Genomic DNA, 60,948 nt, shown 5'->3' on the forward strand with positions numbered 1-60,948 from the left:
TGCGTGTGTTGTATCAGTGAAACGACAAAACCTGGATGACAGCACACCTGTCTACATCATGGATTACTGAATATTTTAAGCCCATTGCTGAGACCTACCGCTTAGGAAAAAAGATTCCTTTGAAAATATTACTGCTCACTGGCAATGCCCTTGGCCACCCAGAAGCTCTGATGGAGATGTACAATAAGATTAATGTTGTTTTCATGCTTCCTGACACAGGATTCACTCTGCAACCATGGACCAACGAGTCATTTCAACTTTCAAGTCTTACACTTTAAGAAACACGTTTTGTAAGGCTATGTGTATCTGCTCAGTCACTCAGTTGTGTCTGACTCTTGGTGACCCCAGGGACTATAGCCTGCCAGGCTCCTCTGTTCAGGAAGTTTTCCAGGCAAGCATACTGGAGTGGGTAGCCATTTTCTTCTCCACGGATCTTCCTGACCCAGGGGTCAAACCCTTGTCTCGTGTATCTCCGGTATTGGCAGGTGGATTCTTTACCGCTGCACCACCTGGGAAGCCCCTTTTGTAAGGCTGTCACCACCATCAATAGTGTTTCCTCTGATAGATCTGGACAGAGTAAATTGAAAACCTTCTAGAACGGATTCACCATTCTAGATATCATTAAGAACTTTTGTGATTTGTGTAAAGAGGTCAAAATATTAACATTGACAGGAGTTTGGACAAAAGTTGTTTCCAACCCTCATGGATAACTTTGAGGAATTCAGGACTTCAGTGGAGGAAGTAACACAGATGTGGTGGAAACAGCAAGGGAACTAGAATTAGAATTGAAGCCTGAAGATTTGACAGAATTGCTACAATCTCACGATAAAATCTTAATGAAGGAGAAGTTGCTTCTTATGGATGAGCAAGGAAAGCGATTTTTTGAGATGTAATCTACTTCTGGTGAAGACGTGACAATTGTTGAAATGACAATGAATAACTTATAATGTTACATAAATTTATTTGATAAATCAGCAGCAGGGCTTGAGAAGATTGACTCCAATTTTGAAAGAAATTCTACTGTGGGTAAAATGCCATTGAACAGAATTGCATGCTACAGAGAAATTATTCATGAGAGGAAGAGTCAATCAATGTGGCAAACTTCATTGTTGTCTTATTTTAAGAAATTGCTGCAGCCACCTCAACCTGCAACAATCATCACCCTAATTATTTAGCAGCCATCAGCAATGAGATAAAACCTTCAATCAGCAAAAAAAATTACGACTTACTGAAGGCTTAGATGATGGTTAGCATATTTTAATAATGACATCTTTTTAAAATTAAGGTATGTACATTTTTTGACATAATGCTGTTGGACACTTAAGAGACTACAGTGTAAACATAGCTTCTATATGTACTAGGGAACCAAAAAATTTCATGTGACTCATTTTATTGCAATATTTTCTTTATTTTGGTGGTCTGTAACCAAACCCACAATATCTCCAAGATATGCTTGTGTATTGTAGTCCTTAGTTCAACCTTTGAAAAACAATACAAAGATACAGTAAAAAGCCAAACAGATAAATTAAAATAGAATATTAAAAAATGTTCAAATAATTCCAAAAAGGCAGAAAAGGAGAAATAGAGTTAAAATGGAGGCAACATAGAGAAAAAAATGGTTTCTATAAACCTAAAACTACTCTGAAAATAAAGCATGTTTTAAAAAATATAAAATGTTAGCCCTTATCCAAACACACCAATTAAAACATTAATTATAAACAGTCTAAGCATACCAATTAACAGACAGAAATTGTCAGAATGGGTTTTTTTAATGATCCAATTTTATGCTCCCTAAGTTCAGTTCAGTTCAATTCATTTCAGTCACTCAGTTGTGTCCGATTCTTTCTGACCCCGTGGACCGCAGCACGCCAGGCCTCCCTGTCTATCTTGAACTCCCAGAGTTTACTCAAACTCATGTCCATTGAGTTGGTGATGCCATCCAACCATCTCATCCTCTGTTGTCCCCTTCTCCTCCCGCCTTCAATCTTTCCAGCATCAGGGTCTTTTCAGATGAGTCAGTTCTTTGCCTCGGGTGGCCAGAGTATTGGAGTTTCAGCTTCAGTATCAGTCCTTCTGATGAATATTCAGGACTGATTTCCTTTAGAATGGATTGGTTGGATCTCCTAGCTGTCCCAGGGACTCTCAAGAGTCTTCTCTAACACGACAGTTCAAAAGCATCAATTCTTCAGTGCTCAGCTTTCTTTATAGTCCAACTCTCACTTCCATACATGACTACTGGAAAAAACATAGCTTTGACTAGCTTTGACATTACTTTGTTGGCAAAGTAATGTCTCTTCTTTTTAACATGCTGTCTAGGTTGGTCATAACTTTTCTTCCAAGAAGAAAGTGTCTTAATTTCATGGCTGCAGTCACCATCTGCAGTGATTTTGGAGCCCCCCAAAATAAAGTCTGTCACCATTTCCATTATTTCCCCATCTATTTGCCATGAAGTGACTGGACCAGATCTTAGTTTTCTTATTGTTCTTTTGTTCTTATTGATCTGACTTTTCTGATTGTTGACTTTTAAGCCAACTTTTTCACTCTCCTCTTTCACTTTCATCAAGAGGTTCTTTAGTTCCTCTTTACTTTCTGCCATAAGGGTGGTGTCATCTGCGTATCTGAGGTTATTGATATTTCTCCCAGCAATCTTGATCCAGCTGTGCTTCATCCACCCCAGCGTTTCTCATGGTGTACTCTGCGTATAAGTTAAATAAGCAGGGTGACAATATACAGCCTTGATGTACTCCTTTCCCGATTTGGAACCAGTCTGTTATTCATGTCCAGTTCTAACTGTTGCTTCTTGACCTGAATACAGATTTCTCAGGAGGCAGGTCAGGTGGTCTGGTATTCCCATCTCTTTCAGAATTTTCCAGTTTATTGTGATCCACACAGTCAAAGACTTTGGCATAGTCAATAAAGCAGAAATAGATGTTTTTCTGGAACTCTCTTGCTTTTTCAATGATCCAACAAATATTGGCAATTTGATCTCTGGTTCTTCTACGTTTTCTGAATCCAGCTTGAACATCTGGAAGTTCACGGTTCACATAATGTTGAAGCCTGGCTTGGAGAACTTTGAGAATTAGTTTGCTAGTGTGTGAGATGAGTGCAACTGTGCAGTAGTTTGAGCATTCTTTGGCATTGCCTTTCTTTGGGATTGGAATGAAAACTTACCTTTTCCAGTCCTGTGGCCACTGCCAAGTTTTCCAAATTTGCTCCCTAAGTAAAAACTTATTTCAAATATAGTTGATCCTTGAACAACACAGATTTGAATTATAAAGGGCCACTTCTGTGTGGATGATTTTTCAGTACATACATACTACAGTGCTATACAATCAATGGTGCTTTGAATCCATAAGTGCAGAACTGCATATTCAGAACTACAGATATGCAGTGCTGACTGTAAAGTTAAACATGGATTTTTGACTACATGGAGGGTCAGCACCACCGAAACCCTGCATTGTTAAAGGGTCAACTGTATAATGACTTAGTTAGATTTAAAGAAAAAGAATGGAAAAGGGTACACCATGAAAATATTAATCAAAAGAAATCTAGAGTAGCAATATTAATAACAGTAAACTTCAGAAACTTACCAAAGATAAAGAAGGATAATATATGGTGATAAGAGGGTCAGTTTACGAAGAGTACATAACAGTCCTAAATGTGTATGCTTCTAACAGCAGAACATTAAAATACATGAAGCAAAACTGAAAGAACTGAAAGGCAAAATAGACAAATCCGCAAATATATTTTACTTATGGACCTCAAAGATTCTCTCTCACTAAACATTAGAACTAGTCAACAGAAATGAGCAAGGATGCAGAACTGAACAGTGCCATCAAGCAGCTGGGTCTCATTGATGTTTACACAACACTTCACCCAGCAACAGAATACACTTTCTTTTCAGATGCACATGGAATATTCACCAAGATATATTATGTTGGATCATTAAACACGTCTTAACAAGCATAAAAGCATTGCACTACAAATTATGTCTTCTGACCATAAATGAATTATATTGGGAATCAAATATAGAACAGTAACAGAAATTAAAAGATGCTTACTACTTGGAAGGAAAGTTATAACCAACCTAGACAGCATATTAAAAAGCAGAGACATTACTTTGCCAACAAAGGTCCGTCTAGTCAAGGCTATGGTTTTTCCAGTGGTCATATATGGATGTGAGAGTTGAACTATAAAGAAAGTTGCTGCTGCTGCTGCTGCTAAGTCGCTTCTGCTAAGTCTCTTCAGTCATGTTCGACCCTGTGTGACCCCATAGGTGGCAGCCCACCAGGCTCCCCAGTCCCTGGGATTCTCCAGCCAAGAACACTGGAATGGGTTGCCATTTCCTTCCCCAATGCATGACAGTGAAAGTGAAGTCGCTCAGTCGTGTCCCACTCTTAGCGACCCCATGGACTGCAGCCTACCAGGCTCCTCCATCCATGGGAGTTTCCAGGCAAGAGTACTGGAGTGGGTTGCCATTGCCTTCTCTGAAAGCTGAGCACTGAAGAATTGATGCTTTTGAACTGTGGTGTTGGTGAAGACTCTTGAGAGTCCCTTGGACTGCAAGGAGATCCAACCAGTCCATCCCAAAGGAGATCAGTCCTGGGTGTTCATTGGAAGGACTGATGTTGAAGCTGAAATGCCAATACTTTGGCCACATGATGAGAAGAGCTGACTCATTTGAAAAGACCCTGATGCTGAGAAAGATCGAGGGCAGAAGGAGAAGGGGACAACAGAGGATGAGATGGTTGGATGGCATCACCGACTCGATGGACATGGGTATGGGTGGACTCCGGGAGTTGGTGATGGACAGGGAGGCCTGGCGTGCTGCAGTTCATGGGGTCACAAAGAGTCGGACACGACTGAGCAACCAAACTGAACTGAACAGAAAAGTCTCCAAAACACTTAGAAATTAAACAACATGTTTCTAAGTAATTTGTAGGTAAGTTAAGAGGGGAAATCTGAAGAGAAATTAGGAAATATTTTTTGCTGAATGAGAATAAAAATATCAAATTTATGGGATATGCCTAAAAAAAAAGAATTGATAGCATTAAATTCTCACATTAGAAGGGAAGAAAGCCTTACGTCGATAATTAAAACGTTCACCTTAAGAAACTAGACAAAGAAGAACAAACCAAAGCAAACAGAGGGAAGGGAATATTAGAAATGTAGAAATCAATGACATTAAAAATAGACTGTGCCCGTGGGGAACACTCAACATAGTAAAGCTATCAGTTCTCCCCGAATGAATCTACAGATTTGCTACAGTTCCAATCAAAATCCCAGCAGGATTTGTTGTAGGTATAGACAAGGTCATTCTGATATGTATATGAAAAGGCAAAAGAACTAGAATAGTTTAAAGCACCAAAATTTGAGTAGTAAAAAACCAAGAATCTATTTATGACAATGCATGCCTGTAAAGAAGCTCTGCTGATTACCAAACATTACTAATGAAATGCTGTTTGGCTTTGAGTTGTTCAGGGTGACACAGAGGAGATCTAAGTCAGGAAGATAGTTCTGTTTTTGGCTCTAGGAAGAATCTGAGACTCACCTCAGTCTGCCAGGCATGGTGGCTTGTGGTCTATAGTCCCTCCTTCCACTACCGAGGACTGGGAATCCTCCAAGTTGGGAGCCAGAGCTTGGACCTGTAATGCAAGTGTTCCCTCTCCGGGCCTCAACTTCTCCACCTCCTGGTCCACCTGTATTCTCACCTGGCACTTTGAGACTCAGAGGTAAATTCCCAGCCTCTACATGGGACCTCTGTGGCCCAGAAAGATGGAGGAGGTGCATAAACATCCTGGTTTTCAGAAAGAAGGCAGGAGCTGTGGGCAGGAAGCCAGGTTGCTGTTGACACTGGGCAGTCCTCACGCCCCTGTGCAGACCAGAGCTAGACAAGGTCAGGTACCTTCCCACTCCAGTCCCACCAATTCAGTGAGAGAATGAGGCCCAGAGGAGGGAAGCATTCCATCCCAGGCTACACCATATATCAGTGGCCAAAATAGGACCGGGATCTACTAGTCATCCATCCACTTACTCATTTTTTCATTTTAGATGTGTCTGGGGGTATAGTCACAGCTATGGTTTTTCCATTAGTCATGTATGGATGTCAGAGTTGGACCATAAAGAAGGTTGAGTGCCAAAGAAGTCATGCTTTCAAACTGTGGTGCTGGAGAAGACTCTTGAGAGTCCCTTGGACTGCAAGGAGATCCAGCCAATCAATCCTAAAGGAAATCACCCCTGAACATTCATTGGAAGGACTGATGCTGAAGCTGAAGCTCCAATAATTTGACCACCTGATGTGAAGAGTTGAGTCATTGAAAAGGACCCTGATGCTGGGAAAGATTGAAGGCAGGAGGAAAAAGAGGAGACAGAGGAAGAGATGGTTGGATGGCATCACTGACTCAATGGACAGGAGTTTGAGAAAACTCCTGGAGATTGTGAAGGATTGGGAAGCCTGGCATGCTGCAGTCCACGGGGTCACAAAGAGTCAGGCATGACTTCATGACTGAACAGCAACAACCATGTGCCTAAGCACAGTTCAGGCACTAGGGATGCTGCAGTGGACATGAAAGACTGTTCCAGGGTTCTTGATCTTATAGGGAAGCAGAGAAGAAGTAAGTAAACAAACAGACATGAGAATTTTGGTAGGTATCAAAGACTGTGAGAAAACAACCCTGGTGATGAAATGTCTAAGGCCTCCAAAGCACAGACCTATGCTGTGATCTGAGATGATCCAGTGTGCATTTCTCCTTTACTTTCGCTCTCACAACTTTTCTGACACCAGTTGGGAGTCCTACAATTCAGATTTGTTTCCTAAGCACTCTTTCTCAAGAAGCTACTGGAGGATGAGCTCCATCAAAATGAGGAAATAAATTAGAAAAGGAGACATGAGCCACAGAAAGCAGGAGACCCAACACAAGAGAAATGATGAGGGAATCCTTTGGAGGATGGTGAAAACTATTCCAGGATAGTGGAATTTGGACCATGACCCAAGTCAGACCATGACCCAAGACGCCTCCACTCACCTCCTCCAGCAGCCTCTGCCCAATGAGGGCAGTGCTGCTGTTTCCTTGCATGGCCAGAGTGTGCTTTCCCTCCGATTTTAAGACTAAGAAGTATGCTGCTTGGGGTAGACGCACAAGATGCTATAAAGCAAAGCAAGGGAATAATTCACATGAAAACTAGGATGGTTTTTGCCTAAAGGTTAGGGAGTAACCTGATTTATCAGGGAAAGTGCATAGGGATTTAATGGTACTGGAAATTGTCTTTTTCTTAGCCTGGGTAGAAGTCCACAGATGTTCACTCTTATTGTTATAGTAATAATAAAAGTAATTCTTATTTAAATTGTAGATGTGTTTGAAGAACCTTTTGTGTTTAAGAGGAAAGAGTATCAAGAGAACATCTCTGTGGTGGTCTCCAAGCATGGCCCCATGTTTACTCTGGTTGGACAACCTGGGTGGGTCCCTTGCTCATGGATGGGATGAGGGGGCTACCGGAGGAGGTGAGTGGAGGAGTCTTGGGTCACGGTCTGACTTCCTGAGGTGACAAGACCCTTTCTGGGGAGCTTGCAAGTAAGGCCGTGACCAAGCCTTGGGAGACACAGGGCTCTCCGCAGTGTCTCAGCCTGGCAAGACTGAGGTGTCAGGCACTGGACATGCAGCAGAAGTTTGAGCAGTGAGAGGGGGCTGCTCTGTTGTTTCTATTCACTTTCATTCCCCAGTACCCTTTTTACCCCCTACTAGCCCCACCCCTCCCTAACCAGGTTCTAGCCAGTGGGGATAAGTGGTTCCTGGAAGTAAGGAAGCATGGCGGTTAGAAGGGTAAAACAAAACCACTTCACTGTAGTTTGGGAGAGCAACTGGCCAGTGTAGTTTGATTCCCTAATAAGGACTGGTGTCTTTCAGCCCAATGATGTCCCTTCTAGAAGTATGTCCTCAGGAAACAGTCAAAGTTAAAGACTAAGAGTAAGGTACTGACCAGATGGATTATGGAGCAAGAGAGAGACCAACTTTCCCTTTCTGAAAGGCTCCATTTTTACTTACTGACCTGTGGTAAGTATTGGTGCTGTCAACCTGCACTCCACAGATTGCCTGCAAGCTGAGCCCTGGGATTTCAGAAACCCTAGCTCCCCAAGATACAGAAGCAGCAGGCTCTGCCAGCAAGTTGAGGGCCGTATGGAACACAAAAGCAACCCACGCCAGTCCTCTCCTCACAGTCAAGTATGTTGGCTGGCCTCCCAAAGGTAAGGCCAGGTGCATTCCCATGCTGGGTAAGTGCAACCTCTGGGCTCAGGTCTGGGGGAGACTCTAGCACCCTCACAGTATCCCTTCAAACAGTAGGGAACAGGGAGGAGCCCTTCATGAGACCCAAACTGAAAAGAGATGAGTATCGCAGCTCCAGGCTTTGTTTAGGGAGGGAGGGAAGGAGGACCACAGAGTTTGTTGGGCCTTGGACAAGATGCTACCATAGCTCAGAGCAGCCAAGTGTGAGATGGCATAGTCCAGGTCCCTACCTCAGTTGGACCCTTACCTCCTCTGAGGTTCCAGTGAGGGAGGGGGAAGGGCTTGGCCACATGCTGCAACCTCTTCTTGAGCTGAGTCCTTTAGGGGCTGCTCAGGGGGTTTCCTGCCAGCTGGAGGCTGGGCCATGCTGAAATTCCCAGTAATCCAGTTGCCATCCTCAAGCTCTCAGCCTCTGAGCACAGCTCCCCTGCTAAATCTCTGAGCTGTGTCTGTCTTCCACTCAGCATTTGCCAATCTCCTTCCCAGGGCCAGGGGTAGGAGCTGGGTCCAGAGTCTGGAATCTGGGTAATAGTTACTAGCTGGTAACCCTGTCCAGTCTACTTTACCTTGTAGGGCCCAAATCTGCTCATCTATTAAAGTGGATGGTCATTCCCATAAGGTCATTTTAAGGATTAAGTGACATGTGAGAACAAAAGACACGTAAAGCCTGATGTAGAATCTGTTTCTTCTTGAAGTGAAACCCCTGAGGGTCAGAACCTGTCTGGATCAGATGGGGCAAGTACTTGATCCAGGACCCTTGAAACAGCCCCAAGTTTAGCTCCCCTTCCCCTAGGGCACAGACTTTCCCTGCTCCTTCCCAATCAGTCCCAATCCCAGAGATGCCCACTTGACTCTCTCAGTCATACCGTGGGCCAGCAGAGGCTCCAGATGCCCTACCTGGGGAGCAGGTCCTGCCTGGACCCTGTGAGAAAGGCTTGGAATTTAGGTCTCTTCTTAGAGCTTCAGATAGCCATGCACAGAGGGAAGTAAAACTGAAATATGGGCCCGAAGAGGCCATCTAGATGGGTTTCTCTTTCTTTCTTTCTTTTACAATTATTTTTAATTGGAGAATTGTGTTACAATATTGTGTTGCTTTCTGCTGTACATCAGTGTGAATCAGCTGTAAGTATACATATATCTCCTCCCTCTTGAGCCTCCCTCCCACCCACCCCCATGGGCGGCAAGAGCTCATAGCAGGGGAAGAGGAGGCCTGGGGCTTTCTCGATGCACACAGATTCAGGGACTGTGTGGCCCCAAACCCTCCCGAAAAGCTGCGAGGGGATCAGGAGCATCATCCTACAAGGGGCCTCATCTCTGTCCCAGAGCACACGTGGCCTTGACGGAGTCATGGAACAATAAAAGATGTTTGTTCCCACTAGTATTGTTTTTGTTGGAGTTTTTTCCATGGTTGGTTTCTGGAAAATCCAAGACTATTAGAATTAATGAGGTATAAAAATCCATATACAAAACCTACTAGCAATACTCAATTAAAAATATAATGGGGGGACATCAGGGAAGATAGTGGCATAGAAAGTACCAGGATTCCATCTCCAGCTATATGACTGTAAAGCTAACATAATCCGTCTAATGTAATTATTTTCACACTCTGGAGTCTATTTAAAGGCTTGTGTCTCCAAGAGGAAGACTTAAACAGTGAGTCTTAATTAATTTTGGTCCCTTTCAGGTCTGAATATGCTAACGATATCTTCCGCCCTTCAGCCTCATGGCAGGCAGCCATGCCCATGGCGAGCAGTTTGTCCATGGTTTATGGGAGCCAGGGTGGGCAATAAAGCCCTTGTTCTCCAAATATTGGGGGCCTGAACTTTTATACTTACTGCTTCTGATCGTGGAGGCATAGATCCAGAAGCAAGCCAACTTAAACAATCCCAACTAGCTGAATAGGCTTCAGGGAATATAAAGAGCCAGAGTCTGGTTACCCCCCTCTCTTCTTTTTTGTTGTATTCCTCTTTTGGGAACCAGACATTCAAAGATTAGGACTTTTTATTTGTTACTTAATAAGCAGCCACATGTAGGGGAGAATTTTTAAAGTTACTGCACATGCCTGTAGAAAGGTGCAGGTTCAAAAAGATCCCGAATTTTAGATCTTAATCTTACACATTAGGCTAATCCCAACACAAAGGCACCTTGAAGAAATTGAAAAAAAAAACAAAAAAAAAAAAAACAGGAAACCCCGGGGAAATCTGATTTCCAGATTTCAGTTACTACATTGCAAGACTCAAACATCCAGTTTTCAACAACAAATTAAAAAATCTTAAGGCGTACAAAGAAATGGACCATTGGAAGGAGAAAAAAAAACTAACACAAACCATTCCTGAGAAAGACCAGATGATAGACTTATTCGACAAAGATGAGGTGACCAGTTAAGAAAACGATTCAGAAACAAAATAGAAATATCAATAAAGAGATGGAAAACATAAAAAAGAACCAAAAGAAATTTTGGAGCAGAAAAGTATAGTAGCTGAAATAAAAAATTCACTAGATACATTCCAAAGCCGATTTGAGCAGATAGAAAAATCAGTGTACTTGAAGATAGGATGATCGAGATTACGGAGTCTTAAGAACTTAAGGAACTAAAGGGAAAATACTGAAGAAAAGTGAACAGAGTTGAAGGAGCCTGGGGAACACAAATAAGCAAACATACACAGTGTGAGGCTCCCAGAAAGAGAGAGAGAGGAGCATAGAGATTATTTGAGGAAATGATGGTTGAAAACTCCCCAAATTTGATGAAAAACATGATTATAAATGTTCAAGAAGTTCAATAAACTCCACGTGAAATACACTCAAAGAGACACACGATGAGACACATTGTAACCAAATAGTGAAAGATAAGACAAACAGAACATTGAAAGCAATGAGAGAAGCCAACTGCCACATACAGGAGACCCTCAACAAGATTATTTTCAGATTTCTCATCAGAAACCTTGAATTCCAGAAAGCAGTGGGTTGATATAGTCCAAGTTCTGACAGTAAAAACATTGCCAACCAAGAATTCAATACATAGCACAAGTATCCATCAGAAACTAGAAAAAGAAGACCAGTCTAAACCCAAATCTAGCAGAATGAAAGCGCTTATGAAGATCAGAGACTAAGTAAATGAAATATGGGATAGAAAACAATTATAGAAAATCAATGAAACCTAAGGTTGTCTCTTCAAAAAGATTAACAGAAATGGCAAGCATTTAACTAGATTGACAATAAAAAAGGAAACTACTCAATTACTGAAGTTAGAAGTGAAAGTGGGGACATTACTTCCAATTCTACAGAAATAAAAAAGGCGTATTAGAAAGTACAGTAAACAATTGTATGAGAACAAATTGGATAACCTCAATGAAATGTACAAATTCCTAGAAACACAAAACCTATCAAGAATGAATCACAAAGAAAATCTAAATAACCCAGAGAGATGATATGAGGAGGGAGGTGGGAGGGGGGTTCCGGACTGGGAACTCATGTACACCCGTGGTGGATTCATGTCAATGTATGGCAAAACCAATACAGTATTGTAAAGTAAAAAATAATAATAATAAAAATAAATAAAAAATGAATCACAAAGAAAATCTAAATAAACCTATAATTAGTAAGGAGATTGAATCAGTAATCAAAATCCTCCTGACAAAGAAAAGCCCTGGAACTGATGGTTTCCCTGATGATTTCTACCAAACATTTAAAGAAGCATTAACACCAATCCTTCTCAAACTTTTCTTAAAAAGAGGAGAGAACACTTTCTTATTCTGTGAGAGCAGCGTTTTTCTGATGTGAACGCGAGACAAAGACACTGCAGAAAAAGAAAACTTTAGACCAGTACTTCTCATGAACATTGATGCAAAAATCCTCTACAACATACTATCAAATTGAATTCAGCAGCATATTAGAAGGACCCGATGGGATTTATTCTTAGAATTAAAAGGTGACTCTCCCTGGTGGAGCAGAGGTTAAAGCGTCTGTCTGCAATGTGGGAGACCTGGGTTCTATCCCTGGGTCAGGAAGATCCCCTGGAGAAGGAAATGGCAACCCACTCCAGTATTCTTGCCTGGAGAATCCCGTGGACGGAGGAGCTTGGTGGGCTAGAGTCCACAGGTCGCAAAGAGTCAGACACGACTGAGCGACTTCACTTCACTTTCACAACATATTAAAGTCAGTTAATGTAATACATTGCATTAAGAGAAAGAAGGAAAACAATCATTTTGATTGATGCAGAAAAATAATTTGACCACATCCAGTATCCTTTAATGATAAAAACACTCAACAGACTAGGAATAGAAGGAAAGTACCTCTACAATAATAAAAGCCACTCATGAAAAACCCAGTTAACATTATACTCACTGATCAGGAACAAGACAAGGATACCAATTTTTGCCAATTCTTTTCAACATGTTGTTGGTGGTGTTCACTGGCAAAATCATGTCCAAATCTGGGATCCCATGGACTGAAGAACACCAGGCTTCTCTGTCCTTCACTTTCTCCAGGAGTTTGTTCAACCGCATGGCCATTGAGTTGAAGTCATCCAACCATCTCATCCCGTTTTTCCCTTCTCCTCCTGTCCTCAGTCTTTCCCAGGATCAGGGTTTTTTCCAGTGAGTCAGTTCTTTGCATCAGGTAGCCAAAGTATTGGAGCTTCAGCTTCAGCATCAGTCCTTCCAATGAACATTCAGGGTTGATTTCCTTTAGGATTGACTGGTTTGATCTCCTTGCAGTCCTAGGGGCTCTCCAGAGTCCTCCAGCACCACAGTTCGAAAGCAAGACTTCTTTGGTGCTCAACCTTCTTTATGGTCCAACTCTCACATCCATACAAGACTACTGGAAAAACCATAGCTTTAATTGTATTCAATATAGCTTTAACTCTGTTCAACATTGTGCAAGAATTTCTAGCCATCAACATAGCTTTAAATCTATTCAACATATTGTAAGAATTTCTAGCCAGAGCAAGTAAAAGAAATAAAGTTCAGTTCAGTTCAGTTCAGTCGCTCAGTCGTGTCCAACTGTTTGTGACCCCATGAATCGCAGCACGCCAGGCCTCCCTGTCCATCACCAACTCCCAGAGTTCACTCAGTCTCATGTCCATCGAGTCTGTGATGCCATCCAGCCATCTCATCCTCTGTCATCCCCTTCTCCTCCTGCCCCCAATCCTCCCAGCATCAGAGTCTTTTTCAATGAGTCAACTCTTCGCATGAGGTGGCCAAAGTCCTGGAGTTTCAGCTTTAGCATCATTCCTTCCTAGGAAATCCCAGGGATGATCTCCTTCAGAATGGACTGGTTGGATTTCCTTGCAGTCCAAGGGACTCTAAGAGTCTTCTCCAACATCACAGTTCAAAAGCGTCAATTCTTTGGCACTCAGCCTTCTTCACAGTCCAACTCTCACATCCATACATGACCACTGGAAAAACCATAGCCTTGACTAGATGGACCTTTGTTGGCAAAGTAATGTCTCTGCTTTTGAATATACTACCTAGGTTGGTCATAACTTTTCTTCCAAGGAGTAAGCGTCTTTTAATTTCATGGCTGCAGTCACCATCTGCAGTGATTTTGGAGCCCAAAAAATATAAAGCTGTTTGCAAATGAATGACCTTATATGTAGAAAACCCTAAAGATTGCACACCAAAACAAAAAAATATCTGTTAGAACTAATTAACAAATTCAGCCAAGTAACAGGATACAAAATCAACCCCAGAGAATTAGTTGTGTATCTGTACACTAACAATGAATAATCCAAAAAGGAAATTAAGAGAAAAGCTCCATTTACAATATCATCAAAAAGAATAAGCTCAGAAACTTATATTGAGAAATCAAATCCGTTTAGCCCAGAAAGCAAAACACTTAAACCCTGAAACCACAAAACTTTACTAAAAGAAATGGCACCAACAAATGGAGGCGACCTGTGTCATGGATTGGAAGACTTCATGTTGTTAAGATGTTAACACTATCCGAAGCAATCTGCAGATTTAATGCAACCTGTATCAAAATTACAGTTGTGCTTTTTGCAGAAATAGAATACTATCTAAGATTTATTTGGCATCTTAAAGAACCCTGAATAGCCAAAACAATCTTAAAATAGAAAAACAAAATTGTAGGAGTTGTAGCTCCTGATTTCAGAATTTACTACAGAGTAATCAAAACAGTATGGTATTGTTGTAAAGACAAACACATGAACCAATGGCATAGAATAGGTACCCCAGAAATAAATGACAGTGTATAGTCAAACTATTTTTGACAAGAATGCCAAGACCATTCAATGGGCAAAGAACAATCCTTTCCCAAATGATGCTGCGAAAACTGGATATCCACATGTCAAATAATAAAGTTGGACCGTTTTCTAACACCATGTGCAAAAATTAGTGCAAAATGAATAAAAGACCTAAACATAAGAGCAGAAACTATAGAACTCTTAGAAGAAAACACTCGGGAAAAACTTCATGACCTTGCATCTGGCAATGATTTCCTATATATGACATCAAAGGCACAGGGAACAAAAGAGAAAAATAGATGAATTGGACTTCACCCAAATGAAAAACTGTGGTGCATCAGAGAACACTGCCGTCAGAGTAAAAAGGCAACCCGCATAAAAGAGGAAAATATTTGTAAAACACAAAACTAGTGAGGTATTAATATCTGGAATATATAAAGAACTCTTCAAACTCAACAACAACAAAAAAAGCTTAATACAAAAATTAGCCAAGAACTTGGACATTTCTCCAAGGAAGATGTATATGAATGGCCAATAGGCACATGAAAATGTGTTCGACATCACTGATCATTAGGGAAATAAAAATCAAAACCATGATAAGATGGCATTTCATACCCTAATGGTGGCTACTATCAAAACTAAAGAAAATTGATATTAGCATGGACATGGAGAAATTGGAACCCTTTTATTTTACATTGCTGGTAGGAATGTAAAATGGACAGCTGCTGTGGAAAGCAGAGTGACAAAGGAGGGAGCCACCCAAATATCCATTGATGGATGAGGTGACGATGAGAGTGAGGGTGATAAAGAAAATATAGTACAAACATACAGTGGAATAATTATAAATATCCAGCCATAAAGAAAGGGAATTCTGACACATGCTACAACATGAATGAACCTTGATGACCTCACGCTAAGTGAAATAAGTCAGTCCCAATAGGACAAATACTGCTGGGCAGCATGGGTGGTATAGTGGGGAGCGTAGCTGCCTTCCAGAAAGACAAACACTATGTGATTCCATTTATACAGGTAGCTAGAATAGTCAAATTCTTAGAGAAGAAAGTGGAATGGTGCTGACCAAGACCTGGAGGGAATGGAGAATGGGGAGTTATTGCTTAGTGGACATAGAGGTTTATTTGGAGAAGATGGAAATTTTCTAGAAATGGATAGTGGTGATGATTGAGCAACTAAATGGTTAATGCCACTGAATTGTACACTTCAGAATAGTTAATTGGGAAAAACAAAAAAGGACCCACCTGTCAGTGCAGGACACAGAAGAGACATGGGTTTGACCCCTGGGTTGGGAAGACCCCTTGGAGGAGGGCATGGCAACCCACTCCAGGATTCTTGCCTGGAGAATCCCATGGACAGAGGAGGCTGGCGGGCTGCAGTTGGGGTTGCAGAGAGTCAGACATGAAGGGACTTAGCACCCAGGCACACCAGTGACACCACTGGACCTGGACTTCTCTTCTGGGACGCTTTTAGATTACTACATTGCAGAGAAAAAGGAAGTAGATTAGGGGTTGTTTGATGACCACCAGCTTGTGGCTGATTGCCTAGTAACTGCTAAGGGGATGAAGGTTTCTTTTCTGAGAGTGACAGAAGTATTCTAAAATTAGCTTGTGGTGAGGGTTGGGCAACTGTGTGAATATACTAAAAACACTGAATTGTTCACTGAGTGAGTGGACTCTATGGTATGCGAATTACATTTTAGGAAAATTGTTTTAAAAAGCAAAAAAAAAGTAGTTAAAATGGCACATTTTACATTAAGCAAATAACTGTATGCTTAACAATTTTTGAAAAAGATATAATGGAAGGGAGGGAAGAAAGATTGGCATTCAAATATGTAAATGTGTAAATGTCTCCTACACAGGAAAGCAAAGGCAGAAGTGACTCTGATTTGAAGTTGTGACCCACCACAAGGATAATCGCCAGCTGCTATTGATAGCTGGTTTCAGGAGCACCAGCCACAAAGCCAGACGAGCAGGGTAGCGGGCCATTAGGCCACAGCCAGCTCGGACAACCTGGAGAAGCACAGGAGTACTGTCGACAAGGCCTTCTGGCACAGATCTCCACTGGCATTTGGAACTGCTACTCACATTGTGTCCTAGGCCCTTGCAGGTGGTGAGTGCCCGCGGGGAGGGCTGACCCTGGTGGTCGTTTCTTCTCCGTGCCCGGTACTGTGCTGAGCACTTTGTGTACTTACTCTCACCGGCTCCTCTGCATAAACGGAAGAGGAGAGATTCTCTTCCTGTTCTCAGTGCGCAAAGGCGCTCTTCAGGGCCACTTTCTAGGAGTGTCCTCTCCCTCTGTCCCCTTGGTCAGGCCAGACCCAGTGCCCACTCAGGAAAGGATGCTTGAGAGAGCATCTCTTCTCCTGTCCCCTGGACGCACTGCACCGGCCAGCTGCACATGTTTCTTCCATGGGTTCTTCAGAGTTCCATTTACGGCAGCCTTTTTATGCCAACGAGCGGTGCTGGGGGTGGGAGCAGCAGAATGGGCCTTGTAGACTGGCCACCCAGAAGCCAGAGATGTCGTTTCTAATTAGGATTTGGAACAGGTTCCAGGGAGAAGATCCCAGGTGTGTGGCAGGAGAAAGCAAACCTTGCTGGCCTCAGAAGGGCTCTGTTAATATTTAGTGAGACTGGCCTCCAGTTTGGGCTTTACGTGAGGGGCAGAGGCAGCACCCACCCCAGAGCTGACCAGCATACCCCACTGAGCACTGGCAGCCCCCATGTCCACACGTGCAGCCGCTTGCCCACTGAGGGGCAATTTTGTGAAATGTTTAGTTTCATCAGCTGAAAACTGGACATTTGCAACTCTGCTGGAAAGGTGCAATAAAGCTGGGGCTGCCCCGGCTGCTGTCTCCACTGGTTCCCACACCCCCAGTCCCTGTCCCCCTACACCGTGTGCTCTTAGGACAGCCCTCTGTGGGGCTCCTTCTGGTACCCAACCTCAGCTTGGACTCTCCAAGTCCTTCCGTATCTACTTTCAGGGCCAGGTCACCCAGAGGACAGAAGAAGTCAGAAACAAGCTGAGGCCAGGGTCTGCCAGGGGGGTATCCGGGGTAAGGTGAGCAGGGTGATGGGGAGGTGAATCCCTGGAAGGCCCCTGGAGTGAGCCTGCAGGACTCCACAGATAAGACTGTGGGGGCAACTTGAATGTCACATGGGGGATGGTTAATTAGTCACAGGCTTGGCCAGGACTTGTTTCCACATCTGCCCCAAAGGCTTCATTCAGGAAGACTGGTCAACAGGGATATATGTAGAGCCTGAGAGAGGAAGTGCTGTCCACTGCACTCTCATGGATGGGCCCCTGCTGCAGGCTGGGCCCTTGACCTAGTACTGGATCAGAAGACATGCCTGTTCTGGCCCCACCTGAAGGAGGTCTGGCTGGAAACTTCTCTTCGCACCGGGTGCTGGCTGCACCCCAAGCACTCCGCAGTGCTGACAAGGAGAGACTTCTGATGTCCACCAGAAGGCAGGCCCAGCCTTGATGGGGTCGCTGCAGGGAAGCTTTCAGCCATGGCCAGAGAGAATGGAGGATTGAAGATGATGGGAAAGCCTTCCTGCAGGGGGAGACAGCTGGACAGGTCAGTGGGTTCTCATCACAAAGACCTGGAAGGCCAAGCTGTGGAGGCCGCACCTAGAGCAGCTCAAACACACCCATATTATGGAGCAGTCCACAGAGCGGCTTCAGGCACAGCAGGATCCAGGCCTCAGCCTCTGAACTCAGGAACGTGCTTTCCTGGCTGCTTGAGGGACAAGACGGTCCCAACAGTGCCAGCATCAGCTCAGGGACCTAGGGGAAAGAGCTTTCAAGTAGCACACAAGTTCTAGGACTGCATCCGCACCCTCTAGTTAGCATCAGGTCCACCTCTGATTCATTCTTGTGGCCAGCAGCACGGCAAATATGCTGAGTGTCTAAGCCTGGTCAAAAACAACCTTCACTGTAAGACTCAACACTGGAAGCAGTCAATCCCTAAATGGCCAGGACTGATAATGAAACAGAGATGGCTCCTGGGGGATGCAGTGGCTTGGGGAGCTGCCATCCCTGGCAGACCTCCCAGGAAGTGATCACTGGGCTTGAGTGGGCACAGAAGTGCCTATGGGAGGCAGGGCCTGCCCAGCCAGGGATCCAACTGCCACCTTGCCATTGCAGGTGGGCATGCCCCAGACACTCAGCGTATCCAACATGATCACCCCGGGCAGCCTCAGCCCACCCCCCACCGAGCCCACGGACGGCGAGCAGGCTGGGCAGCCCCTCCTGGGTGGAGCTCCATCTTCAGCCTCCTTGGACACCCTGATCCAGCACCTAGTGCCTACTGCCGACTACTACCCTGAGGTGGGTGATCCACCCAGTGGGGAGGAGGGGTAGCAAAATGGGCTCTGTCCCACCATGCCTGGGGGAGACAGCAGAGCTGGGGCTGGCTGGGACTGGGGGTGCAGGGGCTGGGAGGCACATCCTCCCGGGCCTTGTGAGCACGTGCTGCCTTTCTCCTGTGCCCCCCCAGAAAGCCTACATCTTCACCTTCCTGCTGAGCTCGCGCCTCTTCATCGAGCCCCAGGAGCTCCTGGCCCGGGTCTGCCACATGTGCATTGAGCAGCAGCAGCTGGACAAGCCGGTGCTCGACAAGGTGAGAGGCAGGGCAGGGCAGCGGGCCTCCGAGTGTGCTGCCCCCCGCCCCCCCGCCATGCCCTGCGAATCAATATCCTATTCACCTGCCAGGGGGTTCTGACGTGTCTGAAGCCCAGAGCCAGAAGGGCAGAGTCAGAATCTTTAACCCCAGTGCTGTTTTCCAGGGTCTTAGGGGGGCACAGCCCAGAACTGGGCCCCCAGAGGACCACGAGGAGAGCCCCATGTGTGGCCGGGGGTGGTCTTGCAGTGCCTGCTGCGCTGCCTGCCCGCCGCATCTTCTGTTCAATCATTTCTTCTCCCGCTGGTCCGCTGATGGCTCAGCCTTCCCTCAGCACCCCACGTCCTTTCCTCTGTCCCTCCCTGTATTCCATAAGCCGCAACTGAGTCAGCAGGGTTCCACTGTCCAGTGACAGAAACCTGGTTTCAACTGACCTAAGGCCAAGGGACTTCACTGGCTCACATGACCGTAGTCTCGAGCTACTGCTGGCTCACGGGCCTCAAACATCAGTGGTCTTTCTCCCTAAGACCCCTTGCTTTGTTTTCCTCTGGGCCAGTCTCTCTCTTGCTAAGGCGAGTTCTCTGCCTGGTGACAGGTGGCCTCCACAGGTCCAGGGTCCTGGCCTACCCTTCCCAATCCTATGGAAGGAGGATTCCAATAAAGATCCTGATCTCACTGGCTTAGCTTAGGCGGCATGCCCCTCTGTGGGCCAATGCCATGCCCTGACTGGCCAGCACTGATCTGGCATGTTCCTGAAGCCCTGGGGGAGGGCCAGCTGAAAATGAGGGAGAGAGGGGCCCCACAGGCAGACTGAGATCCCGTCACCACAGAAAGGGAGATAGAAGGACTGGCGGTTATGAGTAAGAGATGACCCCCATTCCAAACATGTGTCTGCCCCCTCTGCTCTCCGTGGTCAGCCCCCATGCCCGTCTGTCTCCTGGGACAGAGGAAGGAGAGGCCCACCTGCCCCCAGCCATCGCTGCTGCCCTCGGGCAGCCCACATGCACAGTGAGTGGCTGAGGCAGGGGCCGCTGTGACCCCCCACCTCCCAAGCAGCCCTCACCAAATGCAGACGACCCTTGGCTTGCCTTGCAGGCCCGGGTCCGGAAGTTTGGCCCCAAACTGCTCCAGTTGTTGGCCGAGTGGACAGAGACGTTTCCACGGGACTTCCAGGAGGAGTCAACCATCAGTCACCTGAAGGATGTGGTGGGCCGCATAGCCCCCTGTGACGAGGTGGGCGAGTCAGGCCAGAGTCCTTTCAACCTGTCTCCACCGTCACACTTGGGACCTGAGCCTGTTCCCAGGCTGGCCTCTGGGCCCTCATCTCCCCACCCGTACCCTGGGGCCCCTCTGAAATCAGCCCTTCCTGCCCCATCAGAGAATCGGGCACCGGCAGAGCTGGCAGGGAAATCAGGCCTCTAGGTCTAGACCTGGGCTCTTGAGCTCTCTCCTATCCTGGTCTCATCAGATGGCAAGAGATGGGCTCCTACAGCTGCCTGGTCAGGCCAGTGACCCAGCACGCTGGCTTGGCAGAAGCCTCTTCCCCAGTAGCTTGGGAGGCAGCCCGTGTAATGGGCGTCAGGTGCCTCTGCACCCTACACCATGCCCTGTTCTCCCAGCTCCATTACTCTGGGGAAGGCACTTAAGTGAGAAAGAGGAACAAAACTCCTACCTCCCAGGACTGGGGTGAGAGAGAACTCAGAGGGGAGAGCATGTCGCTTGTCTTGGGAGGACACCGAATGTGGCAAACTGATAACCCCACAGTGGGTCTGAACCCAGAGCCTCAGGAGCCAAAGGAAACTGCTAAGGCAGGCTGAGCAACAGGAAGCTGCGAAGTCCAAGGCCTAATGAGGCTCACAAAGGGAGGCCCTGCCCTGGGGCCGATTCAGAGACAGAGCTGTTCTGAGAGCTTGATGAGATGAAGGTCATCTCCGCCTCTGCATCCCTTGACCCATCTGGGGATTGAGTATGACACTTGGTTTAGGTGCAGCAGGAAACATTCAGGGAAGGCTCGATGACTGGATGGATTAGGAGAAGGAAGCAGGAAGGGGAAACGCCGACTGGTTTGCTACATAGTCGGCTACTTTGATGGGTGAGTGGAGGTGGGAAGAGAGATGTTTGGGCAGTTGGGTAGGCAGGGAGATTAATAGGATAAGTGGCTGTGGAAGACTGATGGAAAGACATGAAGGAAAAAGGCGGAAATGATAACTAGTGAGTGGATAGATGGATGAACAGATGGATGGGAGGGTGGGTGGATGGACAGGTGGATGGGTGTGTGTGTGGGTGTGGATGGGGGAGTGAGAACATGGATGGGAAGGTGGGTGGATGGGTGGGTGGATGGATGAGGACAGATGTTGGAATGGAGGGAGGAAGGGTAGATGAATGAATTGATGGATCTGTGGGTGGCTTTATAAAAGGGGAGGTGGGCATCACAGATGGATGGAAAATAGATGGGTACAGAGACGGTGGATGGATGGATGGATGGATGGATGGAGTAGAGGGTTTGTAAGGGGATGAGAGCCCAGTCCTCTGCTTTATCTCTGCCCCCCTGCCCCCCTCTCCCCCGACAGTAGGCCTTCAAGCAGTGTGAAGTCTAAGCCATTGACAAAAGGGATTATCTGCCCTTGTCAGGCCTGCCTCTCCATTGGCAGAGCCATTTCAGAGGCAGACCCTGCCATTCTGGCCACAAGGCTTTGGGACAGGTGTAAGTCCTGGGCTTGTTTCTTTGCGAAGCAGCACCTCCTCACTACGCCCTCAAGAATCTGCTGGGAAATCTTTTCTAACCACCGAGTGGATGAAAATAAGACACAGCCAAGACCTGTGAATGGGCTGTCAAAAGCAGTCATCCACCAGGTGTGGATTTTCAGAGCTAACTCATTTAGAGTTAGCTGCTGCTGCTGCTAAGTTGCTTCAGTCGTGTGCAACCCCATAGACGGCAACCCACCAGGCTCCCTCGTCTCTGGGATTCTCCAGGCAAGAACACTGGGGTGGGTTGCCATTTCCTTCTCCAATGCACGAAATTGAAAAGTGGAAGTGAAGTCGCTTCAGCTGTGTCCGACTGTGTGTGACCCCATAGATGGCAGCCTACCAGGCTCCTCCGTCAATGGGATTTGCCAGGCAAGAGTACTGGAGTGGGTTGCCATTGCCTTCTCCTTAGAGTTAGCTAAATAAGTAATAAGTAACTCATTTAGAGAATTTCTCATCCCTACCTGTGGAATCCAGTTAGGTATGCTAAGTGATGTAAACCAGAGCTGAGATTCCCTAGTCCCCATGCCACCCAGCCAGGCGTAGGCCAGGGGTGCCACATCTGTCTTTGTGAGTCCCACATTGCCCCTCTCCAGAAAGCACTTACTCCCAGGGGATGTGTGGTAGATGGCGCTTCCCTTTCCTGATGCTTCAGGCAGCCTGCGGGCAGCTCCCTTCCCAGCACAGACACAGTCTTAGCTGAGAAAGGAATTGGTGAGCTCTGAACCAAACTGGTAAGTCAGGACCCACGGGACTCAGAACCTGAGGTCAGGGTCAGACCTTCTGAGCCCACAGCTGTGTGACCTTGGGCGAGGTGCTTCCCCTCTCCAAATTTCAGTTTCTTCATCAGTCAAATGGAGATTATAACTGTTCCCACCACACAAGTCTGAGGCAGAGTCCCTGCAGTCACCTGCGCTTGTATTTCAGCACTTGGTAAACGTAAGCTATGATGAGGAACAAATTCTCTCCAAAACCCAGGCACATGGGGATTATTTTTAACTTTCATGAAACTTTGTTATGGAACTTTTCACACATATACAAATACAGATAGTAGTAACCATGAAGTCCTGTGTGCTCATCGCCTAGATTCATCAGTTACCAACATTTGGCCAAACTCGTTTCTTCTCTCCTTTCACTCACTTCCCCCTCCCTCCAAATGTTGGTTTGTTTGTTTGTTTGTTTTTAATCATAGACATTATATATTTTGCTCCAAAACCATTTCGGAACCCTCTTGTAAAAGATTTCTTACCCAGAGGTGATAGGATCAAACGATACGAAGTGTTGTGCACAAAACCAGTGTTTCCAGAACGTGTGTGTCTTGGGGTTACCTAACCTCTCTGGGCCTGAAATTATTTTCTCTAAGAGGGAAGATGATAACCCCTCCCTCGCAGGACAGTGAGGAAAACAGCGCTGTTCAGGAATGTGAAGGAGGCAGGACAGGTCAGCGGGGAGCCGGGCTTCCGCGTCAGAGTGGCTGTGCAAGGTGACGCCTTTCTCTTCCTGCCCGACGCCCTGCCGTCTCCTGGAAGCCTCACGTCCTCCCTGTGCTCCCCACCGCCTCTCAGTAGCCGGGGACAAGGGGCTGGAGCGGCTCTGCAGAGGCCCTGTCCGTGCCTGTGGAGTCTGAGCTGTTCCATCTTCGGGTCCCCCTCTGCTGGGCAGGAGACCCTGCCTTAGACGGTGGCTCCCGTGCCCCCCACCCCCCGGAGGTTGGCCCAGCCATTTCACTTCAAGAAACCCGGCAGTTTCACCTTTTGGTGATGCCGAAGCTGAAAGAGACGGGGGGCCCCAGGGAGGCCTAGAGGGTCAGATACCTGCTGAGAGAGACAGGGCAGGGGACAGCAGTCCCCTGGCCACACGCACTGGGCCCCTCAGGAGACTGGACGGGCAGCCCTCTCGGCCACCAGCCTTGCTCTCCAACTCACACGGCTGTCTGCCGGCTCCCCGGGGCCACGGGCGGCGGCCGCCGGCTTAGAGAGCAAGCTGGCGATGGGTGCAGAGCTCCTGCCTGCGCTGCTGGACATCGGCCACGGGCTCGCTCAGGAGGGAGCTTTCAGGAACTTTAGAAAACAAGGGTCTTTACTTGTCTGGATGGAAACCAACCCTAATCACAAAACACTGGGTCCAGGAGAACTTGGAAGTACCTGGAGAGCTGGCTGCCCCTCACCCAGGCCGCCCTGTGACGGCGACCTCCACGCTGATAGCTGGCTCTGCACGCAGCGGGCAGCACTGTGAGAACTGAGAAGGACAGAGAAAACAGTCCGGCCCCTGTCCTCAGCCAGTGGGGGAGCTGAGCTGGCAGGGCGGCCCGGTGCTCCAGAGGCAGGCCGCGACAGCGACAGGAACACCTGGGCTTTCTCGGGGGTAGGTCCCCGGGCCTGCCTGCATTCACCAAGAGCACACAGCCTGCATCCACAAGGTGGAGAGATCACTGAGCACATGAGACAAGGTCAAAGAGAAGGTCAAATACTCTCCCCACATTCAGATTCACCAAAAATAAAAAAAAAAGAACCCAACAGATAAGCTTGAGGTTAACAGCACTAGAAAATTTTTAAATGAATTAGCACACGGTCAGTGGCGATTTGGAGTGGATACGGGTTCTATAGAAACAAGTCCTGCTACATCGTTTGCAGTTTGAAAAATAGGGGCAGTGCGCGGCTCTATCAAACTGTAGCCACAGACGCATCCTTGACTCCGGTAGGCTCTGCAGTCTGCCTGGGAGAGGCTGACTGACGACAAGCAGGTGGAGGCCAGGTTTATCCAATCCACTAATGTGTGTGGGCCCCTCCTGTTCATTCTGGGTACCAGCAAAGAAAGACCCAGCGTGGCCTTCATGGAGCTGGTACTCCAGTGAGAGGCTTGGGCAAGGACTGTGAAGGAAGGGAACGGAGCTTGGAGGAAGAAGGCTACAGGTCCTGCCTTGGCTGCGGGGCAGGAGAGAGTGGGTCAGAGGGGTGGGCAGGTGGTCTGTGTCTGGAGCCCGGAGAAGAGGAGCGAGGGCTACATGGAGGCCACTAAGCGCGGCCAGAGCTGACCTCAGGACCCCTGAGCCACGCCGGGCTTTTGTCTTTGCTAGTTTAGGGAAGGAGGGTGCGGTGGTTATATGTGTGTTTGGAACAGAATGCTCTTGCAGCAGGGTGGAGTAGACAGAGGCTGGCGGGAATGCACGGCACCCACTGAGGTGGCTGTGCTTGCAGGGAAACAACCACGGCCTACGCCACACACACTGTGGTGGAAGACACGGAAACGGAAGCAAGCAAAATCAAGAGGGCTGCTGATGGTCTAGAGCGGCCTGAGGGAGAAGGTGGCTTGAGGACGGCCCTGAGCCGGGAGCCTGAGACAGGCAGCAGGTGGGGCAGCCCTGCGGGGGCAGCGTGGCTTCTGATGACATGCGTCTGGTCCGGGTGGCCTTGCCCACGTGGCGCTGGAGACCAGAGGAGAGCACCGTCCACACACTGCCCACACTAAACGACGCTGGAGGTGAGCCAGAAAACCCAGGAGTGAAGCACCGAGCATGATCAAGAGAGGAGGAGATGAGGCAGGAGGAACCCGGCGTGCAGCCACAGGGCAGACCAGCAAGCCCGCAGACAGCCCAAGGCAGCAGAGCTGGGGAGCTGAGGCCGCCGCCGCCTGAGAAACGAGCCCCTGGCTGTCATGCCAGGAGGTCCTCGGTGACAGCGAGAGTCAGCCTGGTGATGACGGTGGAGTCGGGTGGGGTGGTGGAGGGCTGAGTGGGAGACGCGGGAGCTCGACAGCCAGCGTAGGCCCCTCCAGACTGAGCAGCAGAGAGACACGAGGGGCGGGTGGAGGTGCAGGGGCTCACTGCTGACTGATGTGTGTCGCTGGGGCTGACTCTGGCAGGACCTCACTCGCTGCCTTCCTGGCACTCAGACGAAAACCTGGGAGGCAGCGTGTGTGATAAGCATACTCTGCGATACAGCCCTGATAGCTCAGCTGGTAAAGAATCCGCCTGCAAAGCAGGAGACCCCAGCTCAGTTCCTGTGCTGGGGAGATCCGCTGAAGAAGGGATAGGCCACCCTTTCCAGTATTCTTGGGCTTCCCTTGTGGCTCAGCTGGTAAAGAATCCGGCTGCAGTGTGGGAGACCTGGCTTCGATCCCTCAGTTGGGAAGATCCCCTGGAGGAGGGAACGAGTACCCACTCCAGTATTCTGGCCTGGAGAATCCCACGGTCTGTATAGTCCATGGGGTCACAAAGAGTTGGACACAACTGAGCAACTTTCACTTTCAAGCTGAGAGGGGGCTGTTCTTCCCACCGGCAACAAAGAGAAGTCAGACCTCAGCTCACCCACACACTGGCTGCCTTCTCGGTCTGTCCCTCACGACTCTGGGAGTCAGGGTCAGTGTTAGGGTTTGGGTTCAGGAGCAGGCTCCCTGTGTCCTGAGGGCTCTACCAAAGCTGTCCTGGCCACTCCACAGAGAAGCACGTTCATAAAGTGTGGGGACACCATCTCCATCGCCAGAGCATTCGGCACCAACAGGGGTGGCCCTCAGTGCCCCTCCGAGCCCCGTCAGAGGCTTAAGGAACTACTGAGGTCCCCAGGCAAGCCCTGCACCCTGTTGCCCACCTGCAAAATGCTTCTGGGATCGTGTGTATGAAGAACATGCATTTTTCCTATCGGAAATTACCTGGCGGTGCTGACTAGTCACCACCTTCTCCTGAGGCCTCTGGGACCAGGCCCCACTGGAAACCCCACCTGCCTGCCTGACACCTTTTTGCTGCCAGGAGTCCAGACCCCAGATGCCCACTGCTGCTCCCAGGCCAGCTTCCGGCTCGAGGGGGTTGAATCCACCTCTGGGGGAGCCATTTGCTGACAGGCTGGGGGGCCTGTTCTGTGGGTTATCAACAGCCCTTTGGGAAGGTGAAGACATCTTGTTTCATAAACCCAGCTGGTCTGATGTGCCTTCCTTGGAAATAGGGGTCTCTGAGGGGCAATAATTGGTTTCGCTGAGGGGTGGAAGGGTGGTCCCTGCACCAAGCCCAGGGCATCTGAGCTGCATGGCGAGGGGCCCTGTTGCTACAGTAAATGGTTATCAAGTGTCCACTGCATGCCCAGAGCTGTAACACAGGTCACCTCAGATTCTCTGCTCTCCAAGCTATCACTGCAGGGCAGTAAACAACCGCAGTCATCTCCTGCAGTGGTCCCACAAGGAAGTCACGTAGGGTGAGCTGGAGAAGAGTGCCCGGGGCAGGGGATGGACAGCAAGGCTGGGCGAGGAAGGCCTCTCTAAGCTAGGCCTGGGAGACAGGCAGGGACACCTAGTAAAGCCAAGCAAAAGGCTAGCATCCAGGGAAGGGCCCGTCCCACGCCTCCCTTCCTCCACTCCCTGGCAGTGCCCGCCCCACCTAGACAACTCGGGCAGCTTTGCACCCCAGTCATCCTCCCCGAGGTGTGCTGTACTAGGCTTCCACTGGCGGTCCTGCAGCCTTTGCCCCAGCCAGCCTTGCCTGTGAGCCCCAACCAGCCTGTCCTGAGTTGGGTCCTGAGACAGGTGGGTACACCTAGGAGTAGCCCATCCATGTCACCTGGGAAGCCTTTCTGTCTTAGACGTGGCTATGTGAAGGCAGGTTTCCCGCCCTGAGCACCATCTCTGCCCCACTCCAGGCGTACAGAAAGAGGATGCACCAGCTCCTGCAGGCTCTGCACCAGAAGCTGGCCGCTCTGGGCCAGGGACCGGAAAGCCTGCTGGGCACCGACAAGCCCGTCTCCTACAGGACCAAGCCTCCAGCCTCCATCCACAGGGAGCTCCTTGGCATCTGCAGTGACCCCTACATGCTGGCTCAGCAGCTGACGCACGTGGAGCTGGTGAGCAGGCCTGTGCCACCCTCCATCCAGACCCAGAGCCTGGAGTGCTGAGCGTAGCCAGCCACCCCTCCCCCATCTTGTCCCGCACCTCATCTCAGCCTAACCTGGGGTCTGAGCCCATCCCTTCAGGGCCACCCCGGCATCTGCAGAGGGCCCTGACTCTGGAGCAGCCTCTCCCCATGCCTGGGGAGAGGAACGGAAGGGCTGCAGGTACCAACCTTGCCTAACTTTGACCTCTGGCCTGAGTCCAGGCCTCAGACAGAGGAACGAGGTTCAGATCCTGGCTCTGACACCACCGGATGTGTAATCAGCCCCACAGCTAGCACCTTCCCCACCCAGGTCTCAGTTTCCCCCATCCAGGACTCACACAGCCACTGCACCCACCCCAGCTTTCCAGAGAAGCGCAAACAGCCTTTATGGTCAAGACTTAGACTCACTGTCTCATTACACCTTCCCACCACCTGGCCAGGTACTGTTGTTATTATTCTCTTTTCACAAATGAGGAAGCTAAAGCCCAGAGGTTTAGTTTAAGCGATTTGCCACAAGTCAAGCAGCAGGAGGAACAGGGCCAGGATCCTTTTCTGACCCAGACCCCATGCTCTTGGCCCCCAGGCCTACCCAGGTCATGGATGACCCAGTTTTGAGCCTGGTTTCCTAGGTATCTCACTCCACAAGCACTCCCTGTGGAGACGCTGACCCTGCCCCCGTGAAAAGCAGCAGCCCCTGGGCAGAGGAAGGGAGGGGCTGACATCTTCAGGATGGTGCTGAGCTCTGTGACAACCCGGAACAGGGCTGTGGAGCCCCCGTGAGAAGGGCGGTGGGCCCACGCCGGGCGCCCAGTGGACATCCCTTTCTCCTTTTGCTGACTCCTCCTCTCTCTCTGGTGCAGGAACAGCTGCGGCACATCGGACCTGAGGAGTTTGTCCAGGCTTTTGTGAACAAGGACCCTCTGGCCAGCACAAAGGTAGGAGGCCCGTGGACGGACTGTCCAGGCAGGGACCCCTACCCACGAGTCCCTCCGTGGGATTCCCAGAGCACCAGCTCAGCCAGCTCCAGAGGGGCCCGGAACAGAGCAGATGGGCTTGGCAGGGACGTGCCCATTCCACCCACGCCCTAGCCTAAGGTGGGCACATCCCAGCAGCCCTGAGTCCCAGGGAAGCCTGGGAGGGCCAGACAAGACTGCCGGGGTCAGCCACCCAGCAAGGGTCGAGGGCACTCCATGATCCTAAGCCCTGGGTGGGTCAGAGCGGGGAGGTTCACACCCAGGCCACTACAAGACCCCGTGTGCCCTCCCGGTGTGTGGTGGTGGGCGCCGATGCCCTCTAGTGGCCACTTGGGGAACGCAGGCCGATGCATGCTGTCCAAGAAGTTCAGGGCACACGCCCTTCCCTCTGAAGGCGGATTACACACCGAATTTCAGAGCCTGCCGCTCTTTCTGAGAGCCCATCCATCAGTCTATTGGTGTTTATCAAGGAGTTAAATCTGAAGCAGAACTGGAAATATTATGTCTTCTTCCCTGGCACCTAATAAAAGAAGTGCAAACTAAATGTACAATTGCATTTCACCTCCAGGATAAGCAGAGATTAAACATTATGTGTGTGTGTGTGTGTGTGTGTGTGTAGGGAAAGGGACGGTCTCACAAACAGCTGGCAGGGGGTGAAATTGGCACAGCCACTTTGGAGAGCAGCGTGGCAATAGAATCAACACTTTAAATGTACACTCTGGACCCCAACTTTTCACACCTAACGATTTATCCTACAGGTATACACAAACACGTGTACACACAAAGATATCTGGGATATTTTTCTGTGTTTTATGACCAAAGACTGGAAGCAAACTACCATACCATCCACAGGGACTCGATTAATATCGCAGTGCACCCATACACAGAAGGCTATGCAGCTGTTAGAATAAGAGCACCTGTAAGAATGGAAGGAAGGACATTTGCATGGCATCGCTGGTGGCTCAGCTGGTAAAGAATCTGCTGGCAATGCAGGAGACCTGGGTTCAGTCCCTGTGTTGGGAAGATCCCCTGGAGATGGGAATAGCAACCCACTCCAGTATTCTTGCCTAAACAATTACATGGACAGAGGAGCCTGGCAGGCTATAGTCCATGGGGTTGCAAAGAGTTGAACATGGCTAACACTTTCTTGGGCCTCCCTGGTGGCTGAGATGGTAAAGAATCTGCCTGTGATGAAGGAGACCTGGGCTCGATCCCTGGGTTGGGAAGATCCCCTGGAGGAGGGCATGGCAACCCACTCCAGGATTCTTGCCTGGGAAATCCCGAGAGAGGGGCCTGATGTGTAACAGCCCATGGCATTGCAAAGAGTTGGACACGACTTAGCAGCTAAACAACATTTATTATATTAGCCAGTAAGAACAATAACTTTAAAAAATATTTATTCAAAATCAGAATAATCTATTATATGTTAATAAGTTACATATTTTATGAAAATAACTCTATTTTCAAAAAAATTAATGAGAAGAGTGATATTGTTTTATGGTATTTTTAAAAATTTCTCTCAGTTCAGTTCAGTCATTCAGTCATGTCCAACTCTTTGTGACCCCATGGACTGCAGCACACCAGGCCTCCCTGTCCATCACCAACTCCCTGAGTTTACTCAGACTCATGTCCATTGAGTTGGTGATGCCATCCAACCATCTCACCCTCTGTCATCCCCTTTTCCTCCTGCCCTCAATCTTTCCCAGCATCAGGGTGTTTTCAAATAAGTCAGTTCTCTGCATCAGGTGGCCAAAGTATTGGAGTTTCAGCTTTAGCATTAGTCCTTCCAATGAATATTCAGGACTGATTTCCTTTAGGATGGACTGGTTGGATCTCCTTATACTCCAAAGGACTCTCAAGAGTCTTCTCCAGCACTATGGTTCAAAAGCATCAATTCTTCTGAGCTCAGCTTTCTTTATAGTCCAACTCTCACATCCATATATGACCACTGGAAAAACCATAGCTTTGACTAGATGGACCTTTGTTGGCAAAGTAATGTCTCTGCTTTTTAATATGTTGTCTAGGTTGATCATAACTTTTCTTCCAAAGAGCAAGCATCTTTTAATTTCATGGCTGTAGTCACCATCTGCAGTGATTTTGGAGCCCCCCAAAATAAAGTCTGTCACTGTTTCCATTATTTCCCCATCTATTTGCCATGAAGTGATGGGACCAGATGCCATGATCATAGTTTTACGAATTTTGAGTTGTAAGCCAAATTTTTCACTCTTCTCTTTCATTTTCATCAAGAGGCGGCTCTTCAGTTCTTCACTTTCTGCCATAAGGGTGGTGTCATCTGCATATCTGAGCTTACTGACATTTCTCCCAGCAACTTGATTCCAGCTTGTGCTTCATCCCGTCCAGCATTTCTCATGATGTACTCTGCATGTAAGTTAAATAAGCAGGGTGACAATATACAGCCTTGACATACTCCTTTCCCTATTTGAAACCAGTCTGTTGTTCCATGTCCAGTTCTAACTGTTGCTTCCTGACCTGGATACAGATTTCTCAGGAGGCAGGTCAGGTGGTCTGGTATTCCCATCTCTTTCAGAATTTTCCAGTTTGTTGTGATCCACACAGTCAAAGGCTTTTGCATAGTCAATAAAGCAGAAGTAGATGTTTTTCTAGAACTCTCTTGCTTTTTTGGTGATCCAGTGGATGTTGGCAATTTGATCTCTGATTCCTCTGCCTTTTCTAAAGCCAACTAGAACATCTGGAAGTTCACAGTTCACGTACTGTTGAAGCCTGGCTTGGAGAATTTTGAGCATTACATTGCTAGCATGTGAGATAAGTGCAAATGTGCGGTAGTTTGAATATTCTTTGGCATTTCTTTTCTTTGGGATTAGAATGAAAACTGACCTTTTCCAGTCCTGTGGCCACTGCTGAGTTTCCCAAATTTGCTGGCATATTGAATGCAGCACTTTCACAGCATCATCTTTCAGGATTTTGAAAGAGCTCAACTGGAATTCCATCACCTGCAGTAGCTTTGTTCATAGTGATGCTTCATAAGCCCCACTTGACTTTGCATTCCAGGATATCTGACTCTAGGTGAGTGATCACAGCATCATGATTATCTGTGTCATGAAGGTCTTTTTTGTACAGTTCTTCTATGTATTCTTGCCACCTCTTCTTTATATCTTCTGCTTCTGTTAGGTCCATATCGTTTCTGTCCTTCATTGTGCCCATCTTTGCATGAAATGTTCCCTTGGTATCTCTAATTTTCTTGAAGAGATCTCTAGTCTTTCCCATTCTATTGTTTTCCTCTATTTCTTTTCATTGATATGAGGAAGGCTTTCTTATCTCTCCTTGCTGTTCTTTGGAACTCTGCATTCAAATGGGTATATCTTTCCTTATCTGCTTTGCCTTTCACTTCTTTTCATAGCTATTTGAAAAACATCTTTCTAATGACTGACGATAGAAGACAGCTGAATTCTCTTAATTTGCATTCAATCTCTTGACGTAACATTATCTTGATTGAAAATCCAACTTCCTCACACAAATATGTAGTTGGAAAAAGAGGGAGTATATTACGGCCTTTTCAAATAATTGTGAATATTCTTCTTTGATACTACAGTAAAACTCAACAAGGGATAATTTTTTATGATTAATTGTAGTTTGGAATCTAAACTCCATCACATTAAATTCATTGGTCCACCTTGAAATGGCAACCCACTTCAGTATTCTTGCCTGGAAAATCCCATGGACAAGAGGAACCTGGCAGGCTACAGTCCATAGAGTCGCAAAGATTTGGACGTGGCTGAGCATCTAAACTGCGCATCTTGAATGGATCTTTTTACCTATGTACAATTTTGACATATATTGGCCATTTGGAAAATATGGGTTCACCTAATCAAGCAGATCTTCTGAATGTTGACATATTTCATTAGATGATATTTTTTAAAAATATTCATTGTGTATATTCACTACTAACATCATCCAAAAAAGTTCTTAAGTACTGGGAAGCTGTCAGGCTCCAGAGGCAGATATGTGTTTTTTAGGTTTCCAATTCTCTCTTGAAAACTTGAATTTTATCCTTGGCAACAAATACTATCAATTGTTTTCCTTGAAGTTACAGGGTCATTTTAATTGATGTAAAGGAAGCATCAGCCAAATACTGAAATGTGCATAACCACATGGGTCAGTCTTTTTTCAGGTAAAGTGGTGTTTGTGGGTAAAGTTCAGCTCACGTCAGGTGCACTAGTGAGCTTCTACAAGAGCACCATGAGACCTGTGTGCACAGCAGAAGTACCCGTGTTTACAGTCCTCCCTGCACACCTGCAGGTTCTGCAACCGCAGACCCCACCACTCTCAGTTTAGCAATATTAGAAAACTTTGAAATTCAAGAAAGTTCTAAAAAAAACAAAACTTGAATTTGCCGTGTACCAGGCCACTATTTACATAGTTTTTAGATTGTATTGGGTATTATAAGTAAACTAGAGGTGATTTAAAGTATACAGGAGAACGTGCATGAGTTTATGCAAATACTATGCATTTTACATAAGGAACTTGAGCATCGTCACATTTTGGTATCCAAGAGGGGTGATGGAACCATTCACCTAAGGATGCCAAAAGATGACGGCACTCCCCTTCTGTCACACAGAATATGAAAGAGACAGATACTCAGGGTTGAGATTTAATAAAACTGAAGTTTATGTTTTCAAGAACATCCTTAAGTCACACTCACTTTTTTCCTTTTACTGTATGTAGTAGTGAAGAACGCAATGGTATCATCTGGGGCTTCTGTCTCAGTTCAGACTAAGGCAGCAGTAATTTTACTCATCGTTCTATTATGTATGAGTGCAAATGTTAAGACAGTGAAAAGGCAGGAATATTTTATGGATATGAAGACAGGTTTGCCCTTGTGGACCCCCTGAAAGGGTCCTGGAGGCCCCCAGGAGCCCAGGGACAACACTTTGAGATGTCGCTCTAGGATATACCTGTGAATGGAATCACTGTCTGCCCTGTGTCAGTCACAGGCGATGCCAAGTGAGGCTGTATCCGTTTACACTGCCACCAGGGAGTTATTCTTGCTCCACGGCCTCACTGACACTTGAAGTTATCAAACTTAAATTTTTGTCAAACTGTTAGATGGAGCATCTTTTCATGTGTTTCGGACCTTCTTGTTTTCTCTTCTATGAAATGCCCATCCCTAATTTTTCTTCAGTTTTCTAGTACTGATTTGTCTTTTTCCTTAAGCATTTTTAAGAGTTTTGTGTGAGTATTTAAAATGTGTACTAGTTAATTTTCGGAGAAGGCAATGGCACCCCACTCCAGTCCTCTTGCCTGAAAAATCCCATGGATGGAGGAGCCTGGTGGGCTGCAGTCCATGGGGTCGCTAAGAGTCGGACATGACTGAGCAACTTCACTTTCACTTTTCACTTTCATGCATTGGAGGAGGAAATGGCAACCCACTCCAGTGTTCTTGCCTGGAGAATCCCAGGGACGGGGGAGCCTGATGGGCTGCCGTGTATGGGGTGTATGGGGTTGCACAGAGTCGGACACAACTGAAGCGACTTAGTAGTAGTTAATTATCCTTTGTCAGTTAGATGTACTGCAAATTTTCTTCCCCTGGTTGATTGCTTTGCCTTTCATTCTCATTATTTGTGTCTTTTAATGAATAGGTGTTCTTAATTTCCTCCTTATAAGGAATTTACATTTTTGGATTATTTCTGCCTTCATATTTTGAAGCTATGCTATTAGGTACAGACAAATTTAAACTCCTGCTATATTCTCAATAACTCAAAAATTTTATCTTTATGCAGTTACCCTTTAAACTCTTCTAATGCTTCTTGCCTTAGTCTTTTTTTTTGCCTTAAAGTCTATTTTGTCTAATATTAACATAGATATGTGTATTTATCATGCATATTTTTCTATTTTTATTTATATCCCTGTGTTTGGGATGTAGCTCTTGAAAATAGCAGGCAGTTGGATTTTTTTTTAATTAGTGACTAAACAAATCCATATAGAGTAATTTCTGATCTCTGTGGATTTGTTTTTACTGTCTTCTTCCTTGCCTTCTTTACCTATTCTTCTTTTCTCTTTTTTTGCTTCTTTTGGATTCTCTGAAATTGTGATACACTTATACAGTGGATTTATAAAATTATGTTTCCATTTTTAAAATTATGTTTCTAAAGGATATTTGCTAGCACATGAGAAGGTTCATGTGGGAAAATACAAAAATATAGTTATAGATAGAAACATACGTACATACATATGATTGATCCTCATTATTTGCCATCCTTATATCCTATAGTCATCATGAACACTGAATTGGCAAATACCGAGTCCTCACTCCTAAGGAAAATATAAGATTAGGTTCCTTGTGAGCGTCTCATCCCAGCCTTTTCATCAAACAGTCAATATATAACCTTGATTTGTGTGTGTTTCTGTTTAATGAGACCTTCTATTGTTGATTCAGTAACACTGAATTCATGGCCAACAGTACTACGGCACACGTCTGAATGAAGCTTATCAAACATATTTCTTCCCTTAGGGCACATGCCAGCCTCCATGTGCTTGGGAACATGAGGCAGCATGGCTGCGCTGCGCTGGACGGTTCCATCTCTGTGCCTGGGGCCACTTTGACCAGTGAAATCACCAACAAACAACACGAAAATGCAAAAAATGACACTAAGTAGATTAGAGAAAGGACACTTGTTTACAGTGCAGAAGCTGAAGCCAGAAGTCAGGGCATCAGCTCAACCTCAGCTGGGAACTCAGAGGTGCGCTGGGTGACAAACGTCCTGCTGCCCGGTGCATGTCCACAAATGGCCAAGAAGCGATGTGGGCGTGGATTTGCAGGTTACAAATGAAATGAAACATTAGGGACCAAACACAAAATTTATGAGTAATGAGCGTTACCTGTGTGTAGGGGTATATGATAGATCCATACATTAAGTTTCATCTTTCAGTTCAGTTCAGTCGCTCAGTCATGTCCAACTCTTTGCAACCCCATGAATCGCAGCACGCCAGGCCTCCCTGTCCATCATCAACTCCCGGAGTTCACTCAGACTCACGTCCATCGAGTCAGTGACCCCATCCAGCCATCTCATCCTCTGTCGTCCCCTTCTCCTCCTGCCCCCAATCCCTCCCAGCATCAGAGTCTTTTCCAATGAGTCAACTCTTCGCATGAGGTGGCCAAAGTACTGGAGCTTCAGCTTTAGTATCATTCCTTCCAAAGTAATCCCAGGGTTGATCTCCTTTAGAATGGACTGGTTGGATCTCCTTGCAGTTCAAGGGACTCTCAAGAGTCTTCTCCAACACCACAGTCCAAAAGCATCAATTCTTCGGCGCTCAGCCTTCTTCACAGTCCAACTCTCACATCCATACATGACCACTGGAAAAACCATAGCCTTGACTAGATGGACCTTTGTTGGCAAAGTAATGTCTCTGCTTTTCAATATGCTATCTAGGTTGGTCATAACTTTTCTTCCAAGGAGTAAGCGTCTTTTAATTGCATGACTGCAGTCACCATCTGCAGTGATTTTGGAGCCCCCCAAAATAAAGTCTGACACTGCTTCCACTGTTTCCCCATCTATTTCCCATGAAATGATGGGACCAGATGCCATGATCTTCGTTTTCTGGATGTTGAGCTTTAAGCCAACTTTTTCACTCTCCTCTTTCACTTTCCTCAAGAGGCTTTTTAGTTCCTCTTCACTTTCTGCCATAAGGGTGGTGTCATCTGCATATCTGAGGTTATTGACATTTCTCCCGGCAATCTTGATTCCAGCTTGTGCTTCTTCCAGCCCAGCATTTCTCAGCAATACATGAACCGTGAACTTCCAGATGTTTTAGAAAAGGCAGAGGAACCAGAGATCAAATTGCCAACATCCGCTGGATCATGGAAAAAGCAAGAGAGTTCCAGAAAAACATCTACTTCTGCTTTATTGATTATGCCAAAGCCTTTGACTGTGTGGATCACAATAAACTCTGGAAAATTATGAGAGATGGGAATACCAGACCACCTGACCTGCCTCTTGAGAAACCTATATGCAGGTCAGGAAGCAACAGTTAGAACTGGACATGGAACAACAGACTGGTTCCAAATAGGAAAAGGAGTACGTCAAGGCTGTATATTGTTGCCCTGCTTATTTAACATATGCAGAGTACATCTTTAGGTGTATAGAAAATATAACTAGAAGGATATGTCAAATCTGTGGATGGTTTTGAGGTTTTGACGTTTCTGAGATCGTCTATAATGATGATGGCTGACTTTTAAAAAGTTATTTGTGTTCAAAAAGTTATTGACAAAAAGTCTGAGTGTGGTTCTTATGTCTTTCCTAGCCTTGTTTCAGAGAGAAGACTAACAACCTGGAAGCTTACGTGAAATGGTTCAACAGACTGTGCTACCTCGTGGCTACTGAGATCTGCATGGTGCGTAGGAAGCCAGACCTTGAGCTGGCCTGGCCAAAGCTGGCATGGCCAAAGCTGGCCGGGGCTGGAGAGGAGCCCCCCTGGGGGGGACCATGATGAGCCCATCTGTCTCCTAGCCCAGCGCCAGGCTGAGCACCCTCTGGGACACCAGGTGTTACCTGGCTTGCCTGTAGAGACATTTCCCCCTGAGTAGAGCCTGACGTGAATCCACCTACCAGTCCCAGAGGGAGTCAGAGAGATGCTTGCTGAGGGAGAGGGGAGTAGGCTATCCGCTTCTCCCACCTGGGCCTGGGGCAGCCTGGCCTGCAGCTGAATTCTGTGTGGCTCACTCGGGACTAAGAGGTAGAAATAATCCAACTTTAAGAAGTGGGAGATCGCCCTTTGAAGTCCAGGTCCCTGGCATCTCCCAGAAAGCAGGGAGACTCGGCAACACCGAGCTGGACGTGCTGGCCACTGGATCTCAGCCCTGCCGGGCCTCCTCCCCTCCTTACAGCAGTGGGGCCCTCTCCCCAGGCCATTCCTCCACTGTGAGGTGAAGCCCAGGGCCCCCTGTCTCAGGGACAGTTTGGAGGAAGCGTATGTGCTGGGGTGGGCTCTCTGGAAGCAGACAGAGCTTGGGGGGTAAGGGGTTTGTTTATGGGGTCAACGCTTGCAATTGAGAAAGTGGGAGAGGCTCAAGCGGCTCCCGTCAGGACACCCACACCCAGCCGTGGTCGAGCCTGCTCGTCCGCCTTGCTCAGTCACTGTCGCCATCGCTGTGGGGGCTGCCCTCCAAAGCACAGCAGGACCTCAGGTGGCAGCCCTCTGAAGGTTTCAGGTGTCACAGCTCCAGCAGTAACACAACACACTTCTCAGTGGCAGTAAAGACCACACCGCATGTCTGGGAGGCAGGCGATCTCCTTAGAGAGGACACTGTGGGGTTCCCTGAGCCCTGCCTCTTCTGACGTCACATCCCTGGCCTGGGAGCCAAGAGAGATGGGGCTTTACCTGAGCAAAACCTGGACCGAGCTCACCGCAGAGCCGGGCAGCACTCGGCCAGAGAAGGACACAGTCTGGTTCTGAGCCGTCAAAGAGGTCAAAGTCTCATACACTCAGCTGGCATTGGGGGTGAGGTTGCACAGTCAGTTGACAGAAAGCAGTGATGGGGCTGCTAGGGGACAGGGCCTCCGGGTCACTGTGTGGCCACCACACCCCATGCAGAGTGAAGGCTGTTTGGTGCTGGGAAGAAAGGTGAGGTGGCTCTGCTTCCTGGACTTAAGAGAAGAGATGCTGGAACTGAGCCTGAGAGGAGGGGGACAGGAGAGGCCCCCAGTGCCCCCCATGTTGCAGGCGGCTCATGGGTCCCCACAGAAGTCCCACCACCCCCCCACTTGACCCTCTGTGCAATGGACTCTGTGCTGCCTCCCCCCGGGGCATGGTGAGACCCTGAGTCCTCAGGCTGCAGATCACCCTGGTCTGAAGCATCTCAGCTGGAAAGTTTAATGAGGGGCAAGATGCCTAAGCAGGTCAGCGCAGGGTGGGGACCCCTCATCACTGAGGCTCAGGTACCCTGTCCCCAGCCAGCCAAGAAGAAACAGAGGGCCCAGGTGATTGAGTTCTTCATCGACGTGGCCCGGGAGTGCTTCAACATCGGCAACTTCAACTCCCTAATGGCCATCATCTGTGAGTGGGCCGGCCAGGCCTGGGGCCCCCGGGGCAAGTGCTCCCAGAGAGGATGGGGTGGGCGCAGCCAGGCAGTGGGGCGCCAGCCAGGATGTGCCTCCAATTCCCCTACCTCATTCCGAAGGTCCTGGGGAGGTGCCCCTTTAGAGGCAAGCCCAGTCCTTTCGATGTGCTTGGTGAGAGCTTGGCAGCATGTACCCAGATTCAGGGTGAGTGGGGACCAAAAGCAGGCTCCTGGTCACAGTATCGGCCCGTGCTGTGGGCATGGGGACAGGGGCCTGCACACACAGAAGCCAGGCCAGCCTGGACACAGCGTCCATTAATGCCCACCCACCCCTCATCTGGCAGGCTGAGGCTCCCCCAAATGTCAGCCCTCGTCAGGGTGTAGCCGGAGAGGATTAGGAGGTCAGCCAGCTGGGGGCTCCCCAGAGGAGCTGTGTAGCAATAAAACTATGCAGCCCAGAAGAGCCCTGCCAGCCTGGCCCTGCACCCAGCTTAGCCATCCCTCTTCCAGCGGGCATGAACATGAGCCCGGTCTCCAGGCTGAAGAAGACTTGGGCCAAAGTGAAGACAGCCAAGTTTTTCATCCTTGAGGTAAGCAAGGCTGCTGGGCTGCTAGGGCCCACCAGCATCCCCAGGACACAGTTGCCCAAATGCTCCCTGTCTCCTTGCAGCACCAGATGGACCCAACAGGCAACTTCTGCAACTATAGAACAGCCCTGCGCGGGGCAGCCCACCGCTCCCTGACTGCCCACAGCAGCCGGGAGAAGGTAGGTCAGAGGCTTGCCTAGCCCTCAGAGCTCCTCCCTGCTCCGGACCACCTGGGCTCAGGGGGGCTGTATCAGAGAGCCTAGGTGGGGACTGGAAGGTCGCTTGGTCCAATGCCTGCCCTTCTACAACCCCTGGAACAGATAGTCATGCCACCTTGCTTGAATGCCTCCAGTATAGGGAACTCACCGTTTCCCCAAACAGATCAAGACACTCCCCAGCAGCTCTAACTGGTGGCTAGATGGACGGATGGGTCAATGGAAGAATGGATGGGAGAAGGATAAATAGACGGGTGCAAGGGTGCGAGGAGAGAGGGGAGGAGAGATGGAAGGAAGAGTGGGAGGCTAGAGGGTGGAAGGAAGGTACAGGGAGGAAATGAAGGAGGGGAGGAAGGGAGGAAGTTTGCAGGGGTTGCCGCAGCCCTCCAGCGCCCCAGGCCGAAACTTTGAGGCCAGAAGTTCACTCTGCTCTCTTCCTGCCCGTGGCTGGCTCCTTCCGCCCCTCCCACTCCCCTAGTCTCTGTCGTGAAGCCCCTCCACACAGGTCTGTCTGGGTGACCTCCATGTTGAGCTGGGTTCCGATGGAACTGCTCAGGTCCAGAGAACAAGGGCACAGGTTTACAGTCGTGAGGATGCACAGAAGTGGTGAAAAATTCTCCCACATGGGAAATGCTGCCACCCCGAGGACCGCTCCAAAGGCCCTGCCTCCAAGAAGCCTGCACCAGGCACCTGAGGGGCCGCCTCTGTCCCCAGAGCCCCACTGCGCTGAATCCCCACCCTCCATCCCTCTCAGCGGGGCTCCCCATTCCAGCTCCATTAGCCATCACACTCCGGAACTGGACTAGGAACTCAGCACCACAGTGAGGGGCTGGAGACGGATGGAGACCACTCCACTCTGGGCCCAGTGAGGAAGAGGGCAGGACAGGGCTCTGGAGCAGAGCCTGCTGGTCCTGTCCTGCGTCCACTGCTTACCACTCTATGAGCTCGTATGAGCTACTGTACCTCAGTAAAGAATCTGCCTGCACTACAGGAGGCCCAGATTCAATTCCTGGGTCAGGAAGATCCCCTGGAGAAGGGATTGGCAGCCCACTCTAGTATCTTGCCTGGGGAATCCCATGGACAGAGGAGCCTGGGAGGCTACAGTCCATGGGGTCGCAAGAGTCAGACACAACTGAGTGTGAGTTACTTAACCCTGAGTCTCAGCTTCTTCATCTGTGAGATGGGGTATTAAGAGCCCTACTTCACAGGACAGTGATGAGGATGAAATGTGATCCCATCTGTACGCAGTTTAGCACACGAAGTGCTCAGGCCCACCACTGACGCCCCGGCGACCAGGGTGCAAGTGGAGATAGGAAGGGTCTAAACACGGCATGGGGAGTGGCAAAGACGCCCCTCACTGTGTAGGTTGTCTCCCACCATACTGGTGTCAGGAATGAATATCGTGCCATGCGCTCACTGTCTCCAAGCCCTGGCACAGAGAAGACATGAGCAAATGGTTGCTGAATGAACATAAATCTAGGATAACCAGTTCACCCCAGTTTGCCTGGGACTGCCCCAGGTTTAGCCCCACAAGTTCTGCATTCCAGGACACTCCTAGTGAGCCTGGCTCTGGCCCTGGCTTAGTGGTCACTAGCTAGATGACCTTGTGCCAGGCCCTGACACTCCATGGGCCTCAGTCTCCCCCGCTGCCCTGCCCAGCTGAGCCAGCCGTGCTTTGATGCCGTCCCGAGTGCTCAGTGCTCAGGTTCTCACCTCCAGGCCCCTGTCAGCTCGGATGGGGAATGATCTAGGCATTCCCTGAGCCAGAAGTGTCAGGACTTGAGGGACGGGCTGGAAGCTGGCTGTAGCTGGACTGGCCACATGGGCCCAGCTCTGGAGCCTGAGGGCAGAGCAGATGTGTTATTTCCAGGCCTGGAAAAATACAGCACATAAGCTAGGTAGCTTACAACAACAGAAATGTCCTGTCTCAAGTGCCAGAGGCCAGAGGCCAAAGTCAAGGTTGGCAGGGCCACGCTCTCTCCGGAGGCGCTATGGAAGGGTTCTTCTTTGCCTCTCCTGGTTTCCGATGGCCATAGGCATTCCTTGGATAGTGACTGCATCACTCCTACCTGTCTCTGTTTTCACATGACTATGTGAAACAGATAGTGTATGTCCAAATTTACCTCTTTTTATAAAAGTACCTGCCCACATAATCCAATGTGACCTCATCTCCCCTTGATGCCATCCATAGCAAGACTGTATCTCCAAGTAAGTTCCCGTTTGTAGGCAATGGGGTTTAGGACATGAGCACGCCTTTTCTGAGGGGCACGGTTCAATCCACACACACAGTTCAGCCAGCTGACCGCCAACAGTAGTCTAAGCTGTTAGCAGCTGATCTCCTTGCTTGTGCTAAGTGCCCAGTCACTTCAGTCGTGTCTGACTCTGTGTGACCCTGTGGGCTGCAGCCCACCAGGCTCCTCTATCCACGGGATTCTCCAGGCAAGAGTACTGGCGTGGGTCGCCATGCCCTCTCCAGGGGATCTTCCCCGCCCAGGGATTGAACCCACATCTCTTATGTCTCCTGCATTAGCGGGCAGGTTCTTTACCACTAGCACCACGTGGGGTCACCAGGTGCGGAATAAGGAGGGAGAAACAAGACATCCGACAGTGAAACAGACAGCTGGCCCTTCTCAGGCTGAGTGCAGAAGCCCGTCCCTTCAGGAGCCAGAGTACGGATGTTTCCTGGCCTTGCCCTGATATGGCGCGATCAGATCTTTAGCTTCAAGAAAGACATTGTTAAATATATTTGTAAAAGAGGCCACAGAGTTTCTCAGCAGATGATTTACATTCCATTTTTTAAATTCATAAAACCAAAACTTTTAAAAAATTGTTCTTTTCCATCTATTTATTCTTGTTTTAATATGTATTTTATATTTAGCAGTGTGCTCAGCACACACCATTCCTCCTGGGGCACGTGAGTGAGGACGCCTGTCTGTGGACCCATGATCCATAGGGGGAAGTTCTCACTGGCCTCTCCCAACAGACGATGGGAGAAACGTTCAAAGGCCACTGAAACTCTGCATCTTTCCCCCAGCCCCGACACGAGGGGGAATGGCATTGTATACAGCAGGAGCTCAATCAGCACTGGGGTCCGATGGGGCCTGGGAGAAAATAGTCTGGCTCCAGTTTGTGCCACCTCTGTGGTTTCCACATTGCCCGCCCCCATGGTGCATACTAAGTAGTCTATAAGCCGTGGGTCTCTGAGACTGGGCAGCCTTGCCCAGGAAGTCTCTTCTGCCCTCTGCATAGGGGTATCTGAGGGCCCTGGGGCAGGGGGCTGCTGACACGGCTGCCTCTCCCCTGTGCAGCCCCTGTGGAGAGGCCAGCTGGGGACTGACCTGCACCCTCTCCCTTCCAGATCGTCATCCCCTTCTTCAGCCTGCTCATCAAGGACATCTACTTCCTAAATGAGGGCTGTGCCAACCGCCTCCCCAACGGACATGTCAACTTTGAGGTAGGGTCCAGGCCCTCGGAGGGCCTGCCACCAAGTTACAGAGACTGATAAGAGCTCCCCAAGCTGGCCCCGAGTGGCTGGATTAATGTAGGGCTCTGAGGCAGAGTGCAGCAGTTTGCAGCCAGCATCCGGGCGGGATTGTGGGGGTCCCTCCACATCTTCTGCAGGAGGAGACTGAAGCTCGTGAACACGTGGATCCCCACTCTGTAGAGGCCTTGTGCCCAGCACAGGTGAAGTAGCATAATTTTCAGTCCTTAAGAAGCACCAGGCTGGTGAGAGAGAGAGCCGTGCAGACCCACGGTGACAACCGACGAGGTGCTGTGACAGGAGCCGCATAGGGGCACAGTTCAAGGTCAGGAGAGGCCTTCCAAAGGAGGGGCCCTTAGCAGCAGGAGGAGGTGATCAGGCCAAGTGGAAAGAAGAGATAGAGACTTCCCCTCCCTCTGCAGATAACTCATCACTGGCAGCTCAAGTGTTCTTCCCTCCTCCAGGAAGCCCCCACTGACCTCACAGGCAGAGGGAGGCCCTTTACATAGTGGGCTGTTATCCATCAGTCACAGCATTCACGTCCCCAAGCTCTTTAGAAGCAAGGCCAGGCTGATCCACTCCGTCTTGACCAGACACACAGACTCAGCCAGCACATGTGTCTCAAAGTGGCTTGTGGGCCAGGCATGGAAGGGGAGCGATGGAAGAGGAGTCCCAGGGGCACAGGCTAGTGACAGCAGATGGTCACTGAGTCAGACAGAGCATCGCATGAGCAGTGATTCCCAATCCACAGGAAAGCAGGGGCTTTTCTCCTGCAAGTGGGCCAGGCCTACCCTGGTACAGCCCCACTCATTCTCCAAGTGGTAGCAGTTCTGGGCTGGCCCTTCACTCTGTCCAAGTCTGTCTCTCCCGCCATGGACAGGGCTTCTGCCACGACCACACAGAGGGCCTGGGAGGCGTGGACATGCAGCAAGGCTGGCCAAGGGGTCTGCCACTACCTCCTACTGACAGGGCCCGCAGTGAATGCCTGGCCTCTCTCACCTGGAGCTGCCTCTGCTGTGGGCCTCACCTGGACACCCCAGCAGGTCTTCACACGCTACCCACAGACCTGATGGCCCCTGAGGGCTGGGCATGGCTGGACAAAGCCCAGTCCAGCAGGTGGCCTGAGTGCCGCATCCCAGGGGAACAGTCCAGGCTGCAGGCAACAAGGAAGAGGCTGGGCTTGGGAGAGACCACAGGGGCTAAGGGGCCAGGGAGTTCACAGTGCACACCCTGTCTTTTGCCTTTCTTGCAAGGCCTAGGAGGAAGGGTGGGTGGTTGGACAAGAAAGCAAGGTATTTAAGTGGCCGCAGATCCCTGGGCGTGGGCAGTGGGGGCTAGAGGCAGACACCAAGGCTGATCAGAGGAAGCCACAGAGTGGGGTTCTCACCCAGTCACAACTTTGTATTTAAAAAGCCTTCTTTAAGTTAGCAGTTTTTAAAATTTTAAATAAATGTATTTAAATTTTACTCAAAATTCAATTCAATGAGTTAAATTTTCTTTAAATACATTTATTTAAATGCATTTACATCTCAGACTTGCTATAAGTAGGGATATATCACTTGCCATAAGTTGAGATAACCACAAAAATAAGCAGAATGAAACCAAAGCAGGAGTCACCTCTAGCTTAATGCACTGCCTGCTGACGGCCATAGCCCAAGACTGCCCTTTCCCCAAGACAAGAGAGGCGGATGAGCCTTAGGTATTGGGTGTGGCAAATTCTTCACAGAGAATAAAGAGAGATGACCAGCATCCAGATTTCCTGAGTGACTCTGTCATTTTCTGCCCCATGATCCACTCTGCCCGCCCTAGAAGCAGGCCTCACTGGGAATGATGAGAGAGGCAGGGCCAGCCCCACTGTCACAGGTGACCTCCAGGCACTAAGGGCGCCTGCACTTTATGTCTCTATGTCGTTGGCAGAAATTTCTGGAGCTGGCCAAGCAAGTAGGAGAGTTCATCACCTGGAAACAAGTGGAGTGTCCCTTCGAGCAAGACCTCAGCATCACGCACTACCTGCACACTGCCCCCATCTTCAGCGAGGATGGTAAGGCAGCCCCTGGCCTCCCTTACCCTCAGCCATGAAACTCATGGGAGGCCTCTTAGTCACATCACTGTTCAGGGCCCTTGCTGTGAGCGGGGATGCACCACACCTGACTGTACTGGTTCTGGGAGGAAGCAGAGAAGACTGCATCCCCCAGCTGGGAATTGCTACCCCCAGAGCGCAGGAGATGCAGGTTGTGGCCCCAAGGCCAGGCTGCTCCCTGGGCACAGTTTGGAGGCTGTTGGACATTGGAAATCTGAACGATGTTTGGCCCTAATTCCCTCATCAGGCAAGTGGGCATGATGATAAAAACAGCCCTCCCTGGGCTCATGCGGGGATAGTAAAGCACTTGGCTGACTGTGGGTCTTTTCACAGCTGGTGTTTGTGTATGTATGTATGTACGCAATGTGAGTACCGGTGTACATACGTGTGCCTGTGTAATACACACTGTCATGAAATAAGGCATCCATTCTCCCAAGCACTGTTAATATCTGTCCCCTTAAATAGGTTAGCATTTCCATCTGGTCACTTGTCAGATACAACAGATTTGCTTTTGAATTTACTGAGTATACTCCCGGAGCTGCCTCCTCCAGAAAGAGAAAGTAATGGAGAAGCAAATAGTCATCTGGGGCTGAGTTGATGACCTTCGCGGGGGCAGTGTGGCTCCATGGTTAGCTGCTTTCTGGATGCAGGATGTCATGGGACCATGCTGGGAGGACCCTGCTTAGCACACAGGAGGCCTGATTCTCATCACGGCAGGCATTCTACACATGGACCCACACTTGTGCTCAGGAAAACATCATCTGCCACAAATAAAAAATTAAGGGAAAGAATATTTTAGTGACTTGCTTCTGAATTAATATTTTCAATTTGGCCGTTTTTTATATTTTGAAGTTAGTAAATTTGGGGGGTCTCACCCATATCTGGAGTCTCCCCTACCACACATAATGATAAGCTCACCAGCCTGGGTGCTCCCACCCCAGAAGCGGTGTTACCTATTGGTACCTATTGCATCTATAAAGTTGGGTAATGAGAGAAACTGCTTCCTAGGGCCATGGTGAGAATTAACTGACGGGGCACCAGCAAAGCCCACAGGACTACATTCAATCAATACTAGTTGTATTTGTTTCTTATTGATGTTGTAACAGATCACCACAAATCTGGTAGCTCAGAACAACACAAATTTATCCTCTTCTGACTACAGAAGTTAGCAAGTCTGAAATTAGTTCTACTATGCTGAAATCGAGGTGTTGGCAGAACTGTTTATTTCTGGAAGCGTTAGGGGGGAAATCCATTTCCTGGCCTTTTACAACTTCTAGTGGCTGCCTGCCTGAATTCCTTGGTTCGTGGCCCCTTCTTCCATATTCTTCTTATACCAGCCTCTGCTTCCACCATCATATTGCCTTCTGAAGTCAAGTCTCCCTCTTTCCCTCTTGTAAGGATACTTGTGATTGCAGTTAAGACCCATCCAGATAATCCAGGATAGATAATCTCCTCATCTCTAGATCCTTAACTAAATCATATTTGTGAAGTCCCTTTTGACCATATTCAGGGGATTAAGACCTGTATCTCTGGGGCCCTTATTCAACCTACTACACTAGTTATTATGATGATTATTGTCATTAGTGGAACCTGGGCAATAAAAAGTGTCAGAGGCACATTAGGAGAGAGGTGGGGAGAGTCTAGGGCCAGGAAGAGGAGAGGTTTGGGGGTGCATTTCATTCACTCCTTTAGTCTACAATATTTGTAGAGAGTCTGCTAACTGGCAGTCAGACAGACTGCCATGAACATATAAGTGAAATCCTGGCCCTTCTGGAATGCCCTTAGAGGGAAGCACCTTCCATTTTAACCCTCCTTTCTTCCTATCCTTCCCTCCACCCTCACCCCACCCCACCACCTGACACACACACACACACGCATGCAAAATAAGGCTGAGAAAATCAAAAAAAGGAACATGTATTAGGCCCCAGTTAGGATGGTCAAAGCCTCTGACAAAAGCCTGGCCCTGCCCTCAGTCCCATCAGACCTCTCCTGACAGGACGTGCTGGCAATCCAGTCAGCTCCCTGAAACAAGAGAAAATAGAGAAAATCTCTACATAGAATATATACAGAAGAGTCAAATGGAAATTTTAGAACTGAAAAAATGCAACAACTGAAATAAGAAAACTGAATGGATGGGTTCAATAGCATAATGGAGAGAACAGAGGAAAGAATCAGTGAGCTGAAAGACAGAACAATAGAAACTATACAGTCTTGACAACAGAGGAAAAATAGACTGAGCCAAGCCCGGGAGGCCAGTGGGACTGTAACAGAACACGTAGCACTCACGTCATCAGAGTCTGGGAAGGAGAGGACAAACTGGGTACGGTTGAAAAGTACTCAAAGACGTAATGGCAAGAAATGTCCCTATGTGGAAAAGACATAAACCTACAGATTCGAGAAGCTGAGTGAATCCCAAACAGGATAAACCAAAAGAACCTGCACCGAGACATATCATAATCAAACAACTGGAAACTAAAGGGAAAAAACTATCTTGAAAGTCCTGAGAGGGAAATGACAGTACCTATAGGAGAAAAACAGTTCAGATGGCATCAGGTTCATCATCAGATGCCATAGGGGCAGTGGCACATTTTTCCAGTGCTGAAAGAAAACAACTATCAACCCATAATTTTACATCCAGGGAAAATATCCTTTAGGAACTTACTGTAGCTAAGGCAAAATGGAATTCTAGAAACTGTTCAAGGAACCCATAAGAAAAGAAAATCAAAACACAGAACAAAAAGAAAGCAATACATGAGTAAATTAATAAACAGGCAGACATAAGCTCTAACATATCAATATTATATTAACATAAGTGATCCAAATACAGAGATTGGCAGAGTAAATTAAAAATGTGACCCAACTATATGCTGTCTACATGAAACTCATTTTCAAATATAATGATATAGACAGGTTGAAAAGTAAAATGATGGGAAAACGTTGATCAAAAAAAAAAAAAAAAAACAGAAATGGCAGTATTACTATAAGATAAATTACTTCAGAGCAAAGAAAATTTCCAGAGACAGAGAGGAACATTCAGTTCAGTTCAGTTGCTCAGTCGTGTCTGACTCTTTGTGATCCCATGAACCACAGCACAGCAGGCCTCCCTGTCCATCACCAGCTACTGGAGTCCACCCAACCCATGTCCACTGAGTTGGAGATGTCATCCAACCATCTCATCCTCTGTCGTCCACTTCTCCTCCTGCCTTCAATCTTTTCTAACATCAGGGTCTTTTCAAATGAGTCAGCTCTTCACATCAGGTGGCCAAAGTATTGGAGTTTCAGCTTCAACATCAGTCCTACCAATGAACACCCAGGACTAATCTCCTTTAGGATGGACTGGTTGGATCTTCTTGCAGTCCAAGGGACTCTCAAGAGTCTTCTCCAATACCACAGTTCAAAAGCATCAATTCTTTCCACGTTCAGCTTTCTTTATAGTCCAGTTCTCACATCCATACATGACTACTGGAAAAACCATAGGCTTGACTAGATGGACGTTTGTTGACAGAGTAATGTCTCTGCTTTTTAATATGCTGTCTGAGTTGGTCATAACTTTCCCGCCAAGGAGTAAGTGTCTTTTAATGTCATGGCTGTAATCACCATCTGCAGTGATTTTGGAGCCCCCAAAAATAAAGTCAGCCACTCTTTCCACTGTTTCCCCTTCTATTTGCCATGAAAGTGATGGGACCTGATGCCATAATCTTAGTTTTCTGAATGTAAGCCAACTTTTTCACTCTCCTCTTTCACTTTCATCAAGAGGCTCTTTAGTTCTTCTTCACTTTCTGCCATAAGGGTGGTATCATCTGCATATCTGAGGTTATTGATATTTCTCCCAGCAATCTTGATTCCAGCTTGTGCTTCCTCCAGCCCAGTGTTTCTCATGATGTACTCTGCATGTAAGTTAAATAAGCAGGGTGACAATATACAGCGTTGACGTACTCCTTTTTCTATTTGGAACATTATGTAATAATAAAATGGTCAGTCCACCAAGAAGATGTAGCAATCCTAAATGTGTATCCACCAAGCAACAACGTTTATGAAGCAAAACTCAATAGAACTGAAAGGAGAAATAAATAGATCCACAATTATTAATATTATTGGTGACTTCAACACCCTCTGTTAACAACTGATGTAACAACTAGGGAGGAAATCAGCAAAAACCAAGCAGAACTCACCAATACCATCAAAGAGGATCCAATGGACATTTATAAACAATTCCATATAACTATAGCAGAATACACATTTTTTTCAATTGCCCATAGAACATATACCAAGATAAACCATATCATGAGCTACATAAGACAAAGTGCAACAAATTTAAATAACTGAAATCATACGGTATATATTCTCTGATCACAATAGAATCAAACTAGAAATCAATAACAGAAGACAACAGGAAAATCTCCAAATGCTTAGAATCTAAACAACATACTTCTAAATAATCCATGAGTTAAGAAGTCTTGGGGAAATAAAAAATAATTGAACTAAATGGAAATGCTATCAATATTTGTGGGACATAGCTAAAGAAGGGCTGAGAGAATTTTACAGCATGGAATGCATACATTAGAAAAACTGAAACACCTTGAATCAATCATCTCAGTTCCCACTCCAAAAACCTAGAAAAAGAGGAGCAAAATAAACCAAAAGTCAGCAGAAGAAAAGAAATAAGAGCACAAGAGAACAGAAATCAATGAAATGGAAAACAGAACCATTTTAAAAAGTTAATTAAAGAGCTTGTTCTTTGAAAAGCATAATAAAATTTCCATCCTCTAGCAAAGAACATCTTGAATAAAGAAAAATGAGAGAAAGACAGAAATTATTAATATTGGGAATGAAACAGAGTATCACTACAGACTCTGCCAACATCAAAAGACTCATAAGAAAATACTATGAAAAACTATATGCATGTAAATTTGACAGTTTAGATGAAATGGACCGATTTCTCAAAAAACACAAACTTCCACAACTCAACATAAAATAGATAATTTGAATAGCCCTATAGCTATTAAGAAAACTGAATTTTTCATTTAAAAGCACTCCGAAATGAAGTATTTGAGCCCATATGGTTATCCTAGAGAATTCTATCAAATATTTAAAGAAATAACACCGACTCTGTACCATCTCCTTCAGAAAAAGAATGAAGAGGAGGGAACTTCCCAGGTTGCCTTATAAAGCTAATATTATGATATCACAGTCAGACAAAGACAGTACATCTAATACAGACTGATGTCCCTCATGTATACAGATGCAAAAAATCCTTCAGAAAATATTAGCAAACATAATTCCACAATATATAAAAATAAGCAGATATCGTGACTTATTCCAGAGATGTAAGGCTATTCAGTATTTAACTAGATAACAAAGAACCCAGAAAGAGACCCACACGAATATTCCAAGTGATTTTTGACAAAAGTGCAAAAGCAATTCAGTGAAGGAAAGATAGTCTTCACAACAAATGATGCAGATGTATCTGGACACCCACAGGGCAAAAAATGAACTTCAACCCAAGCCTCACATTTTATACAGAAATTAACTCAAAATGGATCACAGGCTTGAATGTAAAACTATAAAACTTTTAGAGAAAAAAAAAGAGAGAAGCAAGAGAAAAATCTTCAGAATGTAGAACCAGACAAAGAGTTTCTTATAAAACTAAATATGCAACTACTGTATGACTCAGCAGTTATTCTCTTGGGCATATGTTTATTCCAGAGAAATGAATGTTTACATGTTTTCACAGAAACTCATACACCCATGTTTACAGAAGCTTAATTTGTTACAGCCAAACACTGGAAACAACCCAGATGGCCTTCAGTGGGTGAATGGTTAAACAAAGTATGGTATGGAATACTATTCAGCTACAAAAAGGAATGCACCCCACTGATACACACTACCGCATGGATGAATCTCCAGAGAATTACAGAGTGAAAAGAGCCAGTCCCAAAAGGTTACATACTGTGTGATTCCATTTCTGTAGCATTCTTGAAATGACAGAATAAAGATTCAGGGGACAGATTAATGGTGGTCAGGGATTAAGGAAGGAGTGGGGCTAGACGGGCGCTGGGTGTGGCTGTAAAAGGGCAGCATGAGGGATCCCTGTGGTGATGGGATGTTCTGCACCTTGACCATGTTGACACCAGTATCCTGGTGATAATCTCATCCTATAGTCTGGCAGTTGGTTCCTGTTGGGAGAAACTGGGTAAAAGGTGCATGGATCTCCCTGTGTTACCTCTTACAATTGCATGTGAATCTCCGGTTACATCCCAGTAACAAATTAATTCAAAAGCAAAAAGCAGGTGAGACTGTTGGGTGTAGAAGAGGTTATTACCATTGATCATAAATGCATAATATCACTTCATTTTCTGATTAGGTCTTTATTTGGCTTCTTATGAAAGTGAGAGCCCAGAGAACCAAACAGAAAAAGAGAGGTGGAAATCTCTAAGGTGAGTCTATGTGCCAAGACAAGGTTGGAGGGTGAGGCGGCAGGCTAGAGGGAGGGGTAGGATGCTGGGGAGGACCCCTGGGCCAAGTCAGAGCTGAGGGACTTCATCAGTTGTCAGCCTGATGGGAGGCCCTCCGTGGGGGTGGGGGCAGGTCAGACCAGGGTCTTAGAGGTTAGGGAGGAACTCAAGCACTGGGGTATGGAGAAGAGGCGAGGACCATGACCCGCCAGAGCCTGAGGCTGCCTCGTGGGCAGCTGAGATGTGTGCCCCAGGGCCTGGAACCCCAGTCCATACTCGTGCTAGAAAGTTAGGCACGCACCGTCTCTTCTTGTTCGGCCTGTTAATACAGCTGAACAAGGTCAGAAAGGAGGAGCAGCGCTGGGCTCTGAGGACTGAGCCACGAAGACGGCACATGCCCCTCTGGGGTGGGGGTCACAGGGGTACATAACCACAGGCCAGGCCAGCAGGGTCTCACCACCCTCAGCATGTTTAAATCTGCAGGTCTTCTATTCTGGGGAAGACGTGAGAGGCGCTGAGCTGGAGCAGGAGGAGGAGGGAGAGGAAGAGAGGAAGCCAGCCTGCTGCAGCCCTGCCTGCCCCAGCCAGCCCAGTGGGAGGTGGAGGCGCTGATGCGTCACTGCGTTGCAAGCTGTGATCCTGTGGCCTGCCACCTGCCACAGTGACCACACGGCCCAGGCGAACTTTCTCCACCTTTTGTGAAACCTCAGCCCCGGAAGGGCCCAGGGCCTCCAAACATAGGAGGGGCACGTGCCTCGGGGGCCCTGCCTTCAGAACAGTGGCGGTCACATTGCTGGTCAGTCTGTCTGTCCTCGGCAATGATCCAAGAGGTTGGGCGGCTGTGGGCTCACCCTCGCCATGGAGGTAAACACCTAGCCTGTCCCCAGGTGACCTGGGAACCTTCATATATCCAGCAGACGTCATGGTGGCCTGGGAGGGGGCACAGCCCACTTGCGGCCCCTGCCATGTTACTAATGGACCCAGGCCTGCCCAGTGAGATGGGCTGGTCTCTGTAGCCCTGTGTATGCCCTTTCGGCATCCTGCTGGTATCAGGGTAGCTTCCTGGTGAGAGCTATGACAGCAGGTCAGCAGGACAAATGTGAGCCATGCACTTGACCATGTGTACAGTACATTGTAAATTTTAGAGTTGGTATGGACACGTTGGTATACCCTGTGTATTCACATCCACTTCGCATCTCTCACTGGTGACTTTCTGCCAGGATGCAGGGCAACGTCCCAGTTCAGCCCTGGGAATGCAGTGAGCACAGGTCAGGAGGGGGACTTGGGGGCCATTTCCATGCCATAGGCCCCATATCCTGCGGAAACTTGCTGGTGCACAGTCAGTATTTGGTGAGCTCCAGGGAGTGGATACTGACAGCCATGTGTGAGGCCAGATGCCTCTCTTGTTTGGGTGAATAGTGATGGAGTCGGGGAGGACCCATAGCCCGCAGGAGGTCCTCCAGTGGGCTCTCACTCTGCCCTTCACACACTGAGCCACATTTCTGGGCCTGGAGCAAATGGGTCAGGGAGCTGCTGAGCCCCCACCTGGCATGCAACTAGGTCACCCAGTCAAGAAGTCAGGGAGTGTGATGGGCACCCCCAGTCCTAGTCAGGGCCTGAGCACAGAGGACTGTGCTGAAGACGCAGTGATGCATCCTGGCCAGCCCCTGACCACGTCAGGCCTCTCAGAGTCCAGACCCGGCTCAGCTAGGACCGGCCTCAGCTGTCTTGGCAGTGTGGCCTTTGGTCCCACCTGGAGGACAGGCAGAGACAAGACAACCAACACCCCAGATGCCTCCCCCAACTCGAAGAACTCTGCCTGATGAACCCAGGACCTCAGCAAGGATCCTGCAGCCTGAAGAGGCATGGGAGTGTGCCTGTTTGGCTTGAAAGGAATCTGCTCTACTCCAGACCAGCCTACCCCTGTCCATCCGAGACCCCAGAGAGGCTGAGGAGTACAGCAGAGACAATCTGGGTTTCAGTCAGGCCCAGCCTCCCACCCTGCCTCACGCCATATCTAAGCTCTCCACAGGGGTGGGGGTGGGGTTCTGGGGCCAAACCCAAGGGTTCCTGGGGGTCCCAGAAGCTAACTAGAAGCACTTCCTGATCCCCTCAGGCCTGCCCAGCACACTCCCTTGGTGTCTGGCATCTCCTGGGGCAACACTGGACCAGACTCCTAAAGCCATCAGCAGGAACCCAGAGCACTGCCTGTCGGAGGTCGGGACAGGTGCACAGAGCGGGTTAGTGGCCTGGAGACGCAACGGCAGGCCCAGGGCTGAGGCCTGGGGAGCTCCAGGAGGCCTCCCCAGGTTATCTCCTTCCCTCCTCCCCAGCCACAGGGAGGCAGGACATGCTGGATGGGGCCCCCAGTTCCACAGGCCCAGGCCTTGCCAGTCACCTGACTCCAGCTCCCTATGCTTGAGCAGCTCAGCTCAGGAGCCTGTGAGGAAATCCCAGAATACTGAGCTTCAGGAAGCATCAGGTGAGGTCAAGGAGGCGGGGGCAGCTGGCCAGTGTGTTCTCTGCCTCATGCAATCCTTCCCCCGGGCCCAGGATCCCAGACCCCAGATTCCTCCCCTCAGCCACACCCCTCAGAGTCCTCTCCATCGCCTACCAGAGGACGGCAGCTCCTGCAGGCTGTGGGGAGCATCAGGAAAGGATGCTGGAGAAGTAATACAGGCCTGGAGGTGGCACTCCGGGGGTTAGCTGTGAGGCAGGTCAAGAACGCCACTGCTCATGAAGCCGAGGCTGTCTCCTGTCTCCTGGTTCGGTAGCCTTGCCCTGCTGGGTGTTCCCACTGCCCGGCACGCTGTAACTCAGTTTGTCGATCTGGTAAGAGCTGCAACCTCACACACTGCGGTCCCCCTCCCGGGGAGGGCCCCTGACTTGCAGCGCTCACATCCACAGCTGCTCCCTCCAGCCTGCCAGTCCCTTTGGCCCAGGGCAGAATAAGTGTCAGCTGAGGATGGCGAGGTGAGACCTGGGCTCATCGCCATCTCGGAGAGAGTCCAGGCAATGAGGAGGCAGAAGCCCGTGGCCAGCCCCACAGAGAACAACAGGGCCAAGGGACTTGAGCTGAGTGCACCTGTATCTCGGATTTATCCAGGGATCCTGCTCCCCACCTCTGTGAGCAGCCACTTGGTACCAAGCCCCCAGTGCCCAGGTCAGGAGGAAGACCTTGCTTGACTCGGCAGCTCCACAGGTGGGGAACATGGTACCCCTTCTCAAATGCAGCCTCAGGGCCCAGGGTGGATTGGTACCTGGCTCATGGCCTGTAGATGGTTCCTTCGCCACATCCCAGGACTCATGGCCCCTCCCTGCAGAGGCCCTGCTGTCCGCCTGCTCTCCTAGCCTCAGTCCCTGTGGCCAGGTCAGATGGCCTACCTGGGGGGCAGCAGATGGAGCCCAGGCCTATGGACCAGGTGTCAGCAGCACAGGTGGTGCCTGAGCATGATGCCCAGAGGCCCAATCTACTGCCGGGTGACACAGCTCCCTGCCACACAGCAGGTCTGCGGCACCCAGCTCAGCACACTGCAGGCACCAGGACACAGGGCTCGGGAGTGACCTTCACCCCCACCGTGCCCAGGAGGCCAGCGAAGGGCGGGGGCTGTGCTCATTCTTTGTGGTCTTGTACTTTTTCTCTAGTCTTCCCCATTCTATTGTTTTCCTCTATTTCCTTGCACTGATCACTAAGACAGGCTTTCTTATCTTTCCTCACTATTCTTTGGAACTCTGCATTCCTCAGGGATCAGTGCAAAGAAATTGAGGAAAACAATAGACTGGGAAAGACTAGAGATCTCTTCAAGAAAATCAGAGATACCAAGGGAACATTTCATGTAAAGATGAGCACAATAAAGGACAGAAATGTTATGGACCTAACAGAAGCAGAAGATATTAAGAAGAAGTGGCAAGAATACACAGAACTGTACAAAAAAGATCTTCATGACCCAGATAATCATGATCGTGTGATCACTCACCTAGAACCAGACATCCTGGAGTGTGAAGTCAAGTGGGCCTTAGGAAGCATCACTACAAAGCTAGTGGAGGTGATGGAATTCCAGCTGAGCTATTTCAAATCCTGAAAGATGATGCTGTGAAAGTGCTGCACTCAATATGCCAGCAAATCTAGAAAACTCAGCAGTGGCCACAGGACTGGAAAAGGTCAGTTTTCATCCCAATCCCAAAGAAAGGCTATGCCAAAGAATGCTCAAATGACTGCACAATTGTACTCATCTCACATGCTAGTAAAGTAATGCTCAAAATTCTCCAAGCCAGGCTTCAGCAATATGTGAACCGTGAACTTCCTGATGTTCAAGCTGGTTTTAGAAAAGGCAGAGGAACCAGAGATCAAATTGCCAACATCTGCTGGATCATCAAAAAAGCAAGAGAGTTCCAGAAAAAACATCTATTTCTGCTTTATTGACTATGCGAAAGCCTTTGACTGTGTGGATCATAATAAACTGTGGAATATTCTGAAAGAGATGGGAATCCCAGACCACCTGACCTGCCTCTTGAGAAATCTGTATCCAGGTCAGGAAGCAACAGTTACAAGTGGACATGGGACAAAAGACTGGTTCAAGGCTGTATATTGTCACCCTGCTTATTTAACTTACATGCAGAGTACATCACGAGAAATGCTGGACTGGATGAAGCACAAGCTGGAATCAAGATTGCCAGGAGAAATATCAATAACCTCAGCTATGCAGATGACACCACCCTTATGGCAGAGAGCAAAGAACAAAAGAGCCTCTTGATGAAAGTAAAAGTGGAGAGTGAAAAGTTGGCTTAAAACTCAACATTCAGAAAACTAAGATCATGTCATCCAGTCCCATCACTTCGTGGCAAATAGCTGGGGAAACAATGGAAACAGTGACAGACTTTCTTCTTCTGGGCTCCAAAGTCACTGCAGGTGGTGACTGTGGCCGTGAAATTAAAAGACACTTACTCCTTGGAAGAAAAGTTATGAGCAGCCTAGACAGCATATTAAAAAGCAGAGACATTACTTTGCCAATATAGGTCTGTCTAGTCAAAGCCATGATTTTTCCAAAGCTATGATTTTTTACTTTGGCCACGTGATGCAAAGAGCTGACTCACTTGAAAAGACCCTGATGCTGGGAAAGCTTGAAGGTGGGAGCAAAGGGGATCGCCGAGGATGGGGTGGTTGCGTGGCATCACCGACTCAATGGACATGTTTGAGTAAACTCCAGGGATTGGTGATGGACAGCGAGGCCCGGTGTGCTGCAGTCCGTGGGATTGCACAGAGTCGGACACAACTGAGCGACTGAACTGAAGTGAACTTTTTCTCTGAGCCCTCCAGAGAAGGAACAGCGATGTTAGGACGGGAAGATATTCCTGACTGGGGTATGCCTCAGAGATCCCTGGGCCTGGCTGGGGTTCAGAATCAGTTCATCTCATACAGCTCATCTATGGGGGTCCCTGAAGCCCCTGCCTCCTACACTGCTTCCCTACCCACCTAGTTTCTTGGAGTAGGTGACACCACTGTGGCCAGTGACTTACCCTAGGAACTCAGCCACATCCAGGCTCCTGTGGAGGCCCGTCTGCCCCACCTGACAGCTCTCCAGGGCAGGACCTCAGAAAACCCCAGGGTGGGTCTCAAAGTTGTGTCCAAAGTTATCCCAGGGGACACCACAGGCCGTTTCCCTAACAACCAGAGACAGCCAGCCACAAGCGTGGCCCCTCGTCCTTCAGATGCCTCAGGCAGGTATCAGACCTGGGGCACTGCATCCCCTGTGCTGCAGGGCTTATGTGAGTTTCCAAAGGAAGGGGCACCCCACCCACAGAAGCCCCCCAAGCAGTGCCCTTCCCAGCCTCTAACTCCTGACCACTGATATACCCCATCCGTGAGTCAAGGGGGCACAGAGTCAGATAACGCAGTCAAGAGCCACAGTCAGGGTGCGCCTCAACTGGAAGCTCCATTTCACCCCAAAACTCAAATGCTTCCAGGCTTTATACACAGCCTAACAAATCCCATGACATGGATGCTATCACCGTCCACCCTGGCAAGTGACAAAATGTGGGCTCAGAAAGGCAAGGCTGTGCCCTAGGACACTGAGCATGCAGGGACAGAGCCTGGCCCCAGTAGAGTCCATTGTCCACCAGAGCTCTGTTGCTAATGGTGCCAAGAAGCCAAGAGGAGCTCTGACTGGTCTCTGGGTCTTCCTCCAAGCACAAACACAGTGACACGCATCTTTCCTCCACTCTTGCCCCTTCCTCTTTGGAGGGCTGCTGAGTTCTGCAGTATCCCCTGGGGTTTCAGGTGAGCGTCTACTGTCTCAAGCCTGCTCAAGACAAAACCTCCCAGCTCCCCTACTGCACACACCCCTCTGTGGGCCCTGCTGGGCACAGTCGGGCCTCCTCCCTAGCAGCAGAAAACGGCAGGCTTCACTGCATCCCCATCACACTACCCTTTGTCCCCGCATCCATGCTCAAAGGTTAACATCCCACTACACAAAGTTTTCAGTGACAATGGCTTCATTTTTCACTTCCAGGACTCAAATGGGAACCCTAGATCCCTGGGCCCAGCATCAGATCCAACAGGAAGACACTGAAACACACACACAAGATGCTTCTCAGCAGAAGCAGGGCCTTGACCTCGGGCTGAGCAGAGAGGCTGGCACTGCCTTCGACATCCAACCCTGGGCCCAGGCAGGACCAGAAGGTGGGAAGATTAACTGGGGATGACTAGACCTGAGGCCTCAGCTAGAGCCCCCACCGCTGACCAACAGACCTCCACCAAGCAAGCAAGCTGGGAGAACAGTTCAGCAGAGAGAGAGGAGACAGGAATTTATTGTGTCAAGGGGCAGAGTGCAGTGGCAGGGAAGACTCCCAGAGGCCAGATTGAGAAAGACCAACACCCCTCCACGGGGACGGGGGAGACCAAGGAGCTTCGAGTTTACCCCAGCTCTGGGTTGGGGCAAGAGGGACCCTGAAGAGTTTCAGGAGATGATATAATTGTTAATTTTATGTGTCAGCTTGACAGGACCACAGGGTCCCCAGATATTTAATCATGTGAGGGTACTTCTGAGTGAAATTAACATTTGAGTCCGTTTGCAGTCAGCCATGTCCGACTCTTTGCAGCCCCATGGACTGCAGCCCATGAGGCTCCTCTGCCCATGGAATTTTCCAGGCAAGAACACTGGAGTGGGCTGCCACTTTCTACTCCAGGGGATCTTCCCGACGCAATCTGCTACACTGGCAGGCGGGTTCTTTACCACTGGCACCACCCGGCACGCCCCTTTGAGTCAGTGGACTCAGTAAATCTGATTGTCTTCTCCAGTGTGAGGGGGCTGCATCCAATAAATTGGAGGCCTGAATAGAACAAAAAAATAGAGAAATTGCTGTCTGTCTGTCTACTTCGACCCTGGGACACAATTCTCCTGCATTTGGCCTGAAATTCATACCACTGGCTCTCCTGACTCTCCAGCTTGCCCACAGCAGATCTTGGGACTCTCAGCTGCCACAGTTACTTGAGCGAATTCCTTATCATCTATCTATCTATAGTCCATCTTCTATTACCCATCTATCTGCCATCTCTCTCTCTTTATCTATCTCTCCTCTTGGTTTCTCTGGAGAACCCAGACTAATACAGGGGGTAACATGGTCAGTTTTAGAAAGATTTCTTTGATACCTTTTGACACAATAATTCTAATTTTGTAATTTATCTTAAGGAAAACAACTTGATTAGCACAGTATTTGCATAGTAGAGAAGTAACTCATGGTTACATTGTTTCTGTTCCTATGACTGCAGGTAGACTGTACTCCCCAGCCCAGCCCAGAACCTAGAAAACCCGCTCTTGCTCAAGAGGCATGCCTGAACCTCTTGGAGCCGCAGTGGGAGACTGGTGCATTCTCCTGGCTCTGCTTGCACGTTGGATGTGCTGTCTGTGGGGGGCTGAGTCAGGGATAAGGTCAGCACAGCAATGCAGAAAGCTCTGCAGCCGGTTTACTTACTCTTAATGCTCTTGTAGACAATTAGATCTCATTTATTTCAATAGTTATTTGTCTTTTTGCATTAAAACATAAATAAAATACATCAGTATAGAGCACAGTTTGGTTTAAATTAAGATCTCTTAACACTGACATATACAACATCTCTGTCTAGGTCTGTCTTTGCAGTTAATCACCGGACCTCACACACTCAGGCATTTTGCAAAGAGACCTGCTGGGAGGCCCTGACAGGACACAGGTGAGAGAGGAAGGTAGGCTCAGCCAGAGTGTGGCAGTGGAGATGGAAAACATGGCCAGGTTTGGGATACATTTTGAAGGTAAAAATGTCAAAAGGTTTACTGATAGAGTATAAGTCAATGTGAAAGAAAAATAAAGGCCAAACTGACTCCCAGGTTTTGGGGCCTTAGCAAACAGAGGCCTGAGCTATGGGGAGACTGGGAGAGGAATAGGATTATAGAGGAAAACAAGGAGTTTGATTAGAGGAAAATCCACGCTCAGTTTTTATAGGCCTGGTGGGCTGCCGTCTCGGGTCGCACAGAGTCGGACACAGCTGAAGCGACTCAGCAGCAGCAGCAGCAGCAGCAGGTAGCGCTGGTGGGAAAGAGCCTGCCTGCCAGTGCAGGAGACCTAAGAGACATGGGCTTGAGCCCTGGGCCGGGAAGATATTCCCTGGAAAAGGGAAGGGCAACCCACTCCAGTGTTATTGCCTGGAGAATCCCATGGAGAGAGGAACCTGGGGGGCTATGGTCCATAGGGTTGCAAAGAGGCGGACATAACTGAGCGACTTATCTCACATGCATGCTCAGTCTGAGATGTCCATTAGGCAGCCCTGTGAATATATCGAGTACAGATTAGACTGACATGATTCTGGGGTTCTGAGGGCAAGTCTGGCCTGGGTATATAAAACTAGGGGGTTTCCTGTGCAGGCTGGTTTACAGCCAGGGGCTCAGATAAAGCATATAGAGAGTAGGGCAACTGAGCCCTTTGGGGCATTTGAATGTTTAGAGATAGGGGAAATAAAGCAGATCCATCAAAGGACATTGAGAAAGAGTACCTAGAAGTTAAGAGGAAAACCAGAGAGACGAAAGCTGATAAAGATTCAAGAAGGAAGGAGTGATCAGCTGTGTCCTGTGCTACTGAACAGTCAAAGACAAGAATCAAGAGCCAGCCTTCACACTGGGGAGCAGAGGTGAACAGCAACCTCAAAAGGAGGGGTTTCAGGGAAACGCTGGAGGTGAAAAAAAGTGAAAGTGAGTCGAACAGTCGTGTCCGACCCTTTGTGACCCCATGGACTCTAGCCCACCAACGCTCCTCTGTCCATGGAATTTTCCAGGCAAGAATACTGGAGTGGGTTGCCATTTCCTTCTCCAGGGCATCTTCCCAACCCAGGGATCAAACCCGGGTCTCCTACGAAAGTTTGAAGACAATTCAAA

At 48.4% G+C, this 60,948-nt stretch overlaps 1 protein-coding gene across 1 annotated transcript; it reads left to right on the plus strand.

Moving 5' to 3' along the window:
- Window positions 1-18,651: 18,651 nt before the first annotated feature.
- RASGEF1C (RasGEF domain family member 1C) lies at window positions 18,652-52,055 on the plus strand. Its single transcript, XM_068980592.1, has 13 exons — window positions 18,652-18,828; window positions 18,998-19,120; window positions 20,216-20,353; window positions 27,490-27,690; window positions 28,580-28,654; window positions 36,974-37,063; window positions 38,623-38,725; window positions 39,240-39,319; window positions 39,400-39,495; window positions 42,890-42,985; window positions 44,930-45,053; window positions 51,457-51,529; window positions 52,031-52,055. The coding sequence occupies exons 1-13, from the start codon at window positions 18,652-18,654 to the stop codon at window positions 52,053-52,055; spliced, it is 1,401 nt and encodes a 466-aa protein (XP_068836693.1).
- Window positions 52,056-60,948: the final 8,893 nt, after the last annotated feature.

The sequence above is a fragment of the Capricornis sumatraensis genome, chromosome 9 (assembly GCF_032405125.1).
Source record: "Capricornis sumatraensis isolate serow.1 chromosome 9, serow.2, whole genome shotgun sequence".
NCBI classification, from domain to species: domain Eukaryota; kingdom Metazoa; phylum Chordata; class Mammalia; order Artiodactyla; family Bovidae; genus Capricornis; species Capricornis sumatraensis.

Coding starts and splice junctions, on each gene's coding strand:
- RASGEF1C (XM_068980592.1), top strand. CDS start 18,652: ATGCCCCAGACACTCAGCGTATCCAACATGATCACCCCGGGCAGCCTC. Junction 28,655..36,973: donor ACCCTCTGGCCAGCACAAAG/GTAGGAGGCCCG, acceptor TGTCTTTCCTAG/CCTTGTTTCAGAGAGAAGAC. Junction 42,986..44,929: donor ACGGACATGTCAACTTTGAG/GTAGGGTCCAGG, acceptor TGTCGTTGGCAG/AAATTTCTGGAGCTGGCCAA.